Source organism: Procambarus clarkii, chromosome 27, assembly GCF_040958095.1.
Source record: "Procambarus clarkii isolate CNS0578487 chromosome 27, FALCON_Pclarkii_2.0, whole genome shotgun sequence".
Classification (NCBI taxonomy): domain Eukaryota; kingdom Metazoa; phylum Arthropoda; class Malacostraca; order Decapoda; family Cambaridae; genus Procambarus; species Procambarus clarkii.
This window is the reverse complement of record NC_091176.1, coordinates 23899197-23971285: the sequence shown is the minus strand read 5'-3', so window position 1 is coordinate 23971285 and position 72089 is coordinate 23899197. Positions and strand designations below refer to the sequence as shown.

Below are 72089 nucleotides of genomic sequence, written 5' to 3'. Positions count from 1 at the left end.
GGCTAATAGGGTTGTTAACAGGATTGGTTTATGACGGCTAAACCACACACTAGAAGATGAGGACACGACGAGAATTGTTTTTAAGACAGTTTGGGTGAATGAACAGTGCGCACAATGGGGTAGTTAGGTAGTTAGCAAGGTTAAAAATATATAAGTGGTGGTTCAAGTTGTTTGAACGACCTTAGAAGGAAGTTTGCCTTTCGGCGAGGTTCACTAAAAACTTTTTTTTTTTATTAATCACACTTTTTAATTCATTTCCTTCAAGTACATCATCGGAGATTCGAACGCGGGTCCTAAAAAATGCGAGACCGTTGCTCCTTTTTGCATCATACCTTTAAGATTTATACCCTAAAACATTGATTTTATTCAATTATGATTATAAAGAATCATTTATTTAAGTGTTTTGGCCTTAAGGAATTATATTTTGTTTTTAAGCAGCATATATATATATATATATATATATATATATATATATATATATATATATATATATATATATATATATATTATATATATATATATATATATACATATATATATATATATATATATTTTTTTTTGTCACTAAATGTTTGAGGAATGTCGAGTACTTGGGACTCACGGAAACTACCGCTCGAGTGCTCGTTAAGTACTGGAGTCTCTTTAACAGTCTACAAGTCCATTGACACTTTTCGCATAGTATGCTTACTTAGTCGTTGTTTGTAAACAAACACAGAGGCCCGGCCACCTGTCTCGCCGTGACACACGACAGGTCAAGACGACATGTCTTGACCTGGATCACCATAGCCCGTGCTACTTGGCACTTTTTTGTTCCAAGGTAGCGAATCTTAAACAACAACATCGTCTTTTTGCCGATATAATTGTCAACAATTTTGACACGATTGTGGTTGAGTTGCCAGTCAATGTAAACCTGTGCCTCGACACAGCAACAAAATTGATTGACAGTTGTAAGGCGGGGACTAAAGAGCCAGAGCTCAACCCCCGCAAACACAACTAGGTGAGTAAAAGAGGATTTTTTTTACTATTTGTTTGAACTGACCAAAAATGTAAACTCAGCAGAATTATTCACATATCTTACGTCATTTTGTAATTCATTGTGAAAAAACTGTCTGAATTCAGAGATAATTCTATTACAAACGTTAAACAAATGTAGATTTCACTCAAAATGAGGTACAGCCAGAAATCTGAACCAAAAATCCAAAGTTTACTTATAGAAGAGTATACACGCGAGTCGCTGTATACTGGATGCATGGGTGATGGGGGCAGGGAGGGGGGGAGCCAGTAACTATGTAACTGCCTCATTACAGGTGTAAACTGCTCAGTTTAGAGGCTGTTGTGGTCCAGATCTTGAACCACTTGCGCTATTAAAAAGATTGTTTTAATAAAAGACATATATATATATATATATATATATATATATATATATATATATATATATATATATATATATATATATATAGAATAATAATAAAAGATATAGAATAATAAGATAGAAAAGATATAGAATATTGGAGTTCAGTTGTCGAGCCTATTATGTGGTCATCTTGAGATAATTTCGGGGCTTAGTGTCTCCGCGGCCCGGTCCTCGACCAGGCCTCCACCCCCCAGGAAGCAGCCCGTGACAGCTGACTAACTCTCAGGTACCAATTTACTGCTAGGTAACAGGAGCATCAGGGTGTAAAAAACTCTGCCCATTGATCTCTCCGGCGCCCGGGATCGAACCCGGGACCACAGGATCACGCGTCCAATGTTCTGTTCGCTCAGCCATCGACTCCCGAAAGAAATGTGTGTCTAATGTTTTCCACCACCGCCCACAGGATGGGTATGGGGACCACTACCGCTCACAACATGGGTATGGGGTCCACTGCTGCCCACAGGATGGGTATGGGGACCACTACCGCTCACAACATGGGTATGGGGTCCACTGCTGCCCACAGGATGGGTATGGGGGGTGCATGATAAATCAATCAAATACTATTTATTTTGTGATTGATTAGTCGTGTTTTATTCAGATATAAAAATTATACCAGGTATTAATTTCTAGAAAAAAATATCGCTATATGATTTTAATTAAGCTGTTGTGTATGCATAAATCATTACATCACTATCAATGCTTATTAACATAATAGTACAAAGTTTCGTGGAATTGGTATGAGACATCGTACGAGTAACCAGAGATTAATTTTGACTGTACGATATCACAAGGATGTGATAGATCCATGAGGATATATTGAGTCATGCGATCGACCCCTCTATTCTCGCCCGAGCGTACTGGGAGTCCAGGGCGACTATGTGCTGAGAATCAAAATCTAGAACTGGGAGGGGAAGATAGGGAGGGGAAGGGGGAGAGAGGGGGGACGTGGAGGGGGTAGGGGGGAGAAAGGTGGGGGTGGGGGAGGGAGACGTGGGCCAGACAGGATGGCTGGCTGCTGAACTATTTTGAGAGAGTGGGCACACCCATCTTGGTGAAACCTGGAGTGGGGGTTGTTAGCCTGTCCACTCCGCCCACTCACCCCACCCTCTCAAGCGACCACGCCCACTCAAATGACTCCACCCTCTCAAGCGACCACGCCCACTCAAATGACTCCACCCTCTCATCTGTCCCTCTAGCGCGACCTCAACACCCACCCACGATCAACATTTCACCCGAATTTCGATAGGGAAACTAGAAACGAACAAAAAAAAGTGCGCGTAGGCATGAATACCTCAGAGTGAAAAGAGAAGCAGAGAGGCAATTTGAAAACGACACTGCTGTTTAAGTGGCATAAAGCAGTCAAACAACCCAATCCAAGTTGATCCACAGCCACACAAGCAGGGAAAGCAGTTGAAGTTGAGGGCACTGGGATAAAGGCAACCCCATTTACAGAGAATGACAGGGAAGTGTGCGAGGAGCTAGCCTAGAGGGTGCCCGTGAAGGTTTTCACAACGAAGCCTGAACTGAGCAAGACTTGGGGTGTCAATTCAAGCAGATTACCACAGATGAAGACATGTTAGAGCTGAATACATCTAGTTTGTGTATCAAAGCTGAATTCAACTAGACTGTGTATTCAAGAAAGAACACATGGTAGAGAACAAGGCAGGACTAACACGGTGTTCCAGGAGATCAGGAGAGGAGACAGCGAGAGATGTGACCAGTGGAGATCCACCAGAGTATATCAACAATCTTCCAGAAGGGGGGGGGGGACAGTTTTCGTTCAGGAGTGCCTAGAGTATACCTGTAGAGGGTTCTAAGAGGTCTGGGGGCCACGCTTGACCTGATAATTCGGTCCCAACTTGGAATTATTCTCAGGACAAGTTGAAGGAATGGGCCAAGAAGTACATGGCTACTAGAGTTTAACTCAATCAAGTGTAAAGTAAAAACTGTACCAGGAGGTTGAGGACAAAACAAGGGTTTGATAAGAGGCGAACCTGTCTCCTGAAGCCAACATCTCAATACCTTCAGCTGGGAATGTCAGGTTGGCCAATATGGACAATGCCATTAAATGTCTGAGTAAGGAATCATTCAGGCCTTAGTTGTCACAACTATCGGACCACTTCAGATATATTCGACACTAGCGTAAAGTCTTATATTCCACCAAACACTAAGCGAAGCTTGGAGATATGTAGATACGACAACACATGCGATCTATTGAAGGTGAATAGACGGGACCAGAGAGCTAAAGCTCAACCCCCCCTCCCCCCTCCCCGGCAAGTGTAATCAGCTGAATACATCAAAGCAAACAAAAGACATACGCCATATCAACACACAAATAGAATGAACGGCCAAGACAAACAAAAGGGAGAGGGGGGGGGTCCCTCTGCCCTAACATTGGACCCCAAGTTAACGACCATTTAAGAGGTCAGCCAGCCAGCCGGCCGCCCTATCACAGAGACCACTCCCCCAGCACCAGGGGGTCAGCCTGGAGGCTCTAACAACCGTGTTCTTGTAAGTGCTTCCCTCCTTGTAAGTAGTACTTATAAGTGGACAAATAGCCTCCTCCTTCACAGACACGAGAAGAACGGACTATGGAGCCACTTCGTCCTTATCCAGTTCTAACTTTTCTTGCGTCTTGCACCTCGTAAGTGTTGGTCTGATCGTAAGGTTCTCGCCAGGTTAGATGCCGTCTCGTAAGTCCTTATAACAGGTGTACTTGTAAGTGGTCTGCTCCTTGTAGTGGGTTTTGTGTTGTGTAAGTAAAGCGACTTACTTATAAAGTGGCGACTAGTTGACAGCGTGGTGGAGAGTAGCGGAAGGTGGGAAAGGAACATGGAGAACTAAAGGAATGAAGGAGGAGAGGGAGCGAGGAAACGGAGAAGGAATAATGGTAGGGAAGGAGAAGCAAAAGGAATAACGAACGGAAAGAATAGAGGAACTAAAGAAATATGAAAAGTGATATATAGAAAAAGTGAAGATAATGAGATTTAAGTGATGTAAGGATAAAAAGCAGGGGAGGGAGGGAGAGAGAGAGAGAAAGAGAGAGAAAGAGAGAGAGAGCAAGAGAGAGAGAAAGAGAGAGAAAAAGAGAGGGAGAAAGAGAGAGAGAGAGAGAGAGAAAGAGAGAGAAAGAGAGAGAAAGAGAAAGAGAGAGAAAGAGAGAGAGACACATGCAGACAGATCTCCCAGCATCACACCCCCCCCCCCCCCTGCGTCAGTCCACACTGTCTTAACCAGCTTGAGACAATAACCTGTGGCAGGGAAGTGCCCTCAAGTGGGGGGGGGGGCAATAATTGAAGACTTGGAACAAGCGCTAAGCACTTCGATGGTTGTTACTGGCCCACACCTGCCAGACATCACCAGCATCTTTGATCTCCTGCCATCATCTTCAGATCTCAGCATCCTTCGGTCGGGACGAAAGGGGTCTATCCTACGTGACTAGAACATCCTTCACTCTGGACCGTTAGGGCTAAAATCACCTCCTGGAGGTACGTCATTAATTGGTCCTAAAAAGGACTTTTTTTACAATTTGTTACCGTTTTTAATTATTATTATCCATAATAATACCATAATGTAATTTGATTAATACCTAACCAGGTGTCTCTGGGACGTGTTACCTGTTTAAACAGGTATTTCCCCTTACCTGTTTTTTATTTAAATGCGTTAGGTTGATAGATTAAAAAAGAATATTTTATAGTGTTCATATTTTTCATCTGGTTTTGTACAAATTCCCTCACCATGTTTTTGATTCACTATCTTTCGTTTTTTCCTTGACATTTGCGTGCTTATAGTTCCTCACATCCTTATCCTTCCCCACCATCCTTATCTTTCCCCCCACATCCTCATCCCTCCCCACATTTTTATAAATCTCCAAGCGCTTAATTTTCCACATTCTTCGTGATTCCCCATTTCGTAATCCTCCTCCTCCTCCCCCTCCCCCCTTCTTGCTGTAATCCCCCATTCTCTCCTTAATACCTTCCTTGCCTGCTCTTCAATTCTCCACAAATCAATATCCTGTTTTTTTTTTTATCTTGTAATTTTTATTTCTGTTTTATTTTAAAGATTCTTATCATGTTTAGATTATTTGTTTTTATCCTCCCTATCATTTTGTACTCCAGTATCTTATGGTCCCAGTATCTTTTGGTCCCAGTATCTTTTGGTCCCAGTATGTTTTGGTCCCAGTATCTTTTGGTCCCAGTATCTTTTGGTCCCAGTATCTTTTGGTCCCAGTATCTTTTGGTCCCAGTATCTTTTGGTCCCAGTATCTTTTGGTCCCAGTATGTTTTGGTCCCAGTATGTTTTGGTCCCAGTATCTTTTGGTCCCAGTATCTTTTGGTCTCACTATCTTTTGGTCCCACTATCTTTTTGTCCTCAGCACGTCTGCTTGCCAGCCTGCTTGCCATTCTACATATCTGCCTGCATACCTGCATACATACCTGCCAGCTCAACTATACCTGCCTGTAATTATACATACTTTGTCTCCCTTCATCCCTGCCTGCTTGACCGCATTCCTACACCACCAGACTTCCTGCTTGCCTGCCCTGCCTGCCTCCCTACCTACCTGCCTGTCTGCCCGCCTGCCTGCCTGCCTGCCCTGCCTGCCTCCCTACCTACCTGCCTGCCTGCCCTGCCTGCCTCCCTACCTGCCTGCCTGCCTACCAGCCTCCCTCCCTCCCTACCTGTCTGCCGACCTACCCACTTACCTTCTCCCATGGCTGGGAGGGTGGGTGACCTGCAAGATGGGGTGGGGGGAGGAGGAATTGCATGGGAGAGGTTATGGGGGGGTTAGGGATATGGGGGTGGGGGGAGGGTGGGGGTTGCCAGCTATGCCCGAGGTGGATGGATTTATGAAGATGATGGCGACGATTGCTCCTTAATTAGGGGAAAAGTGCTCGATTCCCTACTCCTGCTCTCGCGGGGTAGAATTTTAGCTCTTGGGCCCCTTTCCCTCGTTATTTGCTTTAGTTTTTTTTTTTTAATTTTGCCCTGAGGGGCGAGTTATTGGGCAGCGTTACTCATCCTGTGAGTGGACACACCGCCATAGTGACAGTATTGGGCAGCGCCACTCATCCTGTGAGTGGACACACCGCCATAGTGACAGTATTGGGCAGCGCCACTCATCCTGTGAGTGGACACACCGCCATAGTGACAGTATTGGGCAGCGCCACTCATCCTGTGAGTGGACACACCGCCATAGTGACAGTATTGGGCAGCGCCACTCATCCTGTGAGTGGACACACCGCCATAGTAACAGTATTGGGCAGCGCCACTCATCTTGTGAGTGGACACACCGCCATAGTGACAGTACTGGGCAGCGTCACTCATCCTGTGAGTGGACACACCGCCATAGTGACAGTATTGGACAGCGCCACTCATCCTGTGAGTGGACACACCGCCATAGTGACAGTATTGGACAGCGCCACTCATCCTGTGAGTGGACACACCGCCATAGCAGCATGTACAACACTCCCCAATAGGAAGAAAACCCGCTGGGTTGTTCATCCTGTCACTTGTACCCAGACACAGTTGGGACTTACTTAACTGTCTCAAGTGAACAGTTTACTCCTCCTCCAGTTCATTCCACATGTTTACGTTATTTCTTCATTCATATTTCTTCATATATCTTCGTTCAACGAAGAAATAATTTCTTTACAAACTTATCTGTATTTTTCTCTTTCTCACCTTCTTCCTTTCATTTTGTTTCCTTCCTATCGAGATCCAGTACGCCTGACAGCTGGGTGGACAACGCTTCGGACTCGTATAGTCCTGAGGTTCCGGGTTCGATCCCCGGTGGAGGCGGAGACAAATGGGCAAAATGTTTCTTTCATCCTTCATGCCCCCTGTTACCTAGCAGTAAATAGGTACCTGGGAGTTAGACAGCTGCTACGGGCTGCTTCCTGGGGGGTGAAGGCCTGGCTGGTCGAGGACCGGGCCGCGGGGACACTAAGCCCCGAAATCATCTCAAGATAACCCATTCTCTTCGTGTACTTTATTCCCTCTGAAAAACCTTCTTCACTGGGACTGTCTGCCAAAATTCTTTATTTTCCCATCATGTTATCTTAAGGTTATCTTAAGATGATTTCGGGGCTTTAGTGTCCCCGCGGCCCGGTCCTCGACCAGGCCTCCACCCCCAGGAAGCAGCCCGTGACAGCTGACTAACTCCCAGGTACCTATTTTACTGCTAGGTAACAGGGGCATAGGGTGAAAGAAACTCTGCCCATTGTTTCTCGCCGGCGCCCGGGATCAATCCTGGGACCACAGGATCACAAGTCCAGTGTGCTGTCCGCTCGGCCGACCGGCTCCCTTAACTGAATGTTAACTGAAACTCTCCTATTGTAACGAACAAATCCACAAGGGCCGTGACGAGGATTCGAACCTGCGTCCGGGAGCATCCCAGACACTGCCTTAATCACGTTATTAATCACGTTATTGTGATCTCTGTGTGTGTGTGGTGTCCTAGTGTGTCTATACAGCTTGTGCCGGAACCAGTCTCAGGCCTGAGGGAGGGAGGGAATTATCAGAAGTGCCAAGCCATTACTACTATAGAGCACTTGGATGGGGTCAGGATAAGGACTTGGGATGGGACTGGAAGGGAAGGGGGGGGTGGAAAAAAGGAATGGTACCCAACCACTTGTGGATGGTCGGGGATTGAACGCCGACCTGCATGAAGGGAGATCGTCGCTCTACCGTCCACCCCAAGTGGTTAGGATGATTCCTTATGGGGGCACCTAGAGGCTGTTCTGGTGTGGGGTCAACTTCACGTGTGTCGGTCGTGAGGTCAGAGGTCACGGATTGGCTGTTTGTTGTTGTTAAAGATTCGTTACCTGGAACAAAAAGTTCCAAGTAGCACGGGCTATGGTGAGCCCGTAGTGCCTACGGATTGGCTGATCCCGGCTCTTATTTTCCCGAAAACTGATAACCGTTTTTCCAATTATTCTTCAATATTCTTCTGGTCTCCTTTTATTCCTTCCAAGTCTCATAATATTGCACTTGTTGGGAATTAATTCTATTAACCATTTCAGAAGTTTTACCTTTGTTTTGCCATCATTTGCTGTTATTATCCTTCTCATAAGCTTTCAATAGTCTCCGTTTTCTTTTTAACTTTTTCTAGCCTTAGTCAATTAATGTTATTTTTGTTAAACTTTGGATACGTGTGTTTATGGCAGTCCAGGAACATGATAATCTATCCAATCTTCTCTCTTCTGTCTTATCTTCGCTATCTTGCCAATACAGCTGTATTACGTTCGTTGTGTAACAAGAGAGCAGTACATAGTACATGAACATCATAACAGCATGAACAGGCCACGTGGAGGATGAACAACCCACAGGCGCCAGTCAGGCGACGGCAGACAATGTAAAAGTTACACCTCTGTATAAGTTAGCCATAGAGTCAGGTCAACGGTCATCGAATCACAAAGAGGTCAGAATTGATGCCGTCATGGTAATCTTCAGGGATTAACCCCTAAACAACAAATGAAAAACCCTCATGTTCAGCTGAGGAGCAGTAGATCAGGAGAGTCAGTTGAGTGGGCACAGCCCAGTAGGGAGGTGTGTGTGGACTCTGGGAAAGAACATCATCTCCAGGGAAACTGTGGAACAACATACGAGTAAGTACGGCTCTCTTGTACTAAAGCACCTCATTCAGTACCCTTGGCCTCTAGTAGGGAATATAGTTAGGGAGTGTCTTATTTAATTATTTCAAATAAAGTCAGATATTAAGTGTTATTAAATGTGTATTAATGGTTCCTTGCTTTAGTGATATTGGGCCTACCGTCCCCTTTGCCCTAGTGACCTAGTGCTCTTAATTATTCAGTACTCCTCCCCCCGTTCGTCTTCCGTGTTGAGGTATTAGTGTTGGTGTGTCCCGCCTTATTCTTGTGTACACTATAGTTCCCAAGTGGTCAGGATTATTCGAGTGTCAGGCCAGGATCCTTGTACCGTTCAAGTGTCCCCTACACCTGTCCTGGTAGGTTACTCCATCTGCAAGACCTACGACTCTCACTCCGGTCCCCTGTCCGGTAACTCAGGGTGGTGGCAGCGTCACTCGGTAACTCATACGATAGGTTGTGACTACGATTACCTCTATCTTTCTGTCTCACTCTCCCTCACTAGTGTCTCACTCTCCCTCGCCCTCACTCGCTCTCGTTCTCCCTCCCTTGCTCTCGTTCTCGCTCTCGTTCTCCCTCCCTTGCTCTCGTTCTCGCTCTCTCCTCTCTCTCTCCTCTCGCTCTGCCTCCCTCTTCCTCTCTCTCTCTCTCTCCTCTCGCTCTGCCTCCCTCTTCCTCTCTCTCTCTCTCCTTCCTCTGTGTACTGGTTTACGTCTTCGTATGACGGCCCGAGTGTTAACATCTTACATGATCGGTATAGCATCTGTTATTACCATAGAAAGAGCGGAGATTGCACGGTTAGCTCAGTGGTAGTAGCGGAGTGCGCGGTCGAGATAGATACAAGGCGAGGTATTACAATCAAGGATCATTACAATGGTGGCTTAGCGGTGGTGAACATTGTTTTACAGTGTTCAGTCTCACGCGTCTTGTGCCGTTCGGTGTAGCTATTAAGTAGTTTTAAGCGGTGTTTCTGTTCAAATTATCGCGATTGACTGATTTACTCCAATTGAACGCGATAATCTGAGGTGTACTGGTATTGTACAGCATGCTAGTGTGGACTAGTGTGTCAGTTGACTCACGTCTAGGGACGCCTGGCGTTTGAAGTCTGGTCACAGGAGTGGCAAAAGTTTTGAGTTGTTGACCGGCGAAGAAGCTAGGAAAACACTCTGGGTCACGTGATGTGGCTGTAGGTTTAAGGAGTAAGAGTAACTATTAGTTAAGCTCATACGAGCAGTAATTACAGTTTCCCGATAGGAAGTACAAATAGTTTCTATCAGTGAATTATTGTTAATGAATAGTGCGTGGGAAATTGTGTATTGGTATCGCGTAGGAGAAGTTGTCTCAACGCGGTGAAAGTAATATCGATTATTATCTGTCATAAGAGCAGGCAGATTGAAAAGTAATTACGTTTTTGTTTTGTCTTAGAAGGGACATTGAAATTACCACCCTTGTTAAGTAAAGGGGCTAGTTATAACGACGTTGTGAGTTTTTGTCTTGTTCTCAGTAAATCATTGTTAGTTCCAAAGATTTTTTTTTTTTTTTTTCAACATTTTTGGGTCAGCGCTAGTCCGGTGAACTAGTCGTTCAGACGTAGTTTATTGGCATCATGAGTTCAGATAGGGCTTTAAGGAGTCAGGGAGGGTTTAGCCAACAGAACCTTCTAGCAATACAGCCGAGACAGGCTGTCCAAGTGGATAGCACGGTTCAAGAGTCAGGTGACGATCCACAAGGTGCAGGTGATGGGGTCACATCAGGTCACATGCTGGGTAGCCGTCCTTTGTCCACCCCTGATACTCTGCAGCCTAATGACATCACCCCTCCCCCACTTCCTCCCAGACCGACCTCCCAATCCAACACCCCAGGGGCGCGGCGGCCTGCACCTTCCCCACATACCCCTCCCCAACCACCCCCCCTCCCACCTTACCCATCCTCAGAAATTAGGAAGCGCCTCTCTGAACCCCTATATGTGAACCTTACGGCAGGGCGCTTACATACGCCTACCCAGGGGTCCACCCAAGGGTCCGGTCAGGTGACTGTCCCCACTAATACCACCCCACCTCTCCCCCCTCGCAACCCCAACCTTGGTCACACGACCAAACCCTCTTCTACCATCTCATGCCTTGCCCAGAACCAACCCCTAGAATCCCCTACCTCACACCACCACCCCACCCAACCCTCCCCCCCACCTGACCATCACTATAACTCTACCTTACACCAACCCTTCCCTCCCCATTACCAACCCTTCCCTAACCATTGCCAACATCTACACTCCATGCCCCCTGCGTCTCATGGTATGCGTCAGCCCCCATTGTCATCATTCTCATTGCCTAGACCAGTGTTACCCAAACTAATTTGCAAAGAATTACCAACAAATATAGTGGAACGTAACCGGAAAATAGACGACTGGCTAGGGCAAGTAGGTTCATGTTTGTCAGCTGCCCAGGATGACTGGGTAAAAATTAATTTAGCAGCAGGAGCGTGTATAGACCCTAATGGTTCAATAATGCAGGACCAAGAGTTTCAATATTTGCAAACATGGCCAGAGTTTGTGTTAGCAATTAAGAGACGATATAAAGAGAAAATAACAGAGGAAACAGCTAATAGGTATTTAGCTAGTTTAAAACGAGGCTCAAACGAAACTCTCAAAGACTTTGGAACTGGCATATTGCGTAGAGTGCGTGACTTGAGGCATGAATTAGGATACGATGACCTGAGAATTAGTCAGAAGGCTAAACAACTGTTGTGTATGTCAATCCCCGGGACACTTGGAGCTCACGTTTCGGCTGCAAGTGTAACGATGGATTACTATAGTTTAATAGAGTACGCTACGGACTTACAAAACATTCAGGGGCAGTGTAAGGATACAACTGAAACTAGACAATCCTCTTATGTCCAAGCGGTAGATACGAACAATTCGCATCGTGTTAAGGAGAGTGTAGGTAACTCTTCTAGCAACCAGAGGGGAGGGCACCATAGAGCAGGTCCGCCTCCTCACTGGTACTACACCTATGACCCCAGGTGTTGGAGTTGTGGCGGACGAGGCCACAAACGAGATGACTGCCCCAATAGTAATGAGGAAATATGAGATAAGGCCCCCAAGGAGGAAGGGCGGCCCACTTTTGAAGTGAGGGTGTGCGGGAAGAGGTTGACTGCATTCCTGGACACTGGTAGTCAGGTAACCATCATTAAGATGGACTCATTTAGGACCTTCAGTCAGGTGCGCCTTAAGGAAGGGGGTGCACAATTAACAGCTGTCAATGGTCAACACTTTGACGTTCTGGGAAAATGTATTTTAACTTTTAACATTGAAAAAGATAAACCTTGTATCCATGAGTGTACTGTGGTGGATAATGTAACATTCCCTGGTGATATATTGTTAGGCATGGATTTTTTGAAACGATTTACATATTCTTTGACATCGGAGAAGGGAGCAAGACACAGTAGGCTACAGTTGGGATCTGTGTCTTTCCCAGTAAAGTTAACTGATCACCCTCCCATAATTGCTTCAATTCAACGAGCACCTAAATATGTAAACCTTCCTAAACAATTGTTCAAGTCTCTTCAAGACCCTGACAAGAAAACATGTAGACTACATGCTGTACACAGACAAGTATGTCCACCACGGTCATTTAAGTTTATTAAAGTCGCCGTAGGAAGAAACATTCAACCCGGAAGTACCCTTCAGGTAGCTGGCAGAATTGATAAGTTGATGATACCATATACTCTGGTATCTGTACATGACAAAGGTGCGATAATACCAGTGGTCAACCTCTCTCACAAACCTTATCGCTTTAGGGTGGGCGATAGTCTGACACAAGGAATTGTGGTAAATTTAAAAGAAATAATAGAGTCAGATACCACACAAACATCGACTGTAGCAGCGCAATGTAGCGCATTGAACGTAAGAGAAGAGGAGTCACACAGTAAGATCGGTAAAGAAACCCCGTTATCTCCTCAAGATAAGGAAATGGTGGACAAATTAATAACTGCTCTAGATTTGACTCATATGTCACCTGCTGAACGTAAACAGGTACGGGAAGTCCTCCGTAAATTTCCTAGGTTATTTGCGACCGAGGATGAGGAAATAGGCTACCTGCCTCAAGTCGAACACACCATTCCAACAGGTGATAATCCTCCGGCCCAAACACGTCAATGGAGACTCCCAGAGCAGGCGAAACAACTTATTAGAGATGAGTGTAGAAAGATGATGAGACAGGGCGTTATAGAAGAGAGCACGTCACCGTGGCTTTCCCCAGTAGTGCTAGTACGCAAACCTGATGGTAGTTACAGGTTCTGTGTAGATTACCGTAAAGTGAACGAAGTGACAACAGCGGACGCTTATCCTCTGCCTCTCATTCAGGAAATCATAGACCAGTTTGGCACAGCTAAGTACTTCTCGACACTTGACGCAAAGTCAGCGTATTGGGCCATACCAGTTGCAAAGCAAGACAGAGAAAAAACAGCATTTTCGGATGGTGTGCGGACTTACCATTTCAAGCGTATGCCATTTGGATTAAAAACAGCTCCTTCATCTTTTCAGAGGGCGATAAATTATATTCTGAGCCCTGTTCTTGGTAGGCACTCATTGGCGTACCTTGATGATGTTGTAGTGTACTCTAGAACTTTTGACGAACACCTCCATGATTTGACAGAGACCTTGTCGCTGTTGAACAAGGCGGGGTTCAAATTGAACGCCCAAAAGTGTACCCTGGCGGCTCAGAAATTCAAGTTTCTGGGTTTTCAGGTAAGCACAGATGGAATACGCCCTGACCCGGACTCTTGTCGCGCTATTGCTGAAATGCCAACACCAAAGACAGCAAAGGACGTGAGAAGATTTCTGGGTGCAGCTGGGTATTTCCGTCGACACATAGAAGGTTTTGCGAGAACGTCAGCTTCACTGACGAATCTCACTAAGAAAAATGTTAAGTTTGTATGGACCCGAGAGCATGATGAGGCTTTTGAGAAGTTAAAATTACAATTGAGTACTACTCCAGTTTTAGCAATTCCTAACTTTGAGAAAGATTGGGAAGTCCACACTGATGCTAGCGGTATTGCCATAGGTGGCTGTTTAATACAGCGTGACTCGGAGAACAACCCGCACCCGGTAGCTTACTTTAGTAGGAAAGTGAAAGGACCGGAAGTAAGGTACTCAGCCACTGACAAGGAAGCTTTAGCTGTAGTAGAGAGTGTAAGGTATTTTGAGCCTTATTTGTTTCAGCGTCACTTCATAATTTATACTGATCATCGAGCATTGACCCACATTTTTAAGAAAAAGACACGTTGCCCGAGAATGACAAGGTGGGGTCACGAACTGTCAGCACACTCGTTTCAGATATTGTATAAGCCTGGTCCATCTCATGTTGTTCCTGATGCGCTAAGTAGGAACATTGCCACCGTCAATATGAATGTAAACATTGAAACGATTGCGAGCGATAAAATGAGAGAACTTCAGATGAAGGAACAGCGATGGAAGGAAATTATTGAACATCTGGAAGGAGGGAAATATCCTGCGAGAAAACAAAGTACCTCTTTAAATGACTTTGCACTCAAAGAAGGAGTGTTGTACCATGTAAATGCCCAGAAAGACAGGGCGTTGTTTCAGCTAGTTATCCCTGACGCATTAAAGCCTTCGGCATTAAAACTTGCGCATGCGTCAAAGATTGCAGGTCACCCGGGAGTGTACAAAACTTACACAAAGGCCAAGTCATTATTTTATTTCCCAGGGTTATTATCACATGTAATTAAGTACGTGAGGTCATGTGGGAACTGTCAACGACGCAAAGGTACTCCTAAAGTACAAGCCCCACTCCAGGAATTCTCAGAGATAACAGAACCCTTGGATCGGGTGGGGGCAGATTTAATTGATTTACATAGTAGCAATTCAGGCAACAGATATGCGCTAGTTCTAGTGGACCATCTGTCCAGGTATACCACTCTAGTAGCCCTTCCCAGGAAAGACCCCCAAACAGTGGCAGATGCATTTTTAGCTAGGTTTGTTACTGTGTTCGGTCCGCCTAAAGTTCTAGTATCTGACAGGGGACAGGAGTTTATTGGTAGTTTATTTCAGGAAGTATGTAAACTCTTAGAGACAACAACAGCGCTAACAACAGCATACCATCCCCAGACGAACGGCATGGTGGAACGAACTAATAGGACGGTGAAGGATATGCTTGCCATTTTAGCAGAGAATGACCCGGCCACTTGGGATGAACAGTTGCCCTTTGTTCAGTTTGCACTAAACACCGCAGTGCACCAGTCAATAAATACTCAACCACTCTTGCTGTTTACTGGACACTCGTGTAATTTTGCGTCAGGTCTGCTTAACAGACATACTATTAGTTATGGAGAGGATTATCCTTCAGAAATCCTCACCAAGATGAAGAATGCATGGAGGATAGCAGCTGAAGCATCAAAGAAAGCAAGGACACGGTATGCCCATTATTATGATAAGCAGGTACAACCATTAAGAGTGAAGGAGGGAAGCCTAGTGATGCGGTTGAATGAGTCAGCGCCCGCCAATCAGAGTAGGAAGTTAGCAGCTAGATGGCGAGGCCCTTATAGAGTTATTAAGAAACTAGGCCCAGTAAATTTCATAATTAAGGGTATATTTGAAGACCAGGTTGAAAGAACCATCCATATAAATAAATTGAAACTTTATGTAGCAAGGGAAGAACTGGAATTACCTTCAGTAATTCCAGTCCCTGAGAGAGTGGAGGGAATGGTTATTCCTGATGCTCAATCGGAGGAGGATGATGACATCCTATCATCCTTACTTAGTAGCCAAGTTAGGCCTGGTCACCCTATGGTCACCAGATCTCGCGCGCACATGAGCGCACAGTAACTGAGTTCAGCTGTCATCTGAGTTATAGGTAGAGGCAAAGAATTGTACTGTAGGTGCTTAGTCAAGAGTGACGTACCTTTACCTACCCTGGAGGAGTTATCTTTCTCAAAACCTCCAGGGCAGATCCAGGTCTCCACCAGACATGAGTTATGAATGTTTCTTTTCCCAGGTCTGCTCACATTTCCACACTGTCGGCCATATCCCATCTCTACAACTGAGGCCAGAGTAGCATGTCACCGCTATTGTCTGGCGGGAACCAGGTTTAGTTCCCGAGGGACAGGACGGGTCACACTACATCACCCCCTCCATCCCTCACCCCCCCACCCTTATTAGTGGTACCTGCCATGGTGGGGGCGGCTACAAGTCAAGGTCACAGCCAACACCTCGTCACTTAATGAGGTTATGGAACTGCCAACACTAGCTGTCATCTGGAGGACTGATTCAACATATCAGACGAGACATTAATGAGGTCACCTGCCTTGCTATACAGAACACCGGTGACCGGAAATGAACAGCCAAGAACAACGGAGTGGATTGGGCAACGGTTGCGGGATTACACAAGGTCTTGCCCACTCCTGAGGTTTCTGATGCGCCGAGCAACAAGATGTGAAACTTGGTGGCTACGTAAGAACAGCACGTTCCCTCTAGAGTGTGCATGATACGCCAACGCGGATGCACGATTTGCATCTTGGGCCTACAATCATGTGCATGATGGGATAACGAAGAAAGTCGTAAAGGCCTAGTACGACGTAGCAGAAGAAACACCTGTAAGCGGATGGAACCCAAGAGCTGGAGCCGGGACCCGAGGGTTCTGCCGCCACGCCCACCCCGCCTCAACGAACTGGAGCTGTTCACTCATCAAGCAAGACCTCGTCTGGTGTCAACGTCTCAGTACTCCCAGGAAGGCAACATGTATGCGGCAGGCAGAACATCGCCAGCAGACGTTCAGCAGGCGACAACATCTTACAAGAGGATGGAACCCAGGTACGCCAGAGTTCCCCCTGTGACCGGACAGCAAGTCAATCATCGCTGTCAACACCGACGTCATCGCCTCGTCGACGACCCGGAAGTAGGGACCAGCAGCGCGGATGTACTGCAGATTGTGGACTAGATCAGTGGAAGACTCTAGTCAGGAGGGGAGTGGATCTTTTCTCACAACAACTGAGGCCAGCTGAAGAACATCGTTGGTGAAGAACACGACGCATCGTTGCAGAACTACAGCAAGAATACAGCAATGGGCGAGTCAACAACATCGGGACAACGGACTCGTCGGGAATAAAGACTTTGTTAATTTGTATATACAATATATATGTAATTTTTTTAAGTTCAGAAAACTTGGAGTTCACCGTTACAGAGAAAATAAGTTATGAACGAAAATTTTTGTGTAGACTCTGGTGAACTGGGGAACCAGCGGAAAGATGGTTCCAATATAAATTTAATTGGTCATCATAAATTGTGTTATTTTTTTTCAAATGTTGATTGGTCATCTGAGAGGATTGATGGGCTGCCATGCAGGTATGGTCAGCCTGGATTTTGAGTTACCATGGTAACTGTTATTGTTGAGAGTCTTTATAAATATTTCTCGACTGTGAAATGTATATATTTAGATAGGGTAGCTATTTTTTTTTCGAGGCATGTGCTAGTTCCTTTAGTGGTCTGGGATAAGAAAAGCCATGTTCGAGTTCCTCGCCCACGGTTTTTCTTAAACCGGGACATTGGGGGATATGTAACAAGAGAGCAGTACATAGTACATGAACATCATAACAGCATGAACAGGCCACGTGGAGGATGAACAACCCACAGGCGCCAGTCAGGCGACGGCAGACAATGTAAAAGTTACACCTCTGTATAAGTTAGCCATAGAGTCAGGTCAACGGTCATCGAATCACAAAGAGGTCAGAATTGATGCCGTCATGGTAATCTTCAGGGATTAACCCCTAAACAACAAATGAAAAACCCTCATGTTCAGCTGAGGAGCAGGAGATCAGGAGAGTCAGTTGAGTGGGCACAGCCCAGTAGGGAGGTGTGTGTGGACTCTGGGAAAGAACATCATCTCCAGGGAAACTGTGGAACAACATACGAGTAAGTACGGCTCTCTTGTACTAAAGCACCTCATTCAGTACCCTTGGCCTCTAGTAGGGAATATAGTTAGGGAGTGTCTTATTTAATTATTTCAAATAAAGTCAGATATTAAGTGTTATTAAATGTGTATTAATGGTTCCTTGCTTTAGTGATATTGGGCCTACCGTCCCCTTTGCCCTAGTGACCTAGTGCTCTTAATTATTCAGTACTCCTCCCCCCGTTCGTCTTCCGTGTTGAGGTATTAGTGTTGGTGTGTCCCGCCTTATTCTTGTGTACACTATAGTTCCCAAGTGGTCAGGATTATTCGAGTGTCAGGCCAGGATCCTTGTACCGTTCAAGTGTCCCCTACACCTGTCCTGGTAGGTTACTCCATCTGCAAGACCTACGACTCTCACTCCGGTCCCCTGTCCGGTAACTCAGGGTGGTGGCAGCGTCACTCGGTAACTCATACGATAGGTTGTGACTACGATTACCTCTATCTTTCTGTCTCACTCTCCCTCACTAGTGTCTCACTCTCCCTCGCCCTCACTCGCTCTCGTTCTCCCTCCCTTGCTCTCGTTCTCGCTCTCGTTCTCCCTCCCTTGCTCTCGTTCTCGCTCTCTCCTCTCTCTCTCCTCTCGCTCTGCCTCCCTCTTCCTCTCTCTCTCTCTCTCCTCTCGCTCTGCCTCCCTCTTCCTCTCTCTCTCTCTCCTTCCTCTGTGTACTGGTTTACGTCTTCGTATGACGGCCCGAGTGTTAACATCTTACATGATCGGTATAGCATCTGTTATTACCATAGAAAGAGCGGAGATTGCACGGTTAGCTCAGTGGTAGTAGCGGAGTGCGCGGTCGAGATAGATACAAGGCGAGGTATTACAATCAAGGGTCATTACAGTTGTATGCGAACTTTGCTTGTCCAGGTATTCCTTCAGTCTTGTTAATTTCATAATTGAAAAATATTTCATTAACAATTAAAATTATTTTCCTGTGTAATTCACCTAGTTGTGCTTGCGGGGGGGGGGGGTTGAGCTCTGGCTCTTTCGGCCCGCCTCTCAACTGTTAATCAACTTTTTTTTTTTTCACACACACATACACAGTTGTTACCGGCTGCTTCCTGTAACTCCCAGGTACCTATTTACTGCTAGGTAACAGGTGCATCAGGATGAAAGAAACTCTGCCCATTTTGTTTCCGCCGTAACCGGGGATCGATCCCAGGGCCATAGGATTACGAGTTCCAAGCGCTGTCCACACAGCTACCAGACCCCTCGTGTGTGTGTGTGTGTGTGTGTGTGTGTGTGTGTGTGTGTGTGTGTGTGTGTGTGTGTGTGTAATTACCTTAGTGGAGTTATAGGATGAGAGCTACGCTCGTGGTGTCCCGTCTTCCCAGCACACTTTGTCATGTGTGTGTGTGTGTGTGTGTGTGTGTGTGTGTGTGTGTGTGTGTGTGTGTGTGTGTGTGTGTGTGTGTGTGTGTGTGTGTTTGCTTGCCTGTCATGGAAAACCACCTGCGTGCTTGGTTGCGTGCGTTGTGGGGATACAAGAAGAAGATATTTCGTAAGTAATGGTAAGTAATTTCATAAGTAATGGTAATGTCTTCTCACAAACATGATAACATAGGATAAAAACACATTTGTGTATTTTACGTAAAGATTTACACCAAGTCTTTCGCACTCTGCTGAGTGCTTCACCCCACACACTCAGACCTCGATAAGGCACTCAGGAGAGTGCGAAAGACTAAATCTTTACCTAAAATACATAATTACTTAAGTGTGGGTTTTTACCCTAAGATATTTCACAGCACAGCCAAGCCATGGATATTAGTGGATTTCTTTCCCCTCAAACCCCAAGTTAACCCCCTTGCTGACTTAAGAGGAGCAGGAGGAGCAGCAGGTGTAGCAGGAGCAGCAGGAGCAGCAGGTGCAGCAGCAGCAGGTGCAGCAGCAGCAGGAGGAGCAGGAAGATCAGCAGGAGCAGCAGCAGAAGCGGCAGAAGCAGAAGCACAAAAACCTCTCTTCTTTAACTAATAGTTCACAGATTCCCGTTGTGATAATTTCCACGATTCCTTCCCCCTGGTTGAGGTCGTCTCCTGGTTCAGCCTCCAGGAGTTTTTTTTTTTTGCTGGTAGGCGAGACAACGGTCGCTCAAGACCACCAACGCAGCTTCTTCTAAGACACTCGGATTATTCTTCTTCTGGGTAGGGAAGGGTAGTGATGGGACGAGTGGGAGGGAGGAAGGAAGGAGTTGGAGACGAAGGGAGGGAGAAGGGGTATTGACTAACGTTGTAGAGGTACAGCTCGTTAGCACTACGTTCGTTGGTATTTCTGTTTTTTTTCTCAAGTTCATATCGTTATTAAATATTAAAAAAACGTGGTGAATTCCACTTAAACTTGTATTCCACACATATGATAATCCATATTTTCCCAGAATTATATTTTCTCACTTCATTTTTTATCAAAAAATTATACATAAATATTCTTTATTGGCCGCAGCTTTAGAGTGATTTACTCTTTTTCTTAAGTACTTAAGGAAATTCTGTTTCAATTTTTCCTCTGTGGTCTGACATTTTCATATAATTATTTATATATTATATATATTTATATATATATATATATATATATATATATATATATATATATATATATATATCAATATATATATCACGGATAAAAATTAAAACTTCCCATATTTGGGAGGCGTCAATAAAGTCGACATGACTCTTTACCAATATAACATGTCAGCTATAACTGATCTTCTCCTCACTCAACTTTTGCTACAAAAGCTTCGAGCTTTTGCACATTTTTTTTACTATTCCATATTACCAAAAAAAAAACAACTTAAGACTTTACAAACCTGCTTGTGAATGACACGGGTCTAAAAGTCTAGTGAAATAATGACAAAGTCTTAAACATTTGGTGTGAAAAAAATAACAAGTAGTTCGGTCTTATTGTGCAGTAACAAGGTCATTACGTATGTGTAGTATTCCCTGGCTTTGTAGTGAGGCTTCCTGTCCCCAAGACGCATCCCACAACAGTTGACTAGCTCCCAGGGACCTGGTTTAATTACTAGATGAGGATAGGCATCAGGTATGTGCCCCGACTACATCAATTTTATTGCTCGGGGATTGAACCCAGGTCCTTCAGTTGTGAGCCGCGAATGTAGACCACTGCGCTACAAAATATTGAAGGTTACCAATGATCTACGAAACACTATAACGATTACCACCACCACACCTGTTGCACCACCACGACACCTGTTGCACCACCACGACACCTGTTGCACCACCACGACCACACCTGTTGCACCACCACGACCACACCTGTTGCACCACCACGACCACACCTGTTGCACCACCACCACGACACCTGTTGCAACACCACCACGACACCTGTTGCAACACCACCACGACACCTGTTGCAACACCACCACGACACCTGTTGCACCACCACCACGACACCTGTTGCACCACCACCACGACAACTGTTGCACCAACCACGACACCTGTTGCACCACCAACCACGATACCTGTTGCACCACCAACCACGACACCTGTTGCACCACCAACCACGACACCTGTTGCACCACCAACCACGACACCTGTTGCAACACCACCACGACACCTGTTGCACCACCACGACACCTGTTGCACCACCCACGACCACACCTGTTGCACCACCACGACCACACCTGTTGCACCACCACCACGACACCTGTTGCACCAACCACGACACCTGTTGCACCACCACCACGACAACTGTTGCACCAACCACGACACCTGTTGCACCACCAACCACGACACCTGTTGCACCACCAACCATGACAACTGTTGCACCAACCACGACACCTGTTGCACCACCAACCACGACAACTGTTACACCAACCACGACAACTGTTGCACCAACCACGACACCTGTTGCACCACCAACCACGACACCTGTTGCACCACCAACCACGACAACTGTTGCACCACCAACCACGACAACTGTTGCACCACCAACCACGACAACTGTTGCACCAACCACGACACCTGTTGCACCACCAACCACGACACCTGTTGCACCACCAACCACGACACCTGTTGCACCACCAACCACGACAACTGTTGCACCACCAACCACGACAACTGTTGCACCACCAACCACGACAACTGTTGCACCACCAACCACGACACCTGTTGCACCACCAACCACGACACCTGTTGCACCACCAACCACGACACCTGTTGCACCACCAACCACGACAACTGTTGCACCACCAACCACGACAACTGTTGCACCACCAACCACGACAACTGTTGCACCACCAACCACGACAACTGTTGCACCACCAACCACGACAACTGTTGCACCACCAACCACGACAACTGTTGCACCACCAACCACGACACCTGTTGCACCAACCACGACACCTGTTGCACCAACCACGACACCTGTTGCACCAACCACGACACCTGTTGCACCAACCACGACACCTGTTGCACCAACCACGACACCTGTTGCACCAACCACGACAACTGTTGCACCACCAACCACGACACCTGTTGCACCAACCACCACGACACCTGTTGCACCAATCACCACACCTGTTGCACCAATCACCACACCTGTTGCACCAACCACCACACCTGTTGCACCAACCACGACACCTGTTGCACCAACCACCACACCTGTTGCACCAACCACCACACCTGTTGCACCAACCACGACACCTGTTGCACCACCATATTGTAACATTACACGTCACTATTTGTCATTATTAAGTTGACTGAAAATTAAATTCCTATTTAACAACATCTACATTGATTTTTTCTCCAATCATTCCGTTCTGCTTAAACCAATTTGTTCTCTAACCAATTATACCTTTTTTCTCCCTACTCCCTAGATTTTCTCCCTAGATTTTTATCCTAGATTTGTTTCTCTATAGATATGGTTATAACATCCTTAGTAACATTTTATTGAGCTAAAATCGTTATCAAATGTTGCAGACTCTATAACAAAATAGTTATCAGTATATAATCTGAAAGTTCCGATTAAATGCCGTTAATTATATCAGCGTTAGAACGACGATTTCCGAATCTATCTACGATCGATTCGGAAATCCGATCCCCAACAAATCTGATCTTCAACAGCGTGGTGTTGTCAAGAACCACTTCGTTAAACTGGCGCTGACACAACAACACACATTATTAAACTACATTTCAGCTACATACATGAGGCTGTCAAGGGGCTGTCAAAAAACGTACCAAGCAAATACGTCCAAACTGCAAGCAAGAGCTGTTATCCTACCTCAGCTCATCTGAAGCCTGCTCCTAGGAGATTCATTTAATTCATGAGAATGTTCTTTGAAACTATCACGTAGGGACCTGTCATATACGGTACTGGTGAAACTGCAAGCAAGAGCTGTAATCAGCTCAGTTGAAATCTATTCCTAGAGACTCATTCATTTCATGAGCATGTTATATGCATCCATAGGAATAAACTATTCATTATTCTCCCTCCCTCCCCTCTACCTCTCTCCCTCCCCCCTCTCTCTCTCTCCCTCTCTGGTGTTGTGGCAGCCGTCAGCGGTATAGTCATGCAGGCAGCAGCAGCAGCTGGGGTGAATGTCCGCTGCATGGCGCTCAGGTGAGTGAATGCACGGTGGGGTAGGGGGCGTGAGGGGGGAGTGTGTGGGGGGGGGGGGGAGTCTGGGTGGGTGAGGGGGAGTGTGGGAGGGGGAGAGGAGAGGGAGTGCGTGGGAGGAGAGGGAGTGTGTATATACTCGCCTAGTGCTTGTGCGGGTTGAGCTCTGGCTCTTCGGTCCCGTCTCTCAACTGTCAATCAACTGGTGTATAGGTTCCCGAGCCTACTGGGCTCACGCGGTTGCAGGTGGCAGCGGTCACGCGGTTTCCGGTGCAGGGATTTAAACAATGCACGTCGACTCTCTCCTCACACATTCCAAAAGCCCTCGTTGGGTAATCTCCTTCGTCAATCACCCGGAGCACAAGCCTCCTGTACTAGCCCGACCTCGTACGATGGCTGCACGAAGCCTCCCAACACCAGTCACGAGTCCTCGAGCTCGCTCGGGTTACGGACTCTTCGGCCTGGAATGCAGAGTTTGACGCCTGTACTCGAAGTAGAGGCACCTCTATAGTAATTATTATATTTTATATTTATATATATATTTTATATTTATATATATATTTTATATTTATATATATATATATATATATATATATATATATATATATATATATATATATATATATATATATATATATATATATATATACATACATACATACATACATACATACATACATACATATATATATATATGTATGTGTGTATGTATATATATATTTTTTTTTTTTACAAATTATTGTGATCGATCATTGCTTCAGGAAAAGATATCTTCTCCCTCCCTCCCCCCTTCCGACCCCATCACTCTGGTTAGGGTGATGATCACTCCTAGAACACACCCCATCTCCCCTACCAAATCATCCCCACCTCTCCCGAGAATACCCCCATTCCTTAGACACCCATTCCAGGGTCTTACGAGAGAATGGGATCAAATCGTATACAACGCTGTTAGACAGATTCACATTCTGGTAGTTAAAACCATGGACATCGTTAGGTTAGGATGAATTAGCTTAGGTTAGGGCGGTGTTAGGATCGGATGGGTTAGGCTAGGCTAGGTTAGGCTAAGTTAGGTTAGGCTACGCTAGGCTAGGCACGCTTCACAAACCAATGGTTAACCCGTCTTGTACACGCTGTTGACTTGTATTCTTTTATGAGTACTGAAACATCAAAATTCTTCCCAGTGGGCAAATGTGAAAGGTTGGCACTGCAGGTGAACTTGTGCGTGGCTGAAGCAACGAGCCTTCAGGCTGGTGCGCAGTACTCACCTAGTACTAGGTGGATCCAGTACTAGGTGGTGTAGGGTGGGGTCTGACTGGTAGCTGCCTCCTATAGTGTGGTGGTCGTTGTGTTGTGGTGGGTCTAATGATACAGCGACGACGTAGCGTTTATGTGGTAATGCTATGCGATGATGTGGTAATATATCAACATACTGATGTGGTGCCAGTTAACCAGTGCGAAATAATATTTGGTTGTGAATCGCGTGCAGGAATGCATCCGAGAGGGTCACACAGCTTATTGATAGATGTGTGCTGGCAGTATGATGGGTGTATGTTGATGTATGCCGGGTGTATGATGCATGTTGGGGTGTATGCTGGGTGTATGCTAGGCGTATACATGGCTCGTGCCTTTAGCTGCCAGACTTTTCCAGCTCATTACTTTTTATTGCTTTTAGTTCCAATGAAAAAACCTGCTTTAATGGGTAAGCTTTTGGCGTTGCCGGGAGGACTATTGTTGAAGTTCCTCAAGTTCCAACATGCCACCCCTGTTGGTCCCTTGCTGCTGCTGCTGCTGCTGCTGCTGCTGCTGCTGCTGCTGCTGCTGCTGCTGCTGCTGCTGCTGCTGCTGCTGCTGCTGCTGTTGTTGCTGCCGCTGCTGCTGTTGCTGCTGTTGCTGTTGCTACTGCAAGCAACACTTCTGCTTCAACCATCGCCTCATACGCATGAACACTCACCTGGTGTCCCGTGACCACTGCACTAGAGATCGCTAGTGCAGTGGTCATGGTATCAGTGCTGTTCATGAGGAAATACTTGGAGGCCTGGGTTCGAATCCTCCGACGGGACGTACTACGGAGATGTGTTATACTCAAATTCTGTCAGTTGAAATGTAACCAATCACAGGCAAGTAGGCCTCTGACGTCATGCCAGACAGAGGAGCATCAAGCATGCTCCCAGCAGCCTCAGTCATCCTCACAGACCCAGAGTAGGTGGACCTCGGCTGGCCAGTTATACACCTGTTTGCCTCACTCAATAAATATATACAGAAGCGACTACTGTGTCTACATTCAACCCGAACAAGGCAAACGAATACTGGTAGCAGCAGTGGGATCCAGAAATTTTTTTCTGGAAAGAAAAGTTCAAGTACCCAGCATCGCCTCGTGTTCCAGCCGCCACCGCCACCGCCATAAGCCGCCATCCTGCCACCCACGCATCAAATATTGTGCCAGACCGGGGTCCTGCCATCAACCACTACTCCAGGCTAACGTTTTAGAAGTAAGGGTCAATATTTTCCTGTGAGAACGCTCACTCATCAGTGAGGAGGAAGGAAGCTTCCCGCGCCAGCCATTTTTGAACCTCGCGCCACCACGTGGGAACCACCTATTACACCCACCACCACCACCACCGCCACCCAAGCTGACAGTATCAAGCTTCGTGAGGGTGCAAGCTACTGCAATCGTCGTCAGCCATCGTCGCAAGTATCAACTGGTTATTCCATCGTCGCAATATTGTCGTCGTCAGAATTTATCTTCGTGCTTCTAGCGTGAACAGTGTGGGGTCCCTGAGTCTCGCGCCACCGCCGCCAGGAGCGCTGCCGTCGCATCCAGTTTGTAAACACGCCTCACATGGGCCTCTTCAGATCTTCACGACGCTTCTCCTACTTTGGCTACTGGTGATCCTCATAAATTACAACCCTGAGATAAGTAATTGCTAGTTGAGAACAACGTGCCAAGTGTTAAAAAGTGACTTATGTAATAATTCCCATAATATCCTGTGAATTAACCATTCAGTGACTTGTTAAATATTGGAGCTGGTTCAGTACTGCACTCCCCACAGTTTTCCTGTGTGATTTCAACATTCCTGCTTCTTACAGTAATTTCATTGAATTTTAATTGTTCTCCTAGAGTGTTATTGGTAAATTCAAATTCCAGTGAATTAAGAAATCCTTGTTTTAGTAGCAGTTAAGGATTTGTGCAATATAATTTTTTTTAATTTCTCCAGACCTAACTTGAAATTTATCCTTTAAGCATTTTATTTTAAACTTTTACCATAGGAGTTATATACATTCCTGTGTCCAGTTTATGTGCTACATCCATATTTCTTGCATTGCCACTTGTTGTGTTGAATCTTTTTAATGAAATTTTGCAATTGCATTTCCCAGTTTTTATTCTAAATTGCTGTGCTTAGTCTGGTTTAATTAATTTACATACATCTAATTCCAGTCATTTTTTTAATGAAAGATTGCTAAATTTAGTTTACAATTGCTTGTTCTTGATTATTTTCTTGCCTAGCCCAATTTAATAATTTTATTTCTGCCATTTTTACTTTAGCCAAGTTGATATTTTTTGTGTTTATTTTTGTGTATACTATTTCTGATGCCAGGTGCACTTAATTATAATCTGCGTTCAAATATTACTTCCACGGCTGTGACAATGCCTACCACTGTTGAAACCCCTTCAGAATCAATGGGAACAGTTGCTCGTCCCAATGGCCAGAGATCAGCTCAGGAAATGGCTATTCCTCTTTTTGCTGGGGAATCGCGTTTATTAGAATCATGGTTTAGTAAGGTTGAAGCGAAAACAGTTGCACGTTTTTCTAAGCCTACTGATGCCGAATACTTAGCAATTGCACGGTCAGCCGTGGACACAACCAAAGGTGATGCACGTTTTGTTGTTGATGAGAAAGCCATTGTTAGCCTTCAGTCTTGGCCTGAATTTAAGGATTTCTTTCGCCGTCGCTTTGTTAATAAAGGAGACCTTGACCCATATAGGTTAGTCAAGAAAATTGCCAATGCCACCATGCAGCCTGGTGAATCGTTTAATGCGTTTACTAGCCGTCTCGATCAGTATCTGTATGCCTTAGTTTCTGCTATGAATAATTCAACTTGGTTAGATAAAGACAATAATCTGTCCCCTGAGGCTATGGCCAAAATGATAGCATTTGGTACTTTAATGCATTTTGCCCCCGAGCATACAAAACCAATCGTTGAGCAACAAAATTTTGGTGTTAAACATGAAATTGGTGAAGTATTTGAGGCTATTAACAATGCCGCAGATAAACTAGCTCCCCGAAGTGCTCAACTGTTGCCACCCTCTGATGCTGTAAATGTAGTCACAAGCTCTCAGCATCCTCCCACAAATTCTCAAAACTCTTGGTCGCAGAAGCGTACCCATGCTCGTAGCCCCCAGTCAAATTCGCCGCCTCATAAAATGCCGAAACGCCATAGTCCACAACCATCCACTCCCTCATGTTGGCATTGTGGTAAGAGTAACCACCTTGCAAGGGACTGTTGGTCCGCCCCTAGATCATCACCTCCTAGACAATTCTCTCGGCCCCCTCATCAATCTAATCATTCTAGGCTTCCATATTGCACGTACCATAAACAAGTTGGTCACCACACTGCGGATTGTAGAGCTAGGCAAAGGACATCTCCACCTCGTAACTCCCATGGTCAGTCTTGGCGAGGCTCACAGCGTCCAAGACATTATCAGAACTCTCGTAATTACAACTCCCAGCCCAGCTATAATGCAACTTCAAATTATAATGCTCAGTCACAGAATGCTGGAGCTCAGAATGTTCACTCCATGTCGTCGGGAAACCCCCAAGGCCATCCGCTAACCAATTCAAGCTAGCCAATCCTAGTGCCCTCCCTGTGTATTCAGTAGTTACCCAAAATAGATTTGGACACTTGACAGAGGAGGACACTGACTCTAGACCAGTTGTAGATGTTGACGGATCCACAGTAAATTTGACACAAACAAGACGCAGATATCCCAGACAACATAAGTCAAAAATAGTAACTTGTCCAGTCTCAAGTGATGGTCCCCTTGTATCAGCCATTGTACATGGTAGAGTTTTAAAAGTTTTTCTTGACTCAGGTGCAAAAATTAATATTGTCAAGCCCTCAGCTCTTAGAGACATTGAAAGTAAGCACCCTACTATTTTAAAACAGTCACACATACCTTTTCTAAGTGGTATTTCAGGAAATAAAGTAAAAGTTCAGGGTGAAATTGACCTCCCACTCAAGTTCAATGATGTCACATTGTCTATAACATGTTTAGTTGTTGACATTATTCATTTTCCTGGAGACATTCTCTTAGGTCTGTACACCATGATTGATGAAAATATTGCATTGTTTCCCCATCGTTGGAACATAAGTATCAAAGACCATGTCATACCCTTGTGTAGCATGTACCGACAGGGCCACGAGTTCAACCTTCAATCAGATTATGTTAATTTTGTTGACACCCGCCTTGCTAGCGTAGGTTTGTCAGATCATTGTCGTGGTAGCATACCCGAGAAAACAGGCACTCGATTGAAGCATAGTAGTTGTACAGTTGTTAAGGAGAATGAGTATCGGGACTTTCTGGAAGGGGACGCCCTAACGGATTCTCGTTGTCTCGCTCGCCTGGCAGCTTCCATCTCTGAAGTCAGTGGTTCCACGGCTACTGACACTGTGCTACACCCTCATTCTCTCACCAGAATAAGAGTTAAGGTTCAGGGAGTGCCTGAGTTGTCGGATGTGATTGCGGAAAGTGAAACATGTAAAGTGAATGGTACATTTGTTGAACCCTCCTGGCACACAGTGCAGGATGGTACTGTCTCACTTTTTATCGCGAACACAAGTAATGCCGATATCCATCTCCAGTCTGGTACCCATGTTGTAGATTTTGCCCATTACTCGTTACCGGTGCGAGTTGTGGATGATGTCTCCATGGATCATACTGTTTGTACACTCACACCAGGAGAACAGGGATCTCAGCCAGAGGTGCAAGCGCAACACCTCAGTCCTACTGATTTTCCTGACTCTGTGGCTCAGCTTTTGAAAATTTTGAACAAGAATAGAGCTGTTGTTGCTCTACCAGGAGAAAAATTAGGTCTCACTCCTCTCATTACACATAAAATTCCCCTTGAACAAGGAACTACGCCTATTTATGTACCAGCTTACCGACTTCCCCATTCTCAGAGAGCAGAAGCAGATAGACTTGTAGAAGAAATGTTACAGAGTGATGTAATTGAATCGAGTAATTCGCCATGGAACGCTCCATTGATTCTTGTACCAAAGCGAGATGGGACTTGGAGACCTGTAATCGATTATCGCAAGCTTAACAGAGTAACAATACCTGATCGTTTCCCACTTCCAGTTCTAAATGATTTGTTGCAAAGTATTGGTCGAAACAAAGTATTCTCAACGTTAGATTTGTTGCAGGGATTCTGGCAAATCCCCCTTGATGAGGAAAGTAAACAATTGACAGCCTTTAGTACTCCCAATGGTCATTTTCATTTCAAAAGAATGCCGTTTGGTTTGCGTAGTAGTCCAATAACCTTTTCACGGCTCATGACAAATCTATTTCGTAGATTGATAGGAAGTACGCTTCTAGTTTACCTTGATGATCTCATAATCATGTCGCAAGATGTTCAGACTCATTTCCAGAACCTTGAGAAAGTACTTGCAAAGCTCGCTGAAGCTAATTTAAAAATAAAGCTTGCAAAATGTTCATTTTTAAAGCAAAAGATTAATTTCCTAGGTCATACAGTTACACCTTCAGGTATTACATTGAATGAATCAAAAATTATTGCTGCCCGTGATTTTCCAACACCTCGTACCGCAGAAGCCGTAAGACAGTTCACAGGTCTTGTAGGATTTTATCGTTCATTTATTGCTGGATTCTCTATTATAGCCGCTCCGCTTTACAAGTTGCAAAGAAAAGATGAACCCTTTGTTTGGGGAGAGGCCCAGGATCAGTCATTCAAAAAACTCAAAGCAGCCTTGATTTCGTCACCTGTCCTTAGGTATCCAGATTTTTCTAAACCTTTTACGTTGGTTACAGATGCTAGTGACATAGGTCTAGGTGCTGCATTACTTCAAACAGAAGGTCACAGAGATCACGCAATAGCTTATGCTAGCCGCACATTATCCAAAGAAGAGAAAAATTATAGTGCAACAGAACGAGAAGCCTTGGCAGTTGTTTGGGCACTTAAACATTTCAAGGATACAATTTATAATTACCCAGTTCATGTTCTTACAGATCACCAACCATTAATTCCCTTGTTCAAAAATAAGAATCCAGTTGGAAAGTTTGCTAGATATTTGCTCACAATTCAAGAATTCAATCCCACATTTGGATATATTCCAGGAAAGCAAAATGTTGTAGCGGATGCGTTTTCTCGACACGTAGCTGCGATTCAGTTAAATTACCCAGCATTAGATGCTACAGTAGTAGAAACGGAACAAAGACAAGACCCCATATGGGCACCCGTCATTAAATTTTTGACTAAGCAAGACACTCGCCCGATTCATAAACCGCCAGTACCATTGAAAGAACTAGTTATGTTGGACAATTTACTGTGTAGAGTAGTAAAGCTAGGGACAGCCCCGAGGAAATGTTGTCAGTTAGTTGTTCCAGCTGTCTTGGTACCAACTGTGTTAAAAATTATCCATGATGCTCCTGCAAGTGCACATCCAGGAAAGGATCGTACACTCCAACAAGGTCGATTGAAATATTTTTGGCCAAAAATGGCTAAGGAGATTGCTCATTATGTTGACAGATGTTTAACTTGTTTACAGCACAAGGGACTTGTTTCAGGACCTAATCCAATTCAGGTGTACCCAGCAACTAAAGCTCCTTGGGAACGAATATCGATGGATTTATTGACAAATTTTGCGGAAACAGAGAAAGGGAACAAACATTTGCTTGTAATGGTCGATAATTTTTCACGGTTTTGCGAACTAGTTCCTATCCCGAACAAAACAGCAGAAACCATAGCCAGCGCATTCCATGACCAAATAATTTGTAGATATAGTATGCCTAAAGTAATCCTTTCAGATAATGGTCCGGAATTCAGTAATAGTATTCTAACTAGCTTGTGTGATTTATATAACATCAAAAAATGTAGCATCATGCCTTATCATCCGGCAAGTAATGGACTAGCTGAACGTACTAACAGGAAAGTGTTAGATGCCTTGAGAGTCACGTTGAATTTTGATAACAACAATTGGGATGATTTTATACCCTTAATTCAGTGTGCTATAAATTCTTCAATTAATGTTTCTACTGGTGACACACCTCACGCTATTCTTTATGGTACAGATAAGATCCTCCCTAATGAATTGATTAACGTACCTCCTACTCCCTTATATAACGTAGATGATTTTGTTCAAGTGAAGCGTAGACAAATGCAATTAGTATTCAAGAAAATACGAGAACAACTGTCCAAAGCAACAGCCGAGTTCACTCTAGCAAGGAATGCACGAGCTAAACCCAATAAAATAACTATTGGATCTGTAGTAATGATACTTAACCAACACAGGTCTGGTCCTATGTACAAGTTAACTAAGAAATTTTTGGGTCCATATAAGGTAATCGAGCTTATTAAAGGTAACAAATACAGACTTAAGAACTTGTTAACAGGAGAGTATATAAATGAGCATTTAGACCACATGAAGTTAGCTAAAATGACTGTTGACGAGACTGATGAGGAAGATGACAATGAACTTACCCAGACAGATACTCCTACTCGGACACCACCTTCTGTGGTTGACAGACCACTTGATGTTCAGCAACCCCATACTAGCAATTATAATCTTAGATCTAGACCTCTCGTTTCAACCGTGCACTCACCACATGTCCATTGGCTAGATGTTAACGAGGATATCTCTCAAGATGATAGTTTGTCACATGAAGTTTCATCTGTTCCGGACCTTCAGTCAGAGCCAGAGTTGTATATTGCTCTGGATGAGCTAGGTGTAGATATCCGCAGAATTTATAATTGAATGCACTCTGTAGTTATTCTGTTTGTTTTGAAAAAAAAAAAAAAAACTCAATTGCAGTATTTCTACCACATGTGTCTTATTATTACCATTATATATAATGTATAGTTTTTCTCAACTTTATTTTGTTATGAATTAGATGCCATTGTTAAGTCTACTACCATTTGTATTTTTACAGTGCTTGTCATAAGAGTTATTATTGTTCTAGCAACCACATTGTGGCCAGTGAATCCTGACTGCTATCACGCAGATGTTAGTCTTCTTGATCCAGGTCTTGTATATGCTTGTAAATATATTGCACATTATATATATTGTACATTGGTCTTGTAAATATATTGTATATTTCGAAAAAAAAAAAAAAAAAGAGAAAAAAAAAAAAAATTATCTATCTTGAAATTCAATTGTGGTTGTTAGGTCAGAACTTTGTTCTATTAATGTAATAATTGTTTAATTTTGTATGGTTTTCAAGCACATGCCATTGACACATGTTAATAATTTTGTTTAGGCAATACCTTGGGTTGTATTGTTCATATCTGATCAGTAGACATACACATGTTCTTAATACTCTGATTTAATCAAAGCATTGTTACCATGATTTTCACCTATTATGATGAATTTTTTTTTTTTTGGTGCATATATGCCGAGTTGTTTGTATTACGCACACCTGATCTTCTTTCAATGTTTTATTATGCAAATTTCACATGTAAGCCATTATTGTATGCCACCGAGGTCCTTTCAGTATCATTGTAACTATATAGCTAGCCAGAGCTTGTCGACAAGGGACGTCGACTTGGTAGCGTGTCCGAGCGGTGTTATACTCAAATTCTGTCAGTTGAAATGTAACCAATCACAGGCAAGTAGGCCTCTGACGTCATGCCAGACAGAGGAGCATCAAGCATGCTCCCAGCAGCCTCAGTCATCCTCACAGACCCAGAGTAGGTGGACCTCGGCTGGCCAGTTATACACCTGTTTGCCTCACTCAATAAATATATACAGAAGCGACTACTGTGTCTACATTCAACCCGAACAAGGCAAACGAATAGATGAGCCTGCAGTTAACAATCTAGTCCGATTTAATTATTTTCGGGCTTGTTTTTATTTAGCTAATGGCCCGAAATGAATTATTTCTTATTTGAACACTCGTTTGATCACGAGTGTTCAAATCACTTTTTGTAGCACTTCAAAAGATTATCATTTACGTTTAAGAATTCGAATATGACTCGAAAATGCGACTTGGAACTCTGACAGAGGCGAACCATACGTAGACCACAGAGACGGGCCATAAACACATGACACATACAGGACACAGACACATACAGGACACAGACACATACAGGACACAGACACATACAGGACACAGACACATACAGGACACAGACACATACAGGACACAGACACATACAGGACACAGACACATACAGGACACAGACACATACAGGACACAGACACATACAGGACACAGACACATACAGGACACAGACAAAACACAGTCGAAGACGACAAAGTACACTGGATTTGGAAACCCAGACGGATGCTGGTATGACATCACTCGCAGTTCCCCTCGTATATATTTTCCTGCATGGCAGCATTTGATGCAACCCATGCAGTCCATATTGGTCTACTGCCATTCTATTGCAAATGCACTTGTATTGAGTGTGAATTTGGGCACCAAGGCGGAGGGCCCCTGCTACACTGAGGGATTCTGGCCCCCTAGACGCGTGCCTGTTGGGTACTGCCAAAAGAAAGTCCCCTGCATGGGGGGCACTCACTGATCTTCCGTGGGCTTTCTTCTGATCTGATGTTGCAGCACTGACGACGGCATCAGCTATTTTTTCCCCACTACTGGGCTGTTCCAGCTGGACTGTTTGTGGTTTTGTGTTTCAGTTGTTCAGTTGTTCAAAACAATCCACAAAGGATTGTTTTGAACAGTCAATGAAGGCAGGATCGTGTATCCTTGCCGAATCATCCAGAGGTTCTTTTCTTACAAAGTCGTTCGATGCATAGGAGAAAAGGAAGGTTGGTAGAGCAATCTAGGATGCTGTGCAGCCACCTACGTCACAGAAACTTACAATTTGGGAGGGTTGGTTGCTCCCGTTGAGAGTCGTTCAACGGGGGTGTTCAGGACTTTCTCCAGCATGAACTGGAGGAAGGTTAGGAGGCTACTGTAGGGTGGAGAACAACCCCATCAAGTAAGTCGGCTTAGAAACAGCTAGGTATCTTGTGATATGGAAGAGAGCATCATGGGGCATCAATGTTGTCAATCCTGTCCTGCATCCTTATTACACCCATGATTCTGAACATCCAGGACCACCACAGTTGCTTGCGGGCCAATGGGGGGCCCCTCCAGGAGGGTGCAGTCAGGTGGCTCGACAACGAGAATGTCCGGAAAAACAGTGTTTATTTGGCCAGTGATGTCTGGGTTACGGGAGAGTATTTCACATTTGGAAGCATCGACAAGGCTGCTCCTTACTCCTGGATTTTCCTTATATCCTCCAAAATGGTATCCTGGGTGCCGGCGAGAGTGCCATCATCCAGGTACCAGATATTTAGCTCGCTTGTCACACTATCAGTGACCTCTTTGATAGCTAAAGCAGAACAGGAGGGGGTTAAGGGATCACCTTGTTGGACACCTTCACAGGAGTCTATTATATCATAGTCTATATAACATTTATATCTAGAGTGCATATCGAGAGTATATATTAGGATTATATATATCCTGATATATATAAACTCATCATATCATATAATAGATTCCCGAGATAAATATCTCAGGATTTAAACTTTCTATTACAATGAAAATCCAGAGTGGGTGTTAAGGGAGCAGTGGGGGGTCACGTTGAGCTGTGGGGGTCGCTGTGGGGGGTCAGGTTGAGTTGTGTGGGGTCACGTTGAGCTGTGGGGGTCGCTGTGGGGGGTCAGGTTGAGCTGTGGGGGCCCCAGAGGTCACGGGCCTCCTACCTTACCCAAATAAATCACCGCCATTAAGGCCTTAAGAGGGAGACTAACCCGTTTGGAAATGCGTCACTCCTCTGATTGTGTTGCAAGAGATTGCAGAGCGGTTGCGCCCAATTCCCGGGAACCAGTCGTGATATCATTCAGGGGGAAGAGCTTTACACCAGTTTTGACAGTGCCAGTTCCCTCGGGCACGCTAGACTGCCACTGGTAGACTGGTAGACTACCCCTGGAAACACAAACCGAAACTGTCTATTTTCCGCTTGTTACAACTTGTAATAAAGCTGTTACATCTTGGCTTAACGTGTTTATAACGTATTAGAACGTTGTTACAACTTGGTATGTTGGTTGTTATAACTGGTTAAGTGTTAAAACTTGTTCGAATGTTGTACCAACGTCGTAGTTTCGGTGTGTGTTTGGCGGGTAAGGCCTACCTGTTGGGTGCAAAACCCCTAGAGTGCGGATGACTGCAAAGGTTCAACTCAACTCTTAAAGTGTGACAGTAATGATGGAATAGAATATCTCCAAAACTGCATCCATTCCTTAAGGGACAGGAACAAAATTGTGAGCTAAGGAACAGGGCCTCGTCTCAGAAGGTGGTAGTCACGTGCCACGAGGAGTGATACAGGTTCTTCGTATCAGACTCGGGAGAACACGCCCACACGTAAGATCTCAGTCGCAATAGATTGGTGCATAGAGGAAAATAGGGTGAGGACCGAATAGGTGAGTGAATGAGTGTACTCACTTGACTCATTTTATCATAATACCAGACTTACAATCACATTTTCTCTCACTACTTCACACACACACTTCCCTCTCTTCCATACACACACTTTCCCCTCCCCCACCAACACACTCCCTCTCCCCCTACATACACACCCCTCTCCCCACACACTCCCCCTCCCCTCCCCCACACACTCCCTCTCCCCCCACAGCCCCCTCCCCCACACACACTCCCCCTACCCCACCGTGCATTCACTCACCTGAGCGCCATGCAGCGGTCATTCACCTCAGCTGCTGCTGCTGCCTGCATGACTATACCGCTGACGGCTGCCACAACACCAGAGAGGGAGAGACAGAGAGAGGGAGAGAGAGAGAGAGAGATGAAAGGTATTGAACAGACGAAGAGAAGGGATTGGGACGAGGGAGGGGGGGAGGGGGCCGAGGAGATTTGTAGAATCAATCAGCTTCACTTAATTTCTTATTTACTACTGGATTATTGTTTCAGGGGCTTGGCGTACGGACCACGGCAACCCACGGACCATGGCAACCCATGGACCACGGCAACCCACGGACCACGGCAACCCACGGACCACGGCAACCCACGGACCGTGGCAACCCACGGACCGTGGCAACCCACGGACCGTGGCAACCCACGGACCGTGGCAGCCCACGGACCGTGGCAACCCACGGACCGTGGCAGCCCACGGACCGTGGCAACCCACGGACCGTGGCAACCCACGGATCACGGCAACCCACGGACCACGGCAACCCACGGACCACGGCAACCCACGGACCACGGCAACCCACGGACCACGGCAACCCACGGACCCCGGCAACCCACGGACCGTGGCAACCCACGGACCGTGGCAACCCACGGACCGTGGCAACCCACGGACCGTGGCAACCCACGGACCGTGGCAACCCACGGACCGTGGCAACCCACGGACCGTGACAACCCACGGACCGTGACAACCCACGGACCGTGACAACCCACGGACCGTGACAACCCACGGACCACGGCAACCCACGGACAATATTTTGGTTGTAACGGAGTAAGTCAACCACACACATCAATGTTCAGAGTTCACCTGTCACCTCCTTCACACTGCCCTCAAGCACTAACATGGACCCCCTCACACTGCCCTCAAGCACTAACATGGACCCCTCACACTGCCCTCAAGCACTAACATGGACCCCCTCACACTGCCCTCAAGCACTAACATGGACCCCCTCACACTGCCCTCAAGCACTAACATGGACCCCCCTCACACTGCCCTCAAGCACTAACATGGACCCCCCCTCACACTGCCCTCAAGCACTAACATGGACCCCCCCTCACACTGCCCTCAAGCACTAACATGGACCCCCCCTCACACTGCCCTCAAGCACTAACATGGACCCCCCTCACACTGCCCTCAAGCACTAACATGGACCCCCTCACACTGCCCTCAAGCACTAACATGGACCCCCTCACACTGCCCTCAAGCACTAACATGGACCCCCCCTTACACTGCCCTCAAGCACTAACATGGACCCCCCCCCTCACACTGCCCTCAAGCACTAACATGGACCCCCCCCTCACACTGCCCTCAAGCACTAACATGGACCCCCTCACACTGCCCTCAAGCACTAACATGGACCCCCTCACACTGCCCTCAAGCACTAACATGGACCCCCCTCACACTGCCCTCAAGCACTAACATGGACCCCCTCACACTGCCCTCAAGCACTAACATGGACCCCCTCACACTGCCCTCAAGCACTAACATGGACCCCCCCCCCTCACACTGCCCTCAAGCACTAACATGGACCACCACCATGCCCACAGTAGGGCCATTAATAACAACTACTCGTATATAAACACCACCATAGTGTCAGATATGGATATTCCATAAACATGTGTGGGACCATCCTGGCTTCATGTTGTGTACACGTACACGTACGTGTGTGTGTGTGTGTGTGTGTGTGTGTGTGTGTGTGTGTGTGTGTGTGAGGGGGGCCGAGCTCCAGCTCTGGGCCTCCGGACCAATAGCTTCCATTTATCTGGCACACCGGTTTCAGCCTCACTAGTTCTGTTTCATGAACAGAAGCCGGGTCGACACCCGTTCACTCCGCCTGTTCAATAACCCCCCCCCCCCCATACCGAGGGAACATTTTCTCTGCCTTCTCTATACTTTTCGACTTGTTTCGTCTCACGTCGTTCCTATTTAAGGTGAACATTATTTGTTTTGCCCACCTCGCTTCACTGATGATCTTGTATGCCGCGATCATGACTCCTTTCACTCTCGCATTCACATATTGCTACAGCCACATACTGCCACATGCTCCCTCATCCACACACACTCAATCACCGCTCTTAACAACCAAAACACTGTTGCATAAATTACCGGAACATGGATACTTGGGAATATTATCGTTATTATGCTATGCAAATGCTGGCTAGGTTGTTTATTGTGCTTAGTAACGAGACAGGATTAATTACAAGAGAGGGGATTACACAGTAACGAGTGAGGATTAATTAGTCGCGGTCCGGGATTACGTTATAACTAGGCTGGATTATTTGTGCTCTAAAGGAATTGTTGTAAGTTCACTGATGTTGTGTTTGGGGGAGAGGGGGGGAGAGAGGGAGGAGAGAGAGGGGGGAGAGAGAGAGGGGGGAGAGAGAGAGAGAGGGGGGGCAGAGGGGGGAAGAGAGAGGGGAGGGGGAGAAAGGGGATTTTGCAAGTGCAGACTTTAAGTCCCCCTCAACTCTCCCTCCACCTCTTGATTCCGACACCCCTTCCTCCCCCAGCCCCACCCCCTCCCCCCCACCAGCACTTGCTGGGTAAGGGTAGGTGCTGCTAGGGGCAAGGGCGTGGTTTACCTAGCGGGACTCTCCCCTACAGCCTATACCTAGTTCAGGTGCTTACCTGTTCCACTTCCTCCATTGCTCACCTGAAGATACTCATTACTTAGGTAGAGTGTATCTTACCATACCTTTATAACCCCCCCCCTCCCCAACGGAGGAGGGGGGGGGCGTTGGTATACCTTGCGATACCCCTGTACCTCCTGCTAGATGTCGGGGGGCGGGGGGGAGGGGGAGGGGTGTGTTTGGGGTGTTCCAATATGTCTATATGTTTATATAACCTTATACAGGCAGACAACACAGCCTTGTATACACAATACACGTGATATACACCAAATATATTTTATATAGCCACAATACACCTTACACACACACACACACACACACACACACACACACACACACACACACACACACACACACAGAAAAATCACAACTCTCCCGAACAAAAAATATACCTTAGTTAATAATGAAGCAAGAGATAATGCCTACTGATCCCTTATACCTTCCCCTTATCCATCTCCCCAGGCCTCCCTCCCCCCCCCACCCTTATCTCCCCACCACCCTTCCCCCTCCTCGACCCCCCCCCCCCCCACCACCACCCCCCATCCCAGTCTCTTAATGCCTCGTTTTAATTAGCTAATCTCCCTCCCTCCCTCCCCCCCTTCAATCTCTTTCCCTTATTCGGCCGCAGGATAGAAAGCTAAGCACCTCTGGCCAAATTGAGGAAGATTCCTCGTTCTGTTGCGCAAGAGTAAAGAGAAGTATGGAAGGAGGGAGGGAGGGAGGGAGAGAAGATAGAAGACAGGGTGTCTCACTTGTGGAGGAGGAGGAAGAGGGAGAGGTCAGGACGAGGAGGTAAGGAGCCAGAGGAGAGGTGGAGAGAAGAGTGATGTGAAGAAAGAGTGCAGGCGGGTTATTCGTAAAAAAAAAATCCGGTTACGGTTCTAGCGGGGAGCCGGTCGGCCGAGCGGACAGCACGCTGGACTTGTGATCCTGTGGTTCGATCCCAGGCGCCGGCGAGAAACAATGGGCAGAGTTTCTTTCACCCTATCTATGCCCCTGTTACCTAGCAGTAAAATAGGTATCTGGGTGTTAGTCAGCTGTCACGGGCTGCTTCCTGGAGCTGGAGGCCTGGTCGAGGACCGGGCCGCGGGGACACTAAAGCCCCGAAATTATCTCAAGATAACCTCAAGATGGCACCAGTCGGGGCCTTCATATATTCCCCAGCGAATTTAGTAACAGTTCCGTGTTGAACATCGTTTGTCCTATCGTGGTTGAGTGGATTAAAGTAAACATTTGAAATCATTAGAATGCTGGTTCAAGGTGCCACATTACTCGAAATGTAATGAATATCATGAAAATGGCATGGGAAGAGAGTAAGGTAATTATGAGGAGATAGGCAGGAAGAGCGGGGATATGAGGACAAGTACCTGGAATGTGTCACACCTTCCCGGTAGGGCTGTGTCACACCTTCCCGGTAGGGCTGTGTCACACCTTCCCGGTAGGGCTGTGTCACACCTTCCCGGTAGGGCTGTGTCACACCTTCCCGGTAGGGCTGTGTCACACCTTCCCGGTAGGGCTGTGTCACACCTTCCCGGTAGGGCTGTGTCACACCTTCCCGGTAGGGCTGTGTCACACCGTCCCGGTAGGGCTGTGTCACACCTTCCCGGTAGGGCTGTGTCACACCTTCCCGGTAGGGCTGTGTCACACCTTCCCGGTAGGGCTGTGTCACACCTTCCCGGTAGGGCTGTGTCACACCTTCCCGGTAGGGCTGTGTCACACCTTCCCGGTAGGGCTGTGTCACACCTTCCCGGTAGGGCTGTGTCACACCTTCCCGGTAGGGCTGTGTCACACCTTCCCGGTAGGGCTGTGTCACACCTTCCCGGTAGGGCTGTGTCACACCTTCCCGGTAGGGCTGTGTCACACCTTCCCGGTTGGGCTGTGTCACACCTTCCCGGTAGGGCTGTGTCACACCTTCCCGGTAGGGCTGTGTCACACCTTCCCGGTAGGGCTGTGTCACACCTTCCCGGTTGGGCTGTGTCACACCTTCCCGGTAGGGCTGTGTCACACCTTCCCGGTAGGGCTGTGTCACACCTTCCCGGTAGGGCTGTGTCACACCGTGCTGAAAGGAACGAGCCACAACGTGCTGAAATTGGAGGGAAAGGATTCATGAATAGCCAGATTCCAGTTCAAATTATTCTTCCCCCCCCCCCACCCCCACGAGATGAATCACGAGTTGAGTGATTTCTCATCCGAGCGTAATTTAAAAAAAAATAAATTTAGAATGTATTAGGGCGACTCCAGAGCTGCTCCTTACCGACTCCTAAATCATCTCAAGATAACCTCAAGATATACCGTGGATAGAATAGGCAGGGCCTGCGCCACCAAGAGCTCAATGATATCTTCAAGAGAGGTCTCACCCCAACCAGAGAAGTCTCACCCCAACAAGAGAAGTCTCACCCCAACAAGAGAGGTCTCACCCCAACAAGAGAGGTCTCACCCCAACAAGAGAAGTCTCACCCCAACAAGAGAAGTCTCACCCCAACAAGAGAGGTCTCACCCCAACAAGAGAGGTCTCACCCCAACAAGAGAAGTCTCACCCCAACAAGAGAAGTCTCACCCCAACAAGAGAAGTCTGACCCCAACAAGAGAAGTCTCACCCCAACAAGAGAAGTCTCACCCCAACAAGAGAAGTCTCACCCCAACAAGAGAAGTCTCACCCCAACAAGAGAAGTCTCACCCCAACAAGAGAGGTCTCACTCCAACAAGAGTCACCACAGGAGGGCAAGAGTCACCACAGGGGGGCAAGAGTCACCACAGGAGGGCAAGAGTCACCACAGGAGGGCAAGAGTCACCACAGGAGGGCAAGAGTCACCACAGGAGGGCAAGAGTCACCACAGGAGGGCAAGAGTCACCACAGGAGGGCAAGAGTCACCACAGGAGGGCAAGAGTCACCACAGGAGGGCAAGAGTCACCACAGGAGGGCAAGAGTCACCACAGGAGGGCAAGAGTCACCACAGGAGGGCAAGAGTCACCACAGGAGGGCAAGAGTCACCACAGGAGGGCAAGAGTCACCACAGGAGGGCAAGAGTCACCACAGGAGGGCAAGAGTCACCACAGGAGGGCAAGAGTCACCACAGGAGGGCAAGAGGCACCACAGGAGGGCAAGAGTCACCACAGGAGGGCAAGAGTCACCACAGGAGGGCAAGAGGCACCTCCAGTGTTCGTATATGTGGTCAGTAAGAAACACCAACCGTGGAGCGGCAAGTGTTGCGTGGCAGCGCCACAGTGTTGCTACCCACAGAGGAAATTAGACATGCAAGTTAGACATGCAAGAAATGAGACATGGAGTTAGACATGCAAGCATGTCTAACTCCACCTCCGGCCTCTTCAAAGAGCTTTTGAAACGCATTCAAGTGTTGTGCAAATAAAAAAAAAGTCTACAGAGTAACTACACTTAAGATGTGCTCTAAAAACAGTACAAAAATAGTTGCAATGATTTTAAAATGACAATTTATGATAAATTGTGCAAGAAATTAAAATGTTGCTTGAGACGTAATGGTGTCTCAGGAGGCCGGCCTCGTCCCTCCTCCTCCTCCTCTCCGTAAGAAACACAACTGTTTTATTCCTATCGTACGAACCCAATCAACCCGCCTAACCTATCTAAAAGGCAGCTTATTGCACGAGACAACCTCTCAAACAATCGAACAGTTTAACGGCCTTGTTGTTGAGCCTACTGGGCGTGGAGCGGAGTGTAGGCCTATATACAACACCAGATGCTACGTATTTTGTCTGTCGTTCCGAGCGTGACGACGTAACTGTTTGTGCAGGCATTAAGCATGTGGATGTCCCCTATTATTCACTAGAGACTTCTCTAGTGAATAAAAGGGGAGGGAGGGGGGGGGGGGGGTGGAGGGAGTTCCACACTGAAGGGGGTGGGTGGGGTGGAAGGGAATAATCAGAGGAAAGCGCCAAGCCAATACGACTATATACCACTGGGAAGGGGTCAGGATAAGGATTTGGGACGGGACGGGGAGAAAGGAATGGTGCCCAACCCCTTGTGGACGGTCGGGGGATTGAACGCCGACCTGCATGAAGCGAGACCGTCGCTCTACCGTCCAGGTGGGGGGGGGGGGGTGGAGGTACTAGTGTGGAGGACTATCCACACTTGGGTGGAGCAGGAACTGGACCTTTTACCACGCCAAGACTGTTCTCCGTCTCACGCCTTAGTCTACAGGTAGACTACTAGTCTACAAAAAGGAATTTTGTTCCAAGTAATAAACATCTTGCTTATAACCAGCAGAAGTTGTGATAATGTGACACGGTTGGTGTGTGTGTGTGTGTGTGTGTGTGTGTGTGTGTGTGTGTGTGTGTGTGTGTGTGTGCGCGCGCGCGCGCGCGCGTGTGCGTGTGCTTAGGTCTCTTGATCCTGGGGGCAACAGTCCTGAAAACGGCGAATACAAATATGAAATGCGAGACGGAACCAGGAAAGAGAGAAAAGAGAGAGAGAGAAGAGAGAGAGAGGAAAGAGACAGGTAGACAGAACAATTAGACTAGCTGTAGCCAGACTGGCCAATATTTACCCATGACGGCCCCAGGTGTACACACACACACATGTACCTACAGCTGCGACATCTAGCGACTACACTCACTACAACATACATTTATCTCCAACAAAGTCAAGCGTCTCCCCTTATGATCTTACCCACCTCTCTCCCTCTCCTTTATTCTCTTTTCTCTTCCTACTCCTACTCCTCCGCACGCTCTTCAGCCCGCCGGCCAAATCTGCCGCTGGAATCAATGACCGGTGGGAGGAAATACTTCAACATTGTTGCATATATGAAGATCTGCAGGGAAGAGGAGGAAGAGGACGAGGAGGAAGAAGACCACGAGGACGAGGAGGAAGAAGACCAAGAGGAGGAGCGAAGAATGAGAAAGCTGAGGAAACTGGTTTACTTTGGAAAGCATGTGTTCCAGTGCTCTTACTGAGGTGTTTCAGCTAGTCTCCTAGGGTCAGTTTACCTGCTGGGGGGGGGGGTCAGTGTGAGGGAAGGGGGGGGGTGGTCAGTGTACTCACCTGGTTGAGCTTTGGCTCTTTGGTCCCGCCTCTCAACTGTCAATCAACTGGTGTACAGATTCCTGAGCCTACTGGGCTCTATCATATCTACATTTGAAACTGTGTTTACTAGTTGTGTTTTTTGCGGGGGTTGAGCTTTGCTCTTTCGGCCCGCCTCTCAACTGTCAATCAACTGTTTACTAACTATTTTTTTTCCCCCCACACCACACACACACACACACACCCCAGGAAGCAGCCCGTGACAGCTGACTAACTCCCAGGTACCTATTTACTGCTAGGTAACAGGGGCACTTAGGGTGAAAGAAACTTTGCCCATTTGTTTCTGCCTCGTGCGGGAATCGAACCCGCGCCACAGAATTACGAGTCCTGCGCGCTATCCACCAGGCTACGAGGCCCCATGTGTATGGATGGTATGGAGTCAGAATCCACCACATCACTGCCTAATGCATTCCATCCGTTAACTACTCTGACACTGAAAAAGTACCTTCTAACGTCTCTGTGGCTCATGTGGGTACTCAAGTTTCCACCTGTGTCCCCTTGTTCGCGTACCACCAGTGTTGAATAGTTCATCCTTGTTTACCCGGTCGATTCCCCTGAGGATTTTGTAGGTTGTGATCATGTCTCCCCTTACTCTTCTGTCTTCCAGTGTCGTAAGGGGCATTTCCCGCAGCCTTTCCTCGTAACTCATGCCTCTTAGTTCTGGGACTAGTCTAGTGGCATACCTTTGGACGTTTTCCAGCTTCGTCTTGTGTTTGACAAGGTACGGGCTCCATGCTGGGGCCGCATACTCCAGGATTGGTCGTACATATGTGGTGTACAGTACAGTGAGGGAGGGGAAGAGTGGGGTCAGTGTGAGGGAGGGGGGGAGTGTGAGGTCAGTGTGAGGGAGGGGGGGAGTGTGGGGTCAGTGTGAGGGAGGGGAGGGGAGTGTGGGGTCAGTGTAAGGGAGGGGAGGGGAATGAGTGATGGACAAAGAACCAAAATGGACAGACCAGGAAGAGAGGGGGGGAGCGTTTTGGGGGGGGGGGCAAGCAAAGTCAGAAATGGGAAGGTGGGAGGGGAAATAACTACTGGTGATGGGGAGGGAAGGAAGGAAGGAAGGAAGGAAGGAAGGGGAAAACAGCTGCCAGTGATGGGGGGTGGTGATGGCTATTGTAGGCAGGTGCACCTGCTCGATACCCCCCAGACCCCTCACTGCTCTTCTCGGGTATATTCGTGCACAGTTCGAACACCAAGCAACAGGCACTGTCCATGGCCCTGTGTAAGAGACGGGACCTGACTGTCCTGTGCGACAGTCAGGTACCTCACCCACCCTACAGCTACAACCAGCAAGTCTGTCTATCATGCTTACATCTCTTTGGCGCCTTCTGTTGATAATTACTTACATCTCTTAATCTCCCAAAATACTAATTTTTTCCCATATTTTGTACCAGTTCCGCGTGCGAGGCATCATTCTTCTCTCTCTCTAACTGTAGGATTATAGCTTTAGTTTCTATCATTGATTTTTCAATCGTTTATTTCTCTTGCTCTACGTTAGCGAAGCTGTGTACCATGTCATGCTTGTTCATAATAGGACGAGTGTTTGATAAGTGCTTCTGCTATATCCAATCACCTATTTTTTTGTATCAATTATTTTAGGTGATGTTGCTGATTAGTATTTCTCTGATCATTTTCTGGTTGTGTGTTGAAATGGGTTAATCTTTCATGTGGCCTTATTGTTTGTGCATGGCCCAGACAACTTGGATGAGACGTTGTCGTCCTGCCTATATATTAATAACATCGTTGGAGCTGATAGTCCCTAAAAGTGGGCATGTAAGAGCTTGTGAGCCCAAACGTTCACAGTATTTACCCAAGACGACATCTTTGTCTAAGCACTCGACACTGCGTGAACACAAGTCTTGATTGTAGAGCCATGATTTCAACACACAACTTGACCCTTGACGTAGAGATCCTGACCAGAAAATATGACAAAATCATTGAAAATAGCAAAGTAAAAGGGACACCAGATATGTTGATATGACGTGAGCCCAAGAGCTTGTCCTCTCAGCCGGTTAGCACTAGTAGCTAAGTCACTGCGAAGAGTGAGTACCAAAGAGGTGGAAAATAGTCGACATAATACCAAATATACAGAGGGAAACAGATAGGCAGAGACAGACAGAGACAGAGACAGACAGACAGAGACAGACAGACAGAACTAAATTACAATCCAGTGAACTACACGGATTTACCACGTAAAACGAAGGTAAAAAGATATTTACAAATAAAACTATTTTAATGTCTGGAGATTATTAGTGACGACACTCCAGTCAGAGTTCAAAGACAGCCAATCCTGCCCCACCGACACGATAGACGGCTAGAGATCAACTGGAACCGCTACAGCCTTCGACAGTGGTTCCTCACGGGGGGGGGAGGGGGGGTTAGTAGATCACATCAGTCTGGGGGGAACCGGTGGGAGTGACGGGTGTGCCAGTCACTGACGGAACACCCAAGAAATAGATGACAGCCCAGAGTAGCAATGGCGTGATTAGAGGGGGTCCTACAGCTGTATGGGAAGAAGTCCCATAGAGTCCCACGTGGGCGCTCTCAGTGGTCCTACAGTGGTCCTAACAAGTCCCCCCTCCCCTCTAACAAGTGGTACCTAAAGTTCAACGCTTACAAGATTGATCCATCAATGGTGGCGTAGCGGTAACACGCTCGCCTCACGCCTCGACCAGCGATTACGGCTCGACTCCAGTTCAGGCCAGGGAGGATTGACTGGGTGCCAATCCTTACCTGTTCTTCCCTATTCATCCACACCAATTGGGTACCTGGTTGTTAGCCAGTTTGGCCTGGCCGTGTTCCAGGGGAAACAAGCGGGTAGAGCCTACCAGGAGCTATAGAAAGAGAAAGCTGCTAACAGGAGTTAGAAATCTACTCCTGTAGAAATCTACTCCAGACAGGAGTCAGAACTCTACTCCTGTACCCTCATGTGTAAACAAAACCAAATTGGAGGTCAAATTGGAGTATTTTGGCAACGAACCTTCGACGTCCCGAAGTATAATAAAGTTCAGTAGCCACCAGAGAACTCCCAAACCCATCAGCACAGACATGACATGATCACGACCTTCAAAATACTCCGGGAGCCGGTTAAGGTAGACAAGACCGGGTTACTACACACACACATGAGAGAGGCGAGGTGGAAGGTACTCATGACTGCTCATGTCAGCCTCTCTCCTTCACTCACCTTCAATCGCTATAATTATCCTTTGCTCACTTTCACTCACTTTCAATCATCATCGGTCACCGTTTCTCATCTCCGTACTTCTTTACTCACCTTCACTCATCCTCTCACTCCTCTCACATTCATCTTCAATCACCACCACACGCTTCTCACTCACCATCACTCTCCACTTTCATTCAAGTTCACACTCACCATCACTCACCTTCACTCACTTTCCGACCCCTGGTCCCTTGATGACGAGTAATCACTCTGGCACCTCAGAGTTTGGCGCTCACACTGATAGACCAGTTGAGGTCAATACCCTGTAGTAGATGGCCTATGGTAGACGAGCTGTGGTAGATGACTCAAGGCGAATGACCTACAGTAGATAATCCGCCGTAGATCACGGTAGATTAAGAGGTCTCCGTGGCGCAGAGGCAAGACACTGGCCCCCGGCGCTTCGCCAGCAATTTAACCTGGGGTTCGTATCCTGGCCGAGGAGGATTGACTGGGCGCCAATCCTTCACTATAGCCTCTGTTTAACCCAACAGGAAAATGGACACCTGGTTGCTAAACGATTTGGCGGGTCGAATTGCAGGGAACATGAGCATTAAAAACCTGCCCGGAACGCAATGGGTGCTGGTGGATATACAGGAGTGTAAGAACTCATATATTATATATATGACTGAAAACTCACACCCCAGAAGTGACTCGAACCCATACTCCCAGGAGCAACGCAACTGAAAACTGGAGTTTTCAGTCGCATATAGTCCTGGGGACCATTCAGGCTTGTTCGCATTTGTGTTCCTCACGTGTGCCCCAAAGAATGAGGTGATTTGGTGAAATGCTATGCCCAAGATTACCATCCGAGTTGCCGACGGGGAAGTGGTTCAAATAGCTTCGGCTACCACTTCCTTTTGTCCGGCCGTGATGGTCAAGCGGATTAAGGCGCCCTGTAGTTACCAGTTGCGTTGCTCCTGGGAGTATGGGTTCGAGTCACTTCTGGGGTGTGAGTTTTCAGTCGCATATAGTCCTGGGGACCATTCAGGCTTGTTCGCATATTATATATATTTATATATATAAGACCCACGGTGGGGGTCTGACCCACGGTGGGGGGCCACAAAAGGAGGGGGGGTCAAAACTCACCCCAACTGAAGGCAAATGTTGCCAGATGGCAACCCAGCAACACACACAGACGCCTATTGAAAAAAAATCACATTATCATAGTAGCTGGCGACGAGGGCAGTGTGGCAACACTAGTGAGAAGTGTTGCCACTTCTCTCACCCCCCCCCCCCCTCCCGGAAAACAGGAAAGAGGGGGGGGGGGAGATTGAGAGAGATAATTCTTTATATTTGTTAATTTTATATTTTAAGAAAATTATATACGAAACAATGTACGCGGAAGAAACGTTAGAGGAAAACAAAAAATTATTATTATTTTGAGTTTTTTTTTTTTTTTATCTTGGCGCCATTTTTAAAAGCCATTCATTGCTCTTTTTCCTCAGTCTTTCCTCATATATATATATAATATATATAATACATACATACATATATATATATGTGTGTGTGTGTGTGTGTGTGTGTGTGTGTGTGTGTGTGTGTGTGTGTGAAATTTACCCCCGTGCATAGGAGACACTGGAAGGGGGGTGGAGGGGGGGGGGTGGAGATGCCGGTAGTGGTGACGTCAGCAAAATTGCAGAACACGTAGGAACTGACGTCATCGCCCCGTGACGTCACGGGTGCGGTTGCCAGATGCGCGGACCTTTCTCACTAGTTCGCCATTTTTTTGTTATTTTGTTCTGTTTGGAGGAGCTTTTGTGACTGAACAGGTGAACATTTTGATTAGCAAATCGTAGTTACATGGTTCTCTCTCTCTCTCTCTCTCTCTTTCTTCCCTCTACCCCTGTTGCTGTTTCTTTCCATTCTCAGTTCTTCCATCTTTCTCTCACCCTCCCTCCTACCCTCTTTCTCCGTCTTTTTTTTTTTTTTTTTTGGGGGGGGGGGAATTTTGCCCCGAGGGGGGAGTTTATTGGGCAGCGCCACTCATCCTGTGAGTGGACACACCGCCATAGTGACAGTATTGGGCAGCGCCACTCATCCTGTGAGTGGACACACCGCCATAGTGACAGTACTGAGCAGCGCCACTCATCCTGTGAGTGGACACACCGCCATAGTGACAGTACTGGGCAGCGCCACTCATCCTTTGAGTGGACACACCGCCATAGCAGCATGTACAACACTCCCCAATAGGAAGAAAACCCGTTCATATGGTCTCTTGTACCCAGACACAGCTGGGACTTACTTAATAACCGTCTCAAGTGAACAGCTCCTCAAACAAGAAGATTAACATTCGTCAACGCTTAAAATCTTACGTTATCTTGCGGGTGCAAAATGGGGAAATCTTTTAATAACAGTATCAATATTTGACAAATGGTATTTTCCTAATTGAAACAATGTGGGGTTTATTATTCTACACATACTTCTAATGTCTCTCAGGTGTTGACATTCACGTAGATAGTGGTCAAGGTGGTGTCCGTCACTCTCATCACAGATTCTGCAACTTCGCTGATCAACTCTTGTTTTCATTCCGTATCTCCATGGATATTTGTATCCAAGACGGATTCTCGCTATTACTGATTCTCTCCCTCGTCCTCCTCCTCTTCGTCCATAATGATTGGGATTGCCAGCTGCAACCATGTTGTACCATCATACAGATTCACTGGTTTGTGCTTCTATCCTCCTTTCCTCAGTTACCTTGTCACGGTGATGTTGCCTGACAATACTTCTAATTTGTAGTAGAGTCTTGGGTGTAAAGTATTCAATATGGTCTCCTTCAGCGCCTTCAGCAGCCAACACATCTGCTCGTTCATTCCCACATATTCCAACATGGGAGGAGATCCACAGAAACTTGACGACTCTTCCCTGATTGGTAAGTACTCTCAGAACTCTCTCTATCTCAGCGACTATCGCAAGGCTTTGTGACTCTTATCCTCCAACTTGCTGCTTCATCTGTTTTCCTTGTCACTCGCACTGTTGCTACTGTTGTTGCTACTGCTGCTGCTGCTGCCTGGCCTTGTGATAGGTCAGTACCAGTCAGGACGCAGGCTGGACGGGGGCGCTTGCCGGATGGTGGTGGAGTGCCCTCGGCGCCTGGACCGTACCCCCTAGTACTCTACGGTACGTTGTCTCGCCTCGGTAACTTGGTATTACCAGTATACATGCCAGTATGCACGCCAGTATGCATGCCAGTATGTATATGGGGTATATATATATACGCAAATCAACCAACCATTCTGAACGGAAGATATTGTTATCTGACGATATGCGGTTATACATACGAGTAGTGTGTGTGTGTGTGTATTATATAATATAATGCATATTATATATATATAATATGGATGTATACGCGTGTATGCATGTTGCATATGGGCACGCATCCTAGTATTCGGATACACACACACATGTATACATGTAGGTATGCATAGAGGATAAAAACGCCTCTGAAGTTAAAGAACCTCTTACTCAACACCTTGTTTAGTCCAGGAATCCCTTACTCAACACCTTGTGTAGTCCAGGAACCCCTTACTCAACACCTTGTGTAGTCCAGGAACCCCTTACTCAACACCTTGTGTAGTCCAGGAACCTTTACTAACGGCCTGGGGTATAAAGAGCTGTCCTGACTACTCCAGCTGGCTGGACCCAAACAAGGAGAGAAGCGTGCACCAATTCACTAACACGGCGGCGTGCGAAACGTTGCCACACACACCAACATCTTTCTCTCCACCTTGAAGAAGCAAGTCACAATAACAGTATTTTAGTATTTGTGGTATTTTATCTCCTTTGTTTATAATCTGATTTTGTTGTATCTTCTACATCTTGGTGAATGTAGACCCGTAACTTTGTGACGTTTGAATGGCATTGGTCAACACATTAATCGGTCACCACAGGTGGCCGAAGTTGGGCCTTTTTATTTTTTTAGGGACCGAAAAATTTACAGATTTCAAACTCTCATTTTTGTCTCTAAGTTGTATTGATATGAATAGGGACCAGATGCGGGCCTTATCACTTATGAAGTATTACATATTATTCTTATTATCCCATTATCCTTATCCCTATATATATATATATATATATATATATATATATATATATATATATATATATATATATATATATATATATATATATATATTAGTTTTTTGAAGGAACTGGGTTCTAGGCTCATTGAAACGACAAGGGACCCAAGAGCTGCAAGCTTTCTTTTCCAGCGCCTCAGTGTGGCGATACAGAGGGGAAATGCGCACTGCATCCAGGGTTCCTGCCCGCCATCTGAGGAGCTGGAGGAACTCGACAACCTATGATAACCATCTTTGTAACCCATATGTAACTCCTTTTTTGTAACAAAGTTCAAATAAAGTAAATATATATGTGTACATACAAAAGAATGGGAGTGGTAGGAGAAGATAATATTAGTGTTCAGTGAGAAACCACAAGGTCTCCTCTGAATACTTTTTATTTTCTTCTCCGAGGCTATGGGTCCCCACATTAGCACCAGAGGTGGTACCCTCACAAACTTTTATTTATATTTATATATATATATATATATATATATATATATATATATATATATATATATATATATATATATATATATATATATATATATATATATTTGGGGGGGGGGGTTGTCCTTTTACTTCATTTCAACAAATATTGACCTACAACTTTTACATATTCGAGTACGAATGTTAAGTAATATTTATTAAAACTTCCAAGATGCGACTTCAATTCGAACTTCTATATTTATAGTCAAGAAGTTCAGTTCCTTTTTCTGTATAAACATTATTTCCAACTTTGAAACCGAATTGAAAATTCGGTTTCTGAGCGATTCTCACCATTTTGACCTATGTGCAACGTCCTTAGTTCTTACGTTTCATTTAGTAGTTTATGAATAAACTCATAACTTTGGGAGTTATACATTTTGCGTCTAAATTTTGCGCATATTTGGAAGACAACAGTGACTTTTTTTTTTACAGTAACAATACACTCAAACTCAAATTTAACTAAATGAAAATGAACGTTATATGCCATTGTGAGCCCACAGTAAATAAAATAAATATCGGTGCAAATATAAAATTAGTTTTAGGAATTTGAAATTGGGAAATTGGCAACAACTTTTTAAAAATATAATTTCGTGGATATTTTTTTCCTCCCCTGTTCATGTTATGATATTAACCCATTATGTAATGTTGACCCATTATGTAATGTTGACCCATTATGTAATGTTGACCCATTATGTAATGTTGACCCATTATGTAATGTTGACCCATTATGTAATGTTGACCCATTATGTAATGTTGAACCATTTACCATGTAGATTGTGCACAAACGAATGTTGTGTGTTAAGGGGGAAGGGTGACAAATTAGGTCTCCCGGCCCCCCCTTAAACACACACACCTTTCACAACGGGTCACTCAAGCTTCCATCCGTGGAACCATTCCGGAGAAACGCCATATTAGTTTGGCGACGTTAAATGCTGAATCTCGGAGCGTGATTGGTCTCGACTTATGATATCTCGGTTCTGAATGGTCATGATATCTTGACAGTCACTGGTTCAACCGCATTCCTGTTACCACTCTCTACTTGTTCACCTTAATTAACGACCCGTTGCAGAGTTAAGTTTGAACTAAATCACAGCGCAACAGAACTTATCCGCTCCTGTGACGGACCTTACGCGGAACCTCTGCTAGACAATTGACCTTCCGCGTCTAAGCTATCATATGGAATAGTTAAGCATATTTAATATTGATACCAATATTCTTACCAGTAAGTGTTCTCAATGGTTTTAGTCTTTCTTTTAACCTACGGTGTAGATCATTTACAATGTCACTGTTAATACCAACTCCAAGGTATTTGTGCTGCCTACACGTTTCAATGTTCTGGTTGTTGACCTTGAAAGCTATGGGGACACGAGTTTTCTCTTGGGGATGGAGAACTCTGGATTTAGTTATAGAGATAACAAGACCACATTCAATGCTTTTAGCAGCGAGTGAATCAAGTAGAGCTTGCAGTCTAGTTTAAGTGTTTGCAACAATGCATATATCATCGGCATAACAGATGACGGCTTCGTCAGGTAGTGTGGGAATATCAATTGTTAATTTGTGCATCAGAACATTGAACAGTGTAGGACTTAGCACTCCACCCTGGGGAGTACCCAACTCAAAGAATGCACAAAGTTTACTTTTGACCCCCTTGAAAAGGACTGAGGCGGTTCTGTTACTCAGGTAACCCCTGAGCCATGTCAACAGTCTTCCCTTAACTCCAAAAGAGGTTAGTTGTTCCAATATTATTTCTGTTTGCTGTAACCCCCGTACTCGCCTAGCTGTGCTTGCGGGGGTTGAACTTTGGCTCTTTGGTCCAGCCTCTCAACTGTCAACTGGTGTACAGATTCCCGAGCCTACTGGGCTCTATCATATCTACATTTGAGTCTGCTTCTACCACATCACTTCCTAGTGCATTCCATCTGTTAACTACTCTGACACTGAAAAAGTTTCTTCTAACGTCCCTGTGGCTCATTTGGGTACTCAAGTCTCCACCTGTGTCCCCTTGTTCGCGTACCACCAGTGTTAAACAATTTAATTTTATCTACCCTGTCACTTCCCGAGAATTTATGTAGGTAGTGATCACGTCTCCCCTCACTCTTCTGTCTTCCAGTGTCGTGAGGTGCATTTCCCGCAGCCTTTCCTCGTAACTCATGCCTCTTAGCTCCGGGACTATCCTAGTGTTATACCTCTGAACTTTTTCAAGCTTCGCCTTGTGCTTGACAAGGTACGGGCTCCATGCTGGGGCCGCATACTCCAGGATTGGTCGTACATACGTGGTATACAAGGTTCTGAATGATTCCTTGCACAGGTTCCTGAAGGCAGTTCTGATGTTAGCCAGCCTCGCATACGCCGCAGATGTTATTCTCTTGATGTGGGCTTCAGGAGACAGGTTTGGTGTGACATCAATTCATAGATCTTTCTCTCTGTCCGTTTCATGAAGCACTTCATCTCCCATTCTGTATCCTGTGTTTATATATATATATATATATATATATATATATATATATATATATATATATATATATATATATATATATATACACACACACACGCTGGGAAAAGGCAATTTAAGAAGATAAGAAGATAAGAATAAAGATAACTGCAGAAGGCCTATTGACCCATACGAGGCAGCTCCTGATATACGAAAGAAATACAATAAGAAAACGAAAGGTATACAAAATTTATATGCGAAAGAATTTTTCGCAATGAAGCCGAGAGAGGGGTTGGGGGGGGGGGAGGGAGAGGGAGAGAAAGAGGGGGCACTTGTAATCACCAAACAAGTAATCACTCACCGTGTCGTTCAAGACAAAAGCAATAATGGTCACTATATGGTCACTATACAAAGTTGCCCCTTAGGCAGGCGACGAGTCACAATAACGTGGCTGAAGTATGTTGACCAGACCACACACTAGAAATTGAAGGGACGACGACGTTTCGGTCCGTCCTGGACCATTCTATCGATGCCATCTATTTGCCCCTTAGGATGCTCACCGCGTCGTCCCTCATTCAGTAGTTACACGCAAAACGGAGTAGTTACACGCCAGAGGATCAACACAAGAATCCCCCCCCCCCCCCCCTCCACTTAAGGTCAAGGTGGTCCCCCCACTAGGGTCAGTGGTTGACCTCGGCGTTCACATGATGTCACGTTACAAAATAGATCAATTTCACATTCTATCGATGCCATCTATTTCTAGGTGCAGGAGAGCGCATTCAGTCCTTCACTTCTTTCTCGTTCGTAAATTACGAAGTCTTCCACCTCGCCAGGTGTGGGACCCCTCCACCTCCGCCAGGTGTGGGGACCCCTCCACCTCCGCCAGGTGTGGAGACCCCTCCACCTCCGCCAGGTGTAGGACCCTCCACCTCCGCCAGGTGTAGGACCCCTCCACCCCGCCAGGTGTAGGACCCCTCCACCTCGCCAGGTGTGGGACCCCTCCACCTCGCCAGGTGTAGGACCCTCCACCTCGCCAGGTGTAGGACCCTCCACCTCGCCAGGTGTGGGCCCTCCACCTCGCCAGGTGTAGGGCCCTCCACCTCCTGCTATCCATGCTTGTAGTATTGATTGTAGCGTCGCTGGTAAAAACATTTTAAAGTTGAAAGAACATTTGAATTATTATGAACGAGGTGACAAAAGTAGCCTTGAGGGGGGGGGGGTGTAGGACGAGTGTCTGTGTGTTTACTATTTGTGTCTGCAGAATCTAGCTATTAGCTCTTGGACCCCGCCTTTCCAACCAATCTATTTTTCTCCTATTATATCTGCTACATATATTTCTCTTTAACACACACACACACAGAGAGCTCAGACAGACACACAGAGAAACAGAGCTCAAGAGAAAGACGGCCCAAGACATGATGGACTACATCACGGTAAGTGCAAGGAAGCAGCAAACAAGTTTGTCCAAGTCCAAAAGGAAAACAATGAAATGCAGATGAGAAACCCATGGTTTAATCAATGTAGGCTAGCTAAGCAGCAAAGTAAAAGGGCATGGAGAAACTAGAGGAATAACAGGACACTGGAGAGCAGAGAAAGATACCAGAATGCCAGGAATGAATGTGTCAGGATGAGAAGAGAGGCAGAAAGACAATACGAAAATGACATCGCAAGCAAGGCAAAGACTCAGCCTAAATTGCTGCACAGCCACATCAGGAGAAAAACAACAGTAAAGAAACAGGTAATGAATATAAGGATAGGGGCAGAAGGAGTCACTACAAACGACAAGGAAGTGTGTGAGGAACTGAATAAGAAATTCCAAGAGGTCTTCGCCTTAGAGCAAGGAGAGATTCCAGAGATAAGAGAGGGAATAGTTAACCAGGAACCACTGGAAGAGTTTAAGATTACCAGTGGGGAAGTAAAGAAGCGTTTACTAGAGTTGGATGTGACAAAGGCTATAGGCCCAGATGGAATCCCCCCGTGGATACTAAAGGAAGGAGCAGAAGTACTGTGCCTGCCACTCTCCATAGTGTATAACAAATCACTGGCAACAGGGGAACTGCCAGAAATTTGGAAAGCAGCTAATGTTGTTCCGATATACAAGAAAGGGAATAGACAGGAGGCACTGAACTACAGGCCAGTGTCCCTAACTTGCATACCATGCAAGCTGATGGAGAAGATTGTGCGAAGAAAGCTAGTGGAACATCTGGAGCGAAAGAACTTTGTAACCAAGCATCAACATGGGTTTAGGGATGACAGGTCCTGCCTCACAGGACTAATTGAATTCTACGACCAGGCAACAAAAATCAGGTAGAGGGATGGACAGACTGCATATTTTTGGACTGCCAGATTGCCTTTGATACAGTACCACACAAGAGGCAAGAGAAAAAGCTGGAGATGCAGGCTGGTGTGAAAGGGAAGGTACTCTGTTGGATAAGGGAGTACATAAGCAACAGAAGACAACGAGTCACTGTGAGGGGTGAGGTCTCGGCTTGGCGTGAAGTCACAAGTGGAGTACCGCAGGGATCAGTCCTTGGACCTATACTGTTTCTGACATATGCAAATGATCTCCCAGAGGGTATAGACTAGTTTCTCTCAATGTTTGCTGATGATGCAAAAATTATGAGGAAGATTGAAATAGAGGATGAGAGTAGGAGGCTACAAGATGACCTAGATAGACTGAGTGAATGGTCCAGCAAATGGCTGCTAAAGTTTAACCCGAGTAAATGCAAAGTAATGAAACTAGGCGGTGGAAACAGGAGGCCAGACACAAGATACAGAATAGGAGATAAAGTACTTCATGAAACGGACAGAGAAAAAGATCTAGGAGTTGATATCACACCAAACCTGTCTCCTGAAGCCCACATAAAAAGAATAACGTCTGCGGCATATGCAAGACTGGCTAACATCAGAACAGCGTTCAGGAACCTGCGTAAGGAATCATTCAGAATCTTGTACACCACATATGTAAGACCAATCCTGGAGTATGCGGCCCCAGCATGGAGCCCGTACCTTGTCAAGCACAAGACGAAGCTGGAGAAAGTTTCGAGGTATGCTACTAGACTAGTCCCAGAACTAAAAGGCATGAGTTACGGGGAAAGACTGCTGGAAATGCATCTTACGACACTGGAAAACAGAAGAGTGAGGGGGAGACATGATCACTACCTACAAAATCCTCAGGGGGAATCGACCGGGTAAACAAGGATAAACTATTCAACACTGGTGGTACGCGAACAAGGGGACAGGTGGAAACCGAGTACCCAAATGAGCCACTGGGACGTTAGAAAGAACTTTTTCAGTGTCAGAGTAGTTAACGGATGGAATGCATTAGGCAGTGATGTGGTGGAGGCTGACTCCATACACAGTTTTAAATGTAGATATGATAGAGCCCAGTAGGCTCAGGAATCTGTGCAACAGTTGATTGACAGTTGAGAGGCTTTACTCCTTGTCAATAATGTAAGCAATAAACTGGCCTATAACCTATACCCTTACTCCACTCCCCCAGGCCGGGCTTGGGGAGTAGAACACCACCCACTAACCAGGTACAATCCAGGTACAATATTAAACTGACTTGAGAATTCCTAGTTTATTATTATTAGTAATAATATTACTTAACATCAGACTTACTTTTATATGATCTCGCAAGCTATAGAAAATGTAAACCTTTTTGGAATGAATAACATTACGGATGATTAATAATGAATAACAGATATGAATAACGCAACGGACCGGACAATACAAAGTCATTTGTGAACTTTATTCATTTGCTTTGATGACGTCCTTAGCATGGACACCTGCAGCCCGCAAAACTAATATTTTTATATATATATATTTTTTTAGTTTGACCTGACCCCATGGTGTGTGTGTGTGTGTGTGTGTGTGTGTGTGTGTGTGTGTGTGTGTGTGTGTGTGTGTGTGGGGAAGCCGCCAGACGCACACGGCCCTTTGGGCTCATTGATTCATCACGTTATTGTGGTTTTCATTGTGCATGTACAAGTATTTTTTTTTTTAATTTGGAGTCAAAGCGATGTATTTTGTGGTCGATTGCAAGAGGACAATAATAAGGGGTGGGGGGGGTGGAGGGGGGGTGGGGGAGGGGTGGAGGGGGGGGGTGAGATGTTATAGTGGGCTTCTCTGGGAGCTTGTGTAGTGTGGTGGCCAGTGGGTGCTACCGCTCTGGGTGTTGAGGGTGTACAATGGTGGAAGGGGGGTAGTGGAAGGGGTAGTGGAAGGGGGTGGATGGGAGGGGGGGTGGTGGCGGAAGAGGTGGAATCCGTGCTACAAGGTCGTGGATGGCCGCTTGCTCCTGATTCTGAACTCACTCACTCACTCACTCTCTCTCTCTCTCTCTCTCTCACAGCTGGCCAGCGCCCCAATGTCCACCCCACAACAGTCATTCACCTCCCAGGGGGGGGAGGGGGGTCCTGTTGACTACTAGGTGAACAGAAACATCAGATGTACAAAGACAAAACGTGCCGAAATGTTTTGTCCTGTACGAGAATGAAACCCGGGTCCATTAGGATGTAAGCAGCGCTGGTCACACTAGTTCACAATTGCTTATTAACATCATTTCTCCGGTTCTGAACCGCGGGATGGTTCAGGAGTCTATAATGAACTACTTGTATAAAAAAAAAATATCAATCAAATAACGGCAGTCAACCAGGTCAGTTCGTCAAATCAAGCTTCAGCGGTCAACCAGGCAATCTCTTGACTGCTGAACTAAACAGACTGGCAATCTACCAACCAGTTCGTCATCCAGGCTACCAGTCAAATGACAGCTAAAAGCTGTACTTCAGGATTCTTCAAGCATTTACCCCCATCAGCTTACGAACCCTCGTTTAAGTTCCATCTCTTATGAACCACTGTCATCCAGCCACGGAACCAGCTACGGCGGCCCAGCCATAACAAATATCCAAACAATCAAATAATCACCAATCACCCAAACGCGTCATGAACGCGGATGTTCACCCCAATCCGTAATATTGGCAGGCAACGACCCAGGCAAGCAGGCAAGCAGCCAACCTTCCCAAGTCAACCAGGCAAGCAGACAATCCAGACAGGAATCCAAGCAAGCAGATGAACGAGACGAATCAAAGCAGACAAGCATGCTAAGAGACAAGGAAATTAACCAGAGCGCCATGCAAACACCATAGAAAGGAGAGAGAGAGAGACGCCGTGCTTATGGAGCCGTACATCAGGCAGGCAGGGAAGCAGCAGGCAGGCAGGGAGACAGGGAAACAGCAGGCAGGCAGGCAGGCAGGGAAGCAAGCAGGCAGGCAGGGAGGGAGGCAGGCAGGCAGGCAGGGAAGCAGCAAGCAGGCAGGGAGGGAGGGAGGGAAGCAGGCAGGAGGCGCCATGAGACAAGGTCAGCAGGTAGTGAAGGTCTGGTGCGTGCCGTCTAGTTCACTCACCCCACACCGCTTCCCCCCTTCACGCACCCCCCCCCCCCACAACCACCCCCCTTTCCTCCCCTCCCCCCTTTCCACAACATACATTCCGTAATTCTAAACAAAACATGCCACTTGGAGCTTCGTAAATATTTCGTTCACTCAATGATACTAATGAGAGAAAATCATTGTACATCTGAAATCTACTAGTACAGGCTAGTTTAGGCTACTCCATGTACCCCATGTTGGTACAGGCTAGTTTAGGCTACTCAGACCCCATGTTGGTACAGGCTAGTTAGGCTACTCCATGTACCCCATGTTGGTACAGGCTAGTTAGGCTACTCCATGTACCCCATGTTGGTACAGGCTAGTTAGGCTACTCCATGTACCCCATGTTGGTACAGGCTAGTTTAGGCTACTCCATGTACCCCATGTTGGTACAGGCTAGTTTAGGCTACTCCATGTACCCCATGTTGGTACAGGCTAGTTTAGGCTACTCAGACCCCATGTTGGTACAGGCTAGTTAGGCTACTCAGACCCCATGTTGGTACAGGCTAGTTAGGCTACTCAGACCCCATGTTGGTACAGGCTAGTTAGGCTACTCAGACCCCATGTAGGAACAGGCTAGTTAGGCTACTCAGACCCCATGTAGGTACAGGCTAGTTAGGCTACTCAGACCCCATGTTGGTACAGGCTAGTTAGGCTACTCAGACCCCATGTTGGTACAGGCTAGTTAGGCTACTCAGACCCCATGTTGGTACAGGCTAGTTAGGCTACTCAGACCCCATGTTGGTACAGGCTAGTTAGGCTACTCAGACCCCATGTTGGTACAGGCTAGTTAGGCTACTCAGACCCCATGTTGGTACAGGCTAGTTAGGCTACTCAGACCCCATGTTGGTACAGGCTAGTTAGGCTACTCAGACCCCATGTTGGTACAGGCTAGTTAGGCTACTCAGACCCCATGTTGGTACAGGCTAGTTTGGCTACTCAGACCCCATGTTGGTACAGGCTAGTTAGGCTACTCAGACCCCATGTTGGTACAGGCTAGTTAGGCTACTCAGACCCCATGTAGGTACAGGCTAGTTAGGCTACTCAGACCCCATGTAGGTACAGGCTAGTTAGGCTACTCAGACCCCATGTTGGTACAGGCTAGTTAGGCTACTCACACCCCCATGTATGACCAACCATCCTTTAGGATGGAGATGTTAGGTCGGCCGTTGGCTTGGGCAGCATCACTGATTTGCATACAAGTTTGCTGGTAAACACACACATTATCGATTAGAATGATACATATGGAGCAGAGATGAGGGAGAAACAGGGGCTTGTGGCGGTGTGAGTGAATGAGTTGTGTGGGAGGAAGCTGGGGCCATACCTCATACCTCTCCCTCATGCTGGGGGTGGCATGAGTTTGGGTGAAGGTGTGAGTGCTCCTAGAAGGTATTTCCTGAGTAACTAACATCAGAAAAGCTACACGTTTTGAGGACCTAAACTCCCCCCAACCATCCCAAGAGCCTCAAGACGACGTCACAAAGTTGCCACTGCCATACCACACTAGCGTATCAACAAGGTCTATGGCAACATGCTGTCTAATACTGCCTAGGACACACACACACACACATATGGCAACTCAACACTCTTTGAGCAACGTTTTGGATGAGAGTGTAGGCGTGTGTGGCACTTGAGGACGAGGGAAGCAGTAGATGCAGTAACATGGGATACCTGCCTCATGACATATGTTGTGAGGCAGGGCCCAAGAGCCGAAGCTTAAGGTCAGGAATAACAAGCACATTTACACCCTCACGACGGATAGCCCCTATATTCTCATTACGGACATTCATCCTCCTTCATTAAGTCACGATGACTGAGGGAATATCCATCGTGGGAGGGGGGGGGTCCCATTTGCACCATGTCAAGTGGTACTCGTTTTATTAATGCCAACTCTGACGTGACCATGTTTGGCACATACCCAGCAGCAATTACCGTTACAAATTGAATGAGGCTAGCCCCAGGCAACTTGCCTTCATCCTTGAACAGACATTTTAATTTATAGATATAGAAGTTACAATATAGTTATACATACATTAATTTTCACATGTCTAATTGTACCTGAGAGGTGGCGTGAGGGAGGGGGTAAGGGAGGGAAGTGGGGTTTGGGTGAGGGGGGTGTGGGGGTTGGGGTTGAGAGTGGGGGGGGGGTGTAAAGAGGGGAGGCTATTGTGGTTGGTGGGAGGAACGAGAGCTGACAAGAACAAGGAGTGCCAGGTCATGACCCTGAAATAGTTACACGTGGATCAGGGCAACGCGTTGCTGGACTTTAAATTCCCTCTTGATGGCTGCAACATGACTCTGAATTATCACCTCCTTCAGAGTGCCTCAGCTCAACCCGGAATTATTCTCCACCCCCCCACCCCCCCACCCCTTGACCTCCTGCTCAGCCTCACTTCCCACAAACTTCATAACATAATTCTGAAATATGTTCTCTCATAATTTTAAGATTCAACCTTGACAATTTTTTCTTCTCCTCCGGCCCGCCACGATGGCCAGGCCGACCCCGCAGCTCCACTCTGGGCTATCTTCAAGATGGACCACTTTAGCCTTATCTAATATATATTCTTGCAGGCCATTGCAACACTGAACTCGTTCCTTAGACCGCTGCAACACACACACACACACACACACACACACACACACACACACAGGGCCTCGTCACAGGGCCTGGTAGTCTGGTGGATAGCGCGCAGGACTCTTAATTCTGTGGCGCGGGTTAGATTCCCGCACGAGGCAGAAACAAATGGGCAAAGTTTCTTTCACCCTGAATGCCCCTGTTACCTAGCAGTAAATAGGTACCTGGGAGTTAGTCAGCTGTTACGGGCTGCTTCCTGGTGTGTGTGTGTGGGGTGTGGTGAAAACAAAAGTAGTAAACAGTTGATTGACAGTTGAGAGGCGGGCCGAAAGAGCAAAGCTCAACCCCCGCAAACACAACTAGGTGAATACACACAATAGAGCCCAGTAGGCTCAGGAATCTGTACATCAGGTGATTGACGGTTGAGAGGCGGGGACCAAAGAGCCAAAGCTCAACCCCCCGCAAGCACAAATAGGTGAGTACACACACACACACGTGTGTGTGTTTTGATGGAGTTTTATGATAAGGTAACGAAAATAAGGCAAGACCAAGAAGGATGGGGAGATTGCACATTTCTGGACGGTTAAAAAACCTTTAATACAGTACCACACAGAAGGCTACTATACAAACTTGAGAGGCAGGCGGGAGTAGACGGAAACGCACTATCATGGGTAAGGAATTACCTAACAGACAGGTGACAAAGTGACAGCGAGGGGCGAGGAGTCTGACTGGCGTAGAGTAACAAGCGGGGTGCCTCAAGGAGCGGTGCTTGAACCCATACTATTCCTCATTTATGTAAATTACTTGACTGCAGGAGTCGAGTCTTTTTATTTCTATGTCTGCAGACTATGCAAAACTAATAAGGAGGGCTGAGACAGATGATTGCAAGATTCTCCAGGATGACTTGAGTTGCAGAGATGGTCTGAGAAATGAGTGCTAGAGTTCAACACTAACAAGAGCAAGGTGATGGAAATGGGGACAGGAGCCAGGAAACCTTAAAGTCAATATACGATGAAGGGAAACTACCTCCCTATAGCGACTATAGAAAAAGACCCAAGTTTGGTGTTTTGTCCACTCCCATCTCCAGAGGCTCATATAAACAGAATAACGTCAGCCGCATACTCTACTCTGGCAAAGGTCAGAACATCCTTCAGAAACTTGGAGGAGGAGGCTTTTAGATCACTGTATACCGCCTATGTGAGGCCGGTCATAGAGTATGCCGCCCCATCCTGGAGCCCCATCTTAAACACATAAGGGAAGCTCGAAACGGTGCAGAAGTTTGCAACGAGACTCGTCCCGGAACTGCGAGGGATGAGGTACAAAGACAGACTGAAGGAACTAAACCTGACGACGTTAGAAAGGAGGAGGAGGGAGAGTGGGGGGGGTTACAGGCGTATAAAATACTTTGACAAGATGGTCACCCCAGCTGGGAACTCCCCCCCCCCAAGGGTCACCCCAGCTGGGAACTCCACCTCACACCCCAGCAGGGCCGCCCTCCCCAAGGGCAACATACTGTTTTAATCACATTTTTGGCTAAAGATATATTTTTTCCCTGTCGAGGATGAGACTGAGGCGTCATCCTCCTACTCCAAGTGACTGCTGCTGCTGCTGCTCCACTTCCTCCCCCACCTGCTGTTGGTGCTTGCTTACCTACTTCCTCCCGCGGGGAATGAGCTCTAGCTCAAGAGCCCCAGGTACCTTTTTGTTGTATTTCACTGTATTGGTGTATTTCAATGTATTCCTTACCTGCTTCTAGTTCAGTTCAACCTCGTCTTACTAGGAAATAAAATTCACACGCTGCTCCCACTCCCCCCCACCCCCTCCCCCAATTCCCCCCCCCCCCTCTCCCCCAACTCCACCCCCCCTATCACTCAGGGCTGCCATGACTTGCCGAATCGCCAACATTAAAGGAAGACCAAAATTTCTGGTCACGGAGGCACTTAAAAAATCTGCCATTTTTCGCGACTGCTCAAGCAGAGCAAGACTGCTTAACTGTTATCTCCTCCCTCAGGCTGCCCTCCCTTCCCTCCCTCCTTCCCTCAGGCTGCCATCCTTCCCCCCCCCTCCTTCCCTCCCTCCCTCAGGCTACCCTCCCTTCCCTTCCTTCCCTCCCTCCCTCAGGCTGCCATCCCCCCACCCCTTGAGACCGACCACCTGCTGCCGTCCGTAGGGCAGCAGGCGTACAACACTTCAATCCCTTCAATACAAGTTAATTACCTTGATCACAACAGTTAACTTGATCACAGCCGCGACCATCACCAGCGGGGTATTTCAAAGCGGAATGACTTCGGCTTTGACCCATTTTTTGGTTAGTGGTCCGAGGTCCTGACAATGGCCGCCATTACAGGGGGTCCTGGGCGGTTAATGCCGGGGATCGAACTTACTTTTGTTTGTGATAAATTGAACTGGATCCGGTTAAAAGAAATGGGGGTTTGCCAGAGTGGAATTGGTGCTCGATAAATTTGCTTCCGGTCACGAAATTGTAATTTATATTTACATAAAAGTATACTTGAAATCCATTTAAGTGCAGCCAAAATAGCACCCTGTATAAAAAGCCGTTTTCTTTTAGCTTTTATATATATATATATATATATATATATATATATATATATTATATATGTCGTACCTAGTAGCCAGAACGCACTTCTCAGCCTACTATGCAAGGCCCGATTTGCCTAATAAGCCAAGTTTTCATGAATTAATATATTTTCTCTAATTTTTTTCTTATGAAATGATAAAGCTACCCATTTCATTATGTATGAGGTCAATTTTTTTTATTGGAGTTAAAATTAACGTAGATATATGACCGAACCTAACCAACCCTACCTAACCTAACCTAAGCTATCTTTATAGGTGAGGTTAGGTTAGGTAGCCGAAAAAGTTAGGTAGGTTAAGTTGTCGAAAAACAATTCATGAAAACTTGGCTTATTAGGCAAATCGGGCCTTGCATAGTAGGCTGAGAAGTGCGTTCTGGCTACTATGTACGACATATATATATATATACACACCCGGATTAGACCGTTTGATATATTTGGACAATGAAAATTTTCGAATTTCAAACTTGAACTCTCAACCAATCACTGTGCTCAAGAGACAACTCGGCAGCTGATTGGATGAAGCCCACTGACGGAACCGATATGCCAATTACCTGCTGACTATCTGTTGCAGATTTCGAGGATCAATGTCCACGCGAGCCGGTCTCTGGAGCAGGCCTCTTGGTTGCTAGTCTTATCAACCAGGCTGTTCGATGCAGCTGTCGAGTTCTCTTTTCAGAACTGTAAGAGGCCGGCCAGTTATGCCCCGCATGTACTCACCCAGTTGTGTTTGCGGGGGTTGAGCTCTGGCCCTTTGGTCCCGCCTCTCAACTGTCAATCAACTGATTTTCTCCCCCCCCCCCCACACACACACAGGTGAGTTCAAATAGGTGAGTACACCCAACAAGCAGCCCATAACAGCTGTCTAACTCCCAGGTACCTATTTTCTGCCATGTGAACAGATGCATCAGGCTGAAAAACTCTGCCCCAATTGTTTCCGCCACCGACGACGATCGATACCTAGACCCTATAACTACGAATCCCGAGCGCTGTCCACTCAGCCAACAGGCCCCAGAGTGTTGTGTAGGGGGAAGAGTGTTGCCAAGTGCCTTTAGTGTTGGTCGTGTTCTCTCTCAGCGTGCCTATTGCACCAACATAATGCCATGGTGCCATTTTGTGTTTATTCAAATTCTCCACCACCCACCTCAAGAGCAGGAACACATTGGGCTTCGTCTCCTTCTCTTGCCTGCAGCTGAATCAGTATGTTAGGGATGGGAGGGGACGGGTGGGGGAGGGAGGGAGGGAAAGTTGGAGGGAACGAGTGGGAGGGGGAGGTAGGATGGGAGGGGGAACAGAGGAACAGGAGTGAAGTAGGGAGAAGAGGGTTGAATGGGATGGGATTCTTCTTGGATGGGAAAGAAGGGGAAGTGTGTTCCAGGAGGCACCACCAGCGTGGGAGAGTGTTCCAGGAGGCACCACCAGCGTGGGAGAGTGTTCCAGGAGGCACCACCAGCGTGGGAGAGTGTTCCAGGAGGCACCACCAGCGTGGGAGAGTGTTCCAGGAGGCACCACCAGCGTGGGAGAGTGTTCCAGGAGGCACCACCAGCGTGGGAGAGTGTTCCAGGAGGCACCACCAGCGTGGGAGAGTGTTCCAGGAGGCACCACCAGCGTGGGAGAGTGTTCCAGGAGGCACCACCAGCGTGGGAGAGTGTTCCAGGAGGCACCACCAGCGTGGGAGAGTGTTCCAGGAGGCACCACCAGCGTGGGAGAGTGTTCCAGGAGGCACCACCAGCGTGGGAGAGTGTTCCAGGAGGCACCACCAGCGTGGGAGAGTGTTCCAGGAGGCACCACCAGCGTGAGTGTTCCAGGAGGCACCACCAGCGTGAGTGTTCCAGGAGGCACCACCAGCGTGAGTGTTCCAGGAGGCACCACCAGCGTGGGAGAGTGTTCCAGGAGGCACCAGCGTGGGAGAGTGTTCCAGGAGGCACCACCAGCGTGGGAGAGTGTTCCAGGAGGCACCAGCGTGGGAGAGTGTTCCAGGAGGCTGTGGTCAAGTGGTTAACGCTGACCAAAACAGGAGAGCAAATGACCGTACCTTGGGATGCTGTGATTGACAGCTCTCTTCTCCTCAAACTACTGTCTCTCATCACTATCCGCCTCATATATAATATTATTATTATATATAAATATATATTATATATATAATTTCACTCAAACAATATTATCTCACTTTTTTTCCACTGGTTTCTAAATTTTGACGAATGACGTGCCAGCCATTCCCAAGGAGCCCGGGGTACACGCAGACCCTGATTTTGTGATGGTTGGGGTATCTTGGGGGGGGGTGGAAGTTGGGGTATGTGGGGGGGGTGGAAGTTGGGGTATGTGGGGGGGGGGAGGGGTGGAAGTTGGGGTATGTTGAGGTAAGAGATTGGTGGGAGGCTTGGGCAGTTATTAAGGTCAATACATGACCTTTACCCACAGATCCTATACAATGGAGGATCAAGCAACTCGTGACAGTGCATGCTATCATGCTTGTGACATGATATCCTCCCGAGGGGGGGGGTGTCTCTCCCAATAAGGGCCTTTCTCCTTTCCTTTAAGAGAGTCATTGCCCAAGTGGTTCTGTTCCTGCCCTGGACACAAGGTCAGCTGAGGTCACAGATCCTATCCCTTCGACCCAGTAGTTTGCTGAACAGTCTTCGTGTTCTTCGTATTGTCATTCAGTTATCTTTCTCATCAGAACTAAAATGTTGTTCCATACAAAGTACAAAAGTGTCAGGATGTGGAACTTTTGTCACCATTAACTGATCTTGTATAATTATTTATGCTTAATTATACATAACGGAGGTGATATAAACGTATGATGTATACTTTTGTAGAATTATATATTTCACAGGAGTATATATCGGGGAAAATAAATAGCTTGTTGCAAAGCCACTGGCATAAATCGAGCAGACAGACACAGCATCTTCTTCGTCTGTGTAGCACAGTGGTCCACGTTCGCGGCTCACAACCTAAGGAACCGAGTGCAGTCCCATCTGTGGGCCAGAGACGATTGGGCCCCCCATTTCCTTTCATCTGAAGCCTATGTTCACCCTTCCGTTGCACGCCCGAGAGCTAGGCAGCAGTTGTGGCTTGTATCCTGTAGCAATGTCAGTCATTGACCCCAGAGGAGTCAACGTGGGTAGCCTGGATGTTATGAGGAGGCTCCAGCAGGGGGGGGGGTATGCATGCCCCCATGCCCAGCACGCGAGGCGGGGTAAATGTGTAATCATTAGACTACATACTACATGCCCCTGTCTCTCTCTCCTCCCTGCCAGATGGGGGCCTTTGGTTTGGTGTCACACAGCTGGCTCGTGACACACTATGTAACCCTTCACGTCGTCTAGAGCAGCTGTATAAATGTCCAGGCAGCAGCCTCCTAGTGGGAGCCTTCCATCTAGGGACTCTACATGTTAAGACAAATAAAATAATATAAAATAAAGGTTTTGTTGAGTATAAACCTTCACTAAAGGTCCCCCTCAATAAAGAGCTTCCTATATCATATCATATATGATACTGTGATGGGGGTCCAGTGTGTGGGGTACTGTGATGGGGGTCCAGTGTGTGGGGTACTGTGATGGGGGTCCAGTGTGTGGGGTACTGTGATGGGGGTCCAGTGTGTGGGGTACTGTGATGGGTGGGGGGGGGGGGGGGTTCTAGTGTGTGGTACATCATTTCCCCCCCCCCACCCTTCCCCTCCATACTGGAGCCAATGTGTTGACCCGCGGGCCGCGTGACCTCACACCGCTAGCCAGCAGTCCCAGGCTCCCAAAAACTAGCCGGGTCGCTATTTCGACGAGAGAGTAATTGACACGCGGCAATACCATTAGCTTAGTGGGGAAAGGGGGGAGGGGGTTGAGGGGGAAGGGGGGGGTTGAGGGGGGTAGTGGGAATGTTGTTGAAGGGGGGAGGGTAGGGGATGGTTGGGGTGGGGGGGGGGGGGTCTGAGAGGCACTGGAAGGTTACCTACAAGGCTTGGTGGATGAATGGATTGAAGAGTGGGCGAGATTGATGGACGGATTGTTTTGTATACGAGTGAGTAGATGAGTAAAGGGTTGTGGTCGGTATGTGGGTGGACTGGATTGGTGGATGTGTAGGTGAGTGAACTGTGAATGTGTGGGGTGAATGCTTTCATGGATGTGAATTTGATGGATTAGCAGTCCCCGTGGCGAAGTGGTACAACCCGTCCTCGACTCAAATCCATTACATCCAGCGGTCGACCCCACAGACGCATTCATCAATGTTGGCATGCTGTTCATTCAAGACGGGAATTTTCTCAAAATTAATATTATAATATGTTAGCATATTGTGCATGTATAGACAGAGGTTAGCTTAGGTGTTTAGGTTCTGTTGGCGATAATTTGTATTTGTAGTACGTGGGTGAAGCATTTACAGCGTTGTGGTTCGAACCAAATTCGTCAGTGAAGCACTTGTTCCGGAAGTGTTCGAACGTCATCAGTTGTGAGTCGTGTGTAAACAGTTTATCATTCATAAACAGCTGGGGTTTGGCGGGTGCATGGACTTTTGGGTCTTTGTTTGGAGGACGGGCTGAGTGGTAACACACTCGCCTGGCGTTTCACGAACGCTTTGGCCTGGGTTCGTATCCTAGCCGAGGAGGATTTACTGAGCGCCAATCCTTAGCTATATGTAGTCTCTGTTCACCTAACAGTAAAATGGGTACCTTGTTAAAAGATTTGGCGGGTCGTATTCCGGGGAAAATTAAGATTAAGGACCTGCCTGAGACGCTATGCGTGCTGCTGGCTGTACAAGAGTGTAACAACTCTTGGGTATATATACATAAATCAACGTGTGGGTAAATGAACTCGTGTGGATGAGTGGATTGGTGGATGAGTGGACTAAGCGCGTGTCTTACGAATATCAGCTCGTGGAATCTGTTCCTAAGTCTTGCTTAATCCCTAAAAGCCGGTTCTCTAGCTTCATATCCTTAGAGAACATTTAGATAACGTTTCCTAAGTTCTAGGACAATTGTAAACTTTCCGAAGCTGTAATAGAAACCGCCTGTATGTCATTCTAAGTTCTCGAGCTGAACTTGACAGAGGGCATCAAAGAGCGCGCTTAACTTTGCCAGAGCGCGCCAAACTCTGCCAGAGCGCGCCAAACTCTGCCAGAGCGCGCCAAACTCTGCCAGAGCGCGCCAAACTCTGCCAGAGCGCGCCAAACTTTGCCAGAGCGCGCCAAACTCTGCCAGAGCGCGCCAAACTCTGCCAGAGCGCGCCAAACTTTGCCAGAGCGCGCCAAACTTTGCCAGAGCGCGCCAAACTTTGCCAGAGCGCGCCAAACTCTGCCAAAGCGCGCCAAACTCTGCCAGAGCGCGCCAAACTTTGCCAGACAGTGTTGCCACCATGCAACACAGTATTACCACCTACAAGTATAAAACTGTGAAGCAACCGTTCTCCATTTTCCTGCAGCACCTGCGCCACGTAACTGTGGATTCTGTGACCAGACTGGCTCTCTTGTCAGCTCCCGGCGTGAGAGTTCATGGGTACGACTGCCAATGTGACCAGTCCAACCTGTTTACAGCCCAATCTAGTTTTACAGGACCAATACACACGTGTATAGCTCCTGTAAACTAGAAGAAATATATATGAGGGGGGAGGGGAAGTATGGTCCCAGGACCCATTGGTCATGTGGGTTTGTTCCCTAGCATCACCAGGGACCTCCCCCTAGGACTCCAATACGTCGTACTGAAAACTATGGTCGATTCCGTTAACAAAATGTGACATAGAAGATGTCCCCTGTTACGGTGCCCTCTCCTATTTCTTTCGTTTGCCGGCTTAAAGAGTCATATCAGCTCTCCCTACTGATTCTCTGAGGTTCAGGGAGTCTAATGACATATGTGGCGACCAGACCGGCTGCCAGTTAAGGCATGGAAGTTGTATTATAAGTTGTAAATAAAGGAAAATTGGCGCCCTGTTATAAAATGAAACAGTATCCCCTACGGCAGATGTGACCTTTTGGAAGGGACATTAGTCGATCGCGGATTGGTCGACGTAGGTCGCGGGCGACAAATCAGGGCCCGCCATGACGTCACCGAGTGCCCCGGGCGGCGCCAACGTCAGAGTTGTACTGACCGTGGAAGCGACAGGACGCGCCTCGGTCTGCTCTCAGGGATTGGAGGCTCTGCAAGCCTTGTTCAGTGGATTGAGCTGGCCTGCGCAGCCTACCACCGTTATTGGAGACCCTGCGCTTCTGGGAAGCAAAAGAGGAACCAAGTTCAGTGAGCAGAGAAGTGCCCAAACTTGGAAAATAGTCGGCGACGACGCTGGGCGGCGCCGCTGGCTGGACGTTGAGGTCTGGAAGGTGGGCGAGCAAGCTAGCTGTGACTGGGGTCACATCCACTGAGAATCTTTGAAGGACGACACCGTGCCTAGGACAAGGAGCGACGCCCTGTGGGAGAGGCGAGTGTGGGGAAAAATAGTGATTAGCTCAGCGCCCATCGATGAACCAGGATTGGGGCAGCTGAATCTCAGGGATTGGAACGGCGACGACGCGAAGGCTTCACGACACCTGAGGACCTGTGGAACGCCCTGGATCGTCGAGGATCGACCCAAGGAAGCGTGGGAACCTCACACCATCGAGGGACAGGCGTCGTGAGCCGGGAGTGTAAGGTAGATCATTTTTCCCTCCCATTACCCCTTGTATGAGTAGGCTAGTTAGGCCACAATATTTACTCGTGTATGTGGCAGCAAGACTTTATTACTTTAATAGTAGAGTAGGCTGCAAGGCAGCTTGTGTCCAGGACTGTCAGAGAGGACAGTGAGTACGGATGGCAGGACAGTGAAGAAGAGGTGCCGACGTGGTGAAGAGGCCCTCCTGTGAGAGTGTGAGACTCCTGTCTTCCTGCCCATTTGAAGGAGTGTTGGAGGTCGTGGAAGAAGAGGCTGACGATCTCCAGACTTATTATCCATATTCCCATATTCATGTATTACTTGTGATTGTGTGTGTGTGTTCATGTAATTTGCGTCAGTAAATCCACACATTTTATTACTGTGTTTGAGTGTGCCTCCATATGTGATTTTCTCTATGAGCATACATTTCTGGCTACAAACGATATATGATACACCCACTGAACTGCATTGCTGGGGTGCAGATATAATAACCCAGCTGGCGACCTTGCTAAGAGGA

General features: G+C 46.8%; 1 protein-coding gene across 1 annotated transcript; it reads right to left on the bottom strand.

Annotated features, from left to right (window-relative positions):
• Positions 1-25266: 25266 nt before the first annotated feature.
• Positions 25267-47506, bottom strand: LOC138369201 (uncharacterized). Its single transcript, XM_069332139.1, has 5 exons — positions 47440-47506; positions 45905-46077; positions 40480-41195; positions 25493-25604; positions 25267-25437 (listed from the first exon to the last, which is right to left on the bottom strand). Exons 1-5 carry the CDS (start codon positions 47504-47506, stop codon positions 25267-25269), a joined length of 1239 nt encoding a protein of 412 aa, XP_069188240.1.
• Between the last annotated feature and the right edge of the window lie 24583 nt (positions 47507-72089).

Coding starts and splice junctions, on each gene's coding strand:
- LOC138369201 (XM_069332139.1), bottom strand. CDS start 47,506: ATGGTGAGTGAGAAGCGTGTGGTGGTGATTGAAGATGAATGTGAGAGG. Junction 25,605..40,479: donor GAAGGTGTGACACATTCCAG/GTACTTGTCCTC, acceptor ACATCTCCGTAG/TACGTCCCGTCGGAGGATTC. Junction 25,438..25,492: donor CAGTGGTCACGGGACACCAG/GTGAGTGTTCAT, acceptor TGCTTGCAGTAG/CAACAGCAACAGCAGCAACA.